At 42.1% G+C, this 72,089-nt stretch overlaps 1 protein-coding gene across 1 annotated transcript; it reads right to left on the minus strand.

Moving 5' to 3' along the window:
• Window positions 1-23,715: 23,715 nt before the first annotated feature.
• Window positions 23,716-55,774, minus strand: LOC120030516 (dysferlin-like). Its single transcript, XM_038975922.1, has 6 exons — window positions 55,311-55,774; window positions 36,440-36,495; window positions 36,172-36,263; window positions 29,258-29,363; window positions 24,250-24,364; window positions 23,716-23,861 (listed from the first exon to the last, which is right to left on the minus strand). The coding sequence occupies exons 1-6, from the start codon at window positions 55,396-55,398 to the stop codon at window positions 23,716-23,718; spliced, it is 603 nt and encodes a 200-aa protein (XP_038831850.1). The 5' UTR covers window positions 55,399-55,774.
• Window positions 55,775-72,089: the final 16,315 nt, after the last annotated feature.

Raw genomic sequence — 72,089 nt, forward strand, 5'->3', positions numbered from 1 at the left:
ATTGGTAGCTGATATCAGTATTGATCAACTATGGGTATTGGTAGCTGATATCAGTATTGATCAACTATGGGTATTGGTAGCTGAGATCAGTATTGATCAACTATGGGTATTGGTAGCTGAGATCAGTATTGATCAACTATGGGTATTGGTAGCTGAGATCAGTATTGATCAACTATGGGTATTGGTAGCTGATATCAGTATTGATCAACTATGGGTATTGGTAGCTGAGATCAGTATTGATCAACTATGGGTATTGGTAGCTGATATCAGTATTGATCAACTATGGGTATTGGTAGCTGAGATCAGTATTGATCAACTATGGGTATTGGTAGCTGAGATCAGTATTGATCAACTATGGGTATTGGTAGCTGATATCAGTATTGATCAACTATGGGTATTGGTAGCTGATATCAGTATTATATTGATCAACTATGGGTATTGGTAGCTGATATCAGTATTGATCAACTATGGGTATCAATACCTGATATGAGTATTAATCAATACTATGGGTATTAATAGCTGATATCGATATTAATCAATACTCTGGGTATTAATAGCTGATATCAATATCAATATAAATCAATACTGTGGGTATTGGTATCTGATATTAATATTATACTAATCAATACTGTGGGTATTGGTAGCTGATATTAATATTATACTAATCAATACTGTGGGTATTGGTAGCTGATATTAATATTATACTAATCAATACTGTGGGTATTGGTAGCCAATATCAATATAAATCAATACTGTGGGTATTGGTAGGTGATATTAATATTATACTAATCAATACTGTGGGTATTGGTAGCTGATATTAATATTATACTAATCAATACTGTGGGTATTGGTAGCTGATATTAATATTATACTAATCAATACTGTGGGTATTGGTAGCCAATATCAATATAAATCAATACTGTGGGTATTGGTAGCTGATATTAATATTATACTAATCAATACTGTGGGTATTGGTAGCTGATATTAATATTATACTAATCAATACTGTGGGTATTTGTAGCTGATATTAATATTATACTAATCAATACTGTGGGTATTGGTAGCCAATATCAATATTAATCAATACTGTGGGTATTGGTAGCTGATATTAATATTAATCAATACTGTGGGTATTGGTAGCTGAGGTGAATCATCGCAAGTGTCAGTATGAAACAGCAAATGAAACAATGGTAGTTCACAGACCTTTCATGCTACTGCAGTATTTTGCTACAACAGCCACAACCAAAACCAGTCCAAACCAGTCCAAACCAGTCCAGACCAGTCCAAACCAGTCCAACAAGTGATCAAAACCAGTCCAGACCAGTGCTCCAGTGGAAAAACCAGTGCAAACCAGTAAACACCAATTTTCAAAACCAGTCAGATAAGACTAGTGCAGACCAGTGTCACAAACCACTCAAACCAGTCCAGATCAGTCCAAACCAGTCCAGACCAGTCCAAACCAGTCCAGATCAGTCTAAACCAGTCCAAACCAGTCCAAACCAGTCCAAACCAGTCCAAACCACTCAAACCAGTCCAGACCACGCCAAACCAGTCCAAACCAGTCCAAACCAGTCTAGACCAGTCCAAACCACTCAAACCAGTCCAAACCACTCAAACCAGTCCAGATCAGTGTCTCACCCTCTATCGCTCCTCCCGGGGCAGAGATCTTAGACATGCAGAGATGGGCGGTCCCGATGACATCATTGTGGCTGGCTCGGTCCCAATCCAGGACACGAACCCTCATCTTCTCACACATGGAGGGGAACTGGGAGAATAAGAGGAAAGGGTTAATAGGAGGACTGAGAGTTAGGGGGGTTACCACAAAAATCCACAAACGTTCGGCAAAATGTCCAGGATTTCCAGAAATCCCAATTGGAAGAGAGTCCTAAAATCGGGAAGGGAATAAGCAAGAAAACCGGAATTTCCTGGGATTTCGTAACCACTTAGGAATTTTGTGGAAAGTCACCTATCGTTACCACGTTACTGGACCTTTACAAAACCCAATTAGGAGGATTGGTTTATTGAGTCTGGACACATCGTAGTATTAATACTGGTAATACTCAGTGTCTTACCCGCATGGCCAGGGTCTTATATTACCATATTAGTATTATAATAGTAGTATTAGGCATCCCGAGTGGTGCCGTGGTCTAAGCCACTGCATCGCAGTCCTAGCTGTGCCACTAGAGATTCTTGGATCGAGTCCAGGCTCTGTCGCAGTTGGCCGCAACCGGGAGACCCATGGGGCGGTGCACAATTGGCCCAGCGTCGTCTGGGTTAGTGGAGGGTTTGGCCCAGCGTCGTCCGGGTTAGCGGAGGGTTTGGCCCAGCGTCGTCTGGGTTAGTGGAGGGTTTGGCCCAGCGTCGTCTGGGTTAGTGGAGGGTTTGGCCCAGCAGCGTCTGGGTTAGTGGAGGGTTTGGCCGACAGCGATGTCCTTGTCCAATCGCGCACTATTGACTCCTGTGGCGGGGCCGGGCGCAGTAAACGCTGACACGCTCGCCAGGTGTACGATGTTTCCTCCGACACATTGGTGCGGCTGGCTTTCGGGTTAAGTGGGCATTGTGTCAAGAAGCAGTGCGGCTTGGCTGGGTTGTGTTTCGGAGGACGCATGGCTCTCGACCTTCGCCTCTCCCGAGCCCATACGGGAGCTGCAGCGATGAGACAAGACTGTAACTACCAATTGGAGACCACGAAACTGATGTTTTACAGAACTGTTTAACCTTTCTAATCGTTTCCACAGATTGTGAGCTAAAGATGAAAACCTTTCCTACCAGTATTATTATATTATTTATTGACTGACTGTGGCTTTCCAAATCGCCCAACACTGCTATTTGTGATGTTCATTTTAAGTGCATGTTGTGATTTTTTAACCATTCCTGAACCTGTGACCAGAAACAAGCTACATTGGGGCAATACCAGAATAAAGGATCTAGTGATTCTGTCTCTTCGCAAAACAAAATCTACAGATTTTACAGACTGCTGTATGCCCCATATACATAGCAATCTGTTGGTGGCAAGAATGTTATATCGTAATTTTAATTGAAAAACTCGAAGTGTTGAATTAAGTGTTGTTGTTTTTTATACCGGGTCATAAACCATGTGCCGTGGAATCAGTACATCGAAAATCTCCTCCCATTTGTTTTCAACCTGTATGGCACAGCTGTCAACAATTTTGTCCTCAGATGAAACTGGAATATTTTTCCATTTATGACAGTTCCTTTCAGCCAATTTGTATCTTTAATATATGGCAGGCAAACAAGTTACCCTACCTTGCCTCCTCCATTTTTGTGGTATTGCTGCAATCAGTTAGTCGTAAGTTTGGATAGAGCAAATATTCCCCTTTATTTTCGATAACTGCGTATGTGACATATCTCCTCCGTTTCTATTCATAACCTCATTAATAAATATACTTTTTATTTATTTTTTTTATTTTTTTATTAATCAGTATATTTGAGTTGAACCATAACATTTGTTGTAATATTTGTTCAATATTTTCTGGAGGATAAAATTGAAACTGTAACCAGCTTTGTTTGGCCATTTAAAGGGAAATACTTTAATCCAGAGAGGCTAGAAAAGTGATCAAGATATTCAAGGAGACTGCGCACGGATCCAGATTGAGGACTTAAGAAATCACTAGAGTCATCGGCATACATTGACACTTTTGTTTTTCTCCCCTGGATTTCTAACCCCTTGATGTTCTTGTTGGCTAGCACTTCAATAGCAATAATAAATAGATATGTAGACAACGGACAGCCTTGTTTTACTCCTCTTAAATTGTTTGAAGTAATTTGTCATATATTATCTCCAATATATTGTCCATGGGAGAAAAAAAAAACGTCTGATCAGGATGAACAATATCTGGTAAAAACCTTTTTTTATTCTATGTGCTATGCATTTTGACAGGATTTTCTCATCACGAGATTGAAGTGTTAGAGGCCTCCAGTTTTTTATGGACTGGATCTTTATACTTACAACCTGGGTGCTGTTTTACCTTATTGAGTCGCTGAAAGTCTACTGTTTGTATAAGAGTAATTAAAACATGGTAATAATTGATCTTTGAGAGCATCAAAAAAGGTCTGATATCCCTCTACTGGTATACCATCAAGCCCTGGTGTTTTACCATCAAGCCCTGGTGTTTTACCATCAAGCCCTGGTGTTTTACCATCAAGCCCTGGTGTTTTACCATCAAGCCCTGGTGTTTTACCATCAAGCCCCTGGTGTTTTACCATCAAACCCTGGTGTTTTACCATCAAGCCCCTGGTGTTTTTCCATCAAGCCCTGGTGTTTTACCATCAAGCCCTGGTGTTTTTCCAGACTGAAAAGATTTTATTGCCTCAAAAAGTTCCTCCTCTGTAAGTTGGCCTTCACACAGGTCTTTCTGTACATTTGTTAATTTTACATTATTGTTATTATAATTATTAGGAAATAAAGCTTTACAGTTAACATTCAGTGGAAATGGAGGAGACTGAAAAAAATATAAAAAAATAAGTTAAAATATTTTGCTTCCGCTTTCAAAAATATAATTTGGTGAATCATGGATCACTCCATCATTTGTAACGAGTTTCTGTAAATTATTTTTGGTAGAATTTCTATGTTGAATATTTAAGAAATATTTTGTGCATTTTTCACAATTTTTCATCCAATTCACTTTATTTTTGTAATACATTACACTTGAATAAGTACCTCCATTTCTTTTGTTTTTCATCTAAAATATTTTGTGGCTCTTTTACAGTTTCCATCAGCACCTACCTGCACTGTTATTTTCTTTATTAGTCTCTTTTGATCTAAATTGCTTTTGTGTTAATGATGAGAACTGTATTAAATGGCATCTAAAGGGGCATTTAATAGTGTCCCATCCAATAGGTGGATCTGCTGTACCTATGTTGTACACAAACAAATTCATTATGAATTATTTTGTCTTTGTTAAGAACAAATTGTCATCCAATAGGCTTTGATTAAATTTCCAATATCCCCGTCCACGTGGAAATTCAGTAAGAGTTATATGGAGGCCAATTAGACGGTGGTCCGATCACATTCGGTCTCCTATTAATACTTTTTAAACTTTTGATGCCAGCAAGAACGAGACCAGGAAGTAATCAAGATGGTTGAATAAGTCTCCTCCATGTATATCTCACTAGGTCAGGGTTTTTCAACCTCCATATATCCACTAGTTCTAATGCATCCATGATCTTCGTGATCTCCTCTAAGTGTTTGAGGGTGATAGTTTGTAGAGTGATTTCCTTTACGATCCATTTGAGGTACTTAAAACCGTATTATAATCTCCCACCATAATGATAGATTATTTAATTACTTGTGAGCTCAATAGATTATTATATTTTTTTTTTTAAGAAGTGTGGATCATCATTATTTATCCCATACATCGATAAATTATCCAGATCTGTTTTTGGTCCAATGGCATATTTAAAAGGATCCATCTTCCTTGAGGATCTGTTTAGACAACAGCATCAAAATGGTTGTTCATTAATATAAATCACCCCTTTTGAGTTTCTTTGCCAATGACAAAAATATATTTCTCTCTCCCAGTCCTTTTTGCACGCAACCTCATCTATATTTGTAGAATGAGTTTCCTGTAAACAATAGATAGAATAGATATATATTATATAATAGTAGTATTAATACTAGATATATATATAATAGTAGCATTACTACTATATATAATAGTAGTATTACTACTATATATATATTATATAATAGTAGTATTAATAATATGTATTAAATAATAGTGGTATTAAGACTAGATAAATATTATATAATAGCAGTATCAATACTAGATATATAGTATATAATAGTAGTATTAATACTAGATATATATTACACACTATTAGTATTAGTACTAGATACATAGTTCTAATAGTACTGTTAATACTAGATATATATTACATGCGATCGGTATTAATACTGGATATATATTATATAATAGTAGCATTAATACTTGATATATATTACACAATAGTAGTATTAATACTAGATATATATATAATAGTAGCATTACTACTATATATAATAGTAGTATTACTACTATATATATATTATATAATAGTAGTATTAATAATATGTATTAAATAATAGTGGTATTAAGACTAGATAAATATTATATAATAGCAGTATCAATACTAGATATATAGTATATAATAGTAGTATTAATACTAGATATATATTACACACTATTAGTATTAGTACTAGATATATAGTTCTAATAGTACTGTTAATACTAGATATATATTACATGCGATCGGTATTAATACTGGATATATATTATATAATAGTAGCATTAATACTTGATATATATTACACAATAGTAGTATTAATACAATATATGTATATTATATAACAGTAGTATTCATACTAGATATATATTATATAGCAGTAGTATTAATACTAGATATTATATTATATACTATATAATACTCAGTGTCTTACCCGTATGGGCATGGCCAGGCTTTGATTCCACTGAGGGTTGGCATTCTTCTCCATGATCTTACTGCACATCTGGAAGGATGGAATGAAAACATGGAAATGTGAAAATGAGTGTAGTGTAGTGTAGTGTCTGTGTAGTGTAGTGTATGTGTAGTGTAGTGTCTGTGTAGTGTAGTGTCTGTGTAGTGTAGTGTCTGTGTAGTGTGGTGTCTGTGTAGTGTGGTGGCTGTGTAGTGTAGTGTCTGTGTAGTGTAGTGTGGTGCCTGTGTAGTGTAGTGTCTGTGTAGTGTAGTGTCTGTGTAGTGTAGTGTCTGTGTAGTTTAGTGTCTGTGTAGTGTAGTGTCTGTGTAGTGTAGTGTCTGTGTAGTGTAGTGTCTGTGTAGTTTAGTTTAGTGTCTGTGTAGTGTAGTGTCTGTGTAGTTTAGTGTCTGTGTAGTATAGTGTCTGTGTAGTGTAGTGTCTGTGTAGTGTCTGTGTCTGTGTAGTTCAGTGTCTGTGTAGTGTAGTGTTTGTGTAGTGTAGTGTCTGTGTAGTGTAGTGTCTGTGTAGTGTAGTGTCTGTGTAGTGTAGTGTCTCTGTAGTGTAGTGTCTGTGTAGTGTAGTGTCTGTGTAGTGTAGTGTAGTGTCTGTGTAGTGTAGTGTCTGTGTAGTGTAGTGTAGTGTAGTGTCTGTGTAGTGTAGTGTCTGTGTAGTGTAGTGTCTGTGTAGTTAGTGTCTGTGTAGTGTAGTGTCTGTGTAGTGTAGTGTCTCTGTAGTGTAGTGTCTGTCTAGTTAGTGTTTGTGTAGTGTAGTGTCTGTGTAGTGTAGTGTCTGTGTAGTTAGTGTTTGTGTAGTGTAGTGTCTGTGTAGTGTAGTGTCTGTGTAGTTTAGTGTCTGTGTAGTGTAGTGTCTGTGTAGTTTAGTGTCTGTGTAGTTTAGTACGTTCAATATAAGTCACATGTTGATCTTTGTCTGTGTAGTCAGTGTCTGTGTAGTTAGTGTCTGTGTAGGTAGTGTCTGTGTAGTTAGTGTCTGTGTACTGGCTGTGTAGTTAGTGTTTGTGTAGTGTAGTGTCTGTGTATTGTAGTGTCTGTGTAGTTTAGTGTCTGTGTAGTTTAGTGTCTGTGTAGTGTAGTGTCTGTGTAGGTAGTGTCTGTGTAGTTAGTGTCTGTGTACTGGCTGTGTAGTTAGTGTTTGTGTAGTGTAGTGTCTGTGTATTGTAGTGTCTGTGTAGTTTAGTGTCTGTGTAGTTTAGTGTCTGTGTAGTGTAGTGTCTGTGTAGTGTAGTGTCTGTGTAGTGTAGTGTCTGCGTAGTTTAGTGTCTGTGTAGTTTAGTGTCTGTGTAGTTAGTGTCTGTGTAGTTTAGTACGTTCAAAATAAGTCACATGTTGATCTTTGTCTGTGTGTCACACAGGTTTGCTAGCATGTGTGTGTTTACCGTTTTCCCAGCGAAGTTGACTTCAACTAAGGGGTCGACCAGGTTCTTCCTGTTGCTGTCGAATCCCAGGACCTGTCTCATCCCATCCATAAAGGCACCGTCCACTGTGAACATTATTATTTTATTGTTAACAATATCAACAAACACATAAACATACACACACAAACACATATTTTCTACATTATGAGAGGAACAAAACTGAGCACACACACACACACACACACACAGACAAACACACACACACACTCACTCTGAGGCAGGTCCTCAGCTCTGAATATTTTGAGTGTGAAGATAGCTCCTCTGAGTGTGAGTCCAGCAGGACGCAACAGGTTCCCCTCTATATCCTCCTTATCCACCACTCCCTCCTTCTTATCCACCTAGGAGAGAGAGAGAGAGAGAGAGAGAGAGGAGACAGAGAGAGAGACAGAGCCAGAGAGAGAGAGAGAGACAGAGAGAGAGCCAGAGCCAGAGAGACAGAGAGAGACAGAGAGAGAGAGACACACAGAGACAGAGAGAGAGAGAGAGAGAGAGAGAGAGAGAGAGAGAGAGAGAGACACACACACAGAGACACAGAGAGAGAGAGAGACAGAGAGAGACAGAGAGAGACAGAGACAGAGAGAGACAGAGACAGATAGAGACAGATAGAGACAGAGAGAGAGACAGAGAGAGAGAGAGAGAGAGAGAGAGAGAGAGAGAGAGAGAGAGAGAGAGAGAGAGAGAGAGAGAGAGAGAGAGAGAGAGAGAGAGAGAGAGCGAGAATGAGAGACAGAGAGAGAGAGACAGAGAGAGATTACAGGACAAAATAAAAACCCTCCAACCCAAAAAGGCCTGTGGTGTTGATGGTATCCTTAATGAAATGATCAAATATACAGACAACAAATTCCAATTGGCTATACTAAAACTCTTTAACATCGTCCTTAGCTCTGGCATCTTCCCCAATATTTGGAACCAAGGACTGATCACCCCAATCCACAAAAGTGGAGACAAATTTGACCCCAATAACTACCGTGGAATATGCGTCAACAGTAACCTTGGGAAAATCCTCTGCATTATCATTAACAGCAGACTCGTACATTTCCTCAATGAAAACAATGTACTGAGCAAATGTCAAATTGGCTTTTTACCAAATTACCGTACAACAGACCATGTATTCACCCTACACACCCTAATTGACAACCAAACAAACCAAAACAAAGGCAAAGTCTTCTCATGCTTTGTTGATTTCAAAAAAGCCTTCGACTCAATTTGGCATGAGGGTCTGCTATACAAATTGATGGAAAGTGGTGTTGGGGGTAAAACATACGACATTATAAAATCCATGTACACAAACAACAAGTGTGCGGTTAAAATTGGCAAAAAACACACACATTTCTTCACACAGGGTCGTGGGGTGAGACAGGGATGCAGCTTAAGCCCCACCCTCTTCAACATATATATCAACGAATTGGCGCGGGCACTAGAACAGTCTGCAGCACCCGGTCTCACCCTACTAGAATCCGAAGTCAAATGTCTACTGTTTGCTGATGATCTGGTGCTTCTGTCACCAACCAAGGAGGGCCTACAGCAGCACCTAGATCTTCTGCACAGATTCTGTCAGACCTGGGCCCTGACAGTAAATCTCAGTAAGACCAAAATAATGGTGTTCCAAAAAAGGTCCAGTCACCAGGACCACAAATTCCATCTAGACACCGTTGCCCTAGAGCACACAAAAAACTATACATACCTCGGCCTAAACATCAGCACCACAGGTAACTTCCACAAAGCTGTGAACGATCTGAGAGACAAGGCAAGAAGGGCCTTCTATGCCATCAAAAGGAACATAAATTTCAACATACCAATTAGGATCTGGCTAAAAATACTTGAATCAGTCATAGAGCCCATTGCCCTTTATGGTTGTGAGGTCTGGGGTCCGCTCACCAACCAAGATTTCACAAAATGGGACAAACACCAAATTGAGACTCTGCATGCAGAATTCTGCAAAAATATCCTCCGTGTACAACGTAGAACACCAAATAATGCATGCAGAGCAGAATTAGGCCGATACCCACTAATTATCAAAATCCAGAAAAGAGCCGTTAAATTCTACAACCACCTAAAAGGAAGCGATTCCCAAACCTTCCATAACAAAGCCATCACCTACAGAGAGATGAACCTGGAGAAGAGTCCCCTAAGCAAGCTGGTCCTAGGGCTCTGTTCACAAACACAAACACACCCCACAGAGCCCCAGGACAACAGCACAATTAGACCCAACCAAATCATGAGAAAACAAAAAGATAATTACTTGACACATTGGAAAGAATTAACAAAAAAACAGAGCAAACTACAATTCTATTTGGCCCTAAACAGAGAGTACACAGTGGCAGAATACCTGACCACTGTGACTGACCCAAACTTAAGGAAAGCTTTGACTATGTACAGACTCAGTGAGCATAGCCTTGCTATTGAGAAAGGCCGCCGTAGGCAGACATGGCTCTCAAGAGAAGACAGGCTATGTGCTCACTGCCCACAAAATGAGGTGGAAACTGAGCTGCACTTCCTAACCTCCTGCCCAATGTATGACCATATTAGAGAGACATATTTCCCTCAGATTACACAGATCCACAAAGAATTTGAAAACAAATCCAATTTTGATAAACTCCCATATCTACTGGGAGAAATTCCACAGTGTGCCATCACAGCAGCAAGATTTGTGACCTGTTGCCACAAGAAAAGGGCAACCAGTGAAGAACAAACACCATTGTAAATACAACCCATATTTATGCTTATTTATTTTAACTTGTGTGCTTTAACCATTTGTACATTGTTACAACACTGTATATATATAATATAACATTTGTAATGTCTTTATTGTTTTGAAACTTCTGTATGTGTAATGTTTACTGTTAATTTGTATTGTTTATTTCACTTTTGTATAATATCTACCTCACTTGCTTTGGCAATGTTAACACATGTTTCCCATGCCAATAAAGCCCCTTGAATTGAATTGAATTGAATTGAGAGAGAGAGACAGAGACAGAGAGAGAGAGAGAGAGAGAGAGAGAGAGAGAGAGAGAGAGAGAGAGAGAGAGAGAGAGAGAGAGAGAGACAGAGACAGAGACAGAGACAGAGACAGAGACAGAGACAGAGAGAGAGAGAGAGACAGAGAGAGAGAGACAGAGAGAGACAGAGAGAGAGAGAGAGAGAGAGAGAGAGAGAGAGAGAGAGAGAGAGAGAGAGAGAGAGAGAGAGAGAGAGAGAGAGAGAGAGAGAGAGAGAGAGGTCGTATGAGCACCACTGAGTTAGCTGCCTTGATAATATACAAAACTAAAATATAAACACAGCAAATATTTTACTGAGTTTCAGTTATTATAAGGAAATCAGTCAACTCAGATAAATTCTCTAATCTATGGGTTTCACATGACCTGGGCAGGGGTGGGCCTTTGAGGGCAGTCTTTGAGAGCCAGTCCCAGCCAATCAGAATTCGTTTTTCCCCTTTAAAGAGCTTTATTACAGACAGAACAACTCCTCATTACGCCATCCCATCTGGTTTGTGCTTAGTGGGACTATCATTTGTTTTTCAACAGGACAATGACCCAAAACACACCTCCGGGCTGTGTAAGGGCTATTTGACCAAGAAGGACAGTGATGGAGTGCTGCATCAGATGACCTGGCCTCCACAAACACCCAATTGAAATGGTTTGGGATGAGTTGGACCGTAGAGTCAGCATATGTGGGAACTGCTTCAAGACTGTTGTAAAAGCATTCCTCATGAAGCTGGTTGAGAGAAAGTCAAGAGTGTGCAAAGCTGTCATCAAGACAAACGGTGGCTATTTTGAAGAATCTAAAATATATTTATCACTTTTTTTTGGGTTACTACATGATTCCATACGTGTTATTTCATGGTTTCAATGTCTTCACTATTATTCTACTTTTTTTTTTTTATAAAGAAAACCCCTAGAATGAGTAGGTGTTCTAGAACTTTTGACTGGTACTGTATATCGGAACAGATGTACACACACAAACACTCCATATATACTAGGAAGAAATAGATGGAGAGACACAGAGAGAACCAAGTGGACAGATATGAGACAGACAGCATTGCATAATAATCCAAACAATACAGAGATCAACTCGACATTTAAGGTAATTTAATCATGACTCACTGGAGCTTCGTCGCCTGCAGCCAATACGAAGAGGCTGACCTTCAGGTAACCTTTGGCCCCGGCCGAGAGGTCGTCAGGGTCAGAGAGGAGGAGCCACTTCCTCAAGAAGGCGTGTCCTAGAGGACAAGGAGCATTGTGGGAGAATGAGTACTTTCTACTTATGGCTGATAGTACAGCTGATTATGTTGAAATGACTAGGACATTGATAATGAATGATTGGATCGATTGCGATTTGTTCCATCAAATTGACATGTTGTGCTAAATGACATAGTGCACATCAAAATACATTTTGCGGGTAAATTCACATGTACCGAATAAAAAAAATGCAAGATTAATGGGTTTCCATCTCATTTTCAAGTCCACTGGTGATTTTCTCACACAGAAAATGGTATTGGCACGTGCGTTGTTGGCTAGAGCCTACATGATGCTATTATCATCGGGAAAAAAAGAGCGAGATTATTTTTATTTGTCAAACAGCAGCATCGATCATCATGCCACCAGAATCAAACCCTCGATATTTTGGTCCCGTGTGGCTCAGTTGGTAGAGCATGGCGCTTGCAACGCCAGGGTTGTGGGTTCATTCCCCACGGGGGGACCAGGATGAATATGTATGAACTTTCCAATTTGTAAGTCGCTCTGGATAAGAGCGTCTGCTAAATGACTTAAATGTAAATATTTATTGGAAAAAAGCAGCAAGCTCATCACGGTGCACACTTTCACCCCCCTGTGAAGGTCACCATCATGTATTTCATCTGTAGCCTAATAAACTGAGTGATTCCAGACCACACAACATGTTAGCTGTGTGATTCCAGACCACACAACATGTTAGCTGTGTGATTCCAGACCACACAACATGTTAGCTGTGTGATTCCAGACCACACAACATGTTAGCTGTGTGATTCCAGACCACACAACATGTTAGCTGAGTGATTCCAGACCACACAACATATTCGCTGTGTGATTCCAGACCACACAACATATTCGCTGTGTGATTCCAGACCACACAACATATTCGCTGTGTGATTCCAGACCACACAACATATTCGCTGTGTGATTCCAGACCACACAACATGTTAGCTGAGTGATTTCCAGACCACACAACATATTCGCTGTGTGATTTCCAGACCACACAACATGTTCGCTGTGTGATTCCAAGTTGACTTTGATAGGATGGTTATCGTATCAATACGCAGAAAAGCGTTTCCACCAACATCTGCATTTTAATTTCAGTGATTACATGTATTGTTTCCTGTTGTTGTGAACTGTAGGCTATAACGAGTTAAAACGTTCAATTGAAGGCCAGTCGCATCATTCTTTTTGTAGGTGATTCTGGGTAGGCTAATAAAAGCAGCATAAAATGTTCGCAGCTTAAACCAGCCTATTATTTCTGTAGCTCATTCATGTATTGGTGATGAGTAATAACCAACATGATAACTTGAGAGTAGAGTAATTACCAACATGATAACATGAGAGTAGAGTAATAACCAACATGATAACATGAGATTAGAGTAATAACCAACATGATAATAACATGAGATTAGAGTGATAACCAACATGATAATAACATGAGATTAGAGTAATAACCAACATGATAATAACATGAGATTAGAGTGATAACCAACATGATAATAACATGAGATTAGAGTAATAACCAACATGATAATAACATGAGATTAGAGTGATAACCAACATGATAATAACATGAGATTAGAGTGATAACCAACATGATAACATGAGATTAGAGTAATAACCAACATGATAACATGAGAGTAGAGTAATAACCAACATGATAACATGAGATTAGAGTAATAACCAACATGATAATAACATGAGATTAGAGTAATAACCAACATGATAATAACATGAGATTAGAGTGATAACCAACATGATACCATGAGATTAGAGTAATAACCAACATGATAACATGAGATTAGAGTAATAACCAACATGATAACATGAGATTAGAGTAATAACCAACATGATAACATGAGATTAGAGTAATAACCAACATGATAACATGAGATTAGAGTAATAACCAACATGATACCATGAGATTAGAGTAATAACCAACATGATAACATGAGATTAGAGTAATAACCAACATGATAACATGAGATTAGAGTAATACCCAACTATTATCTCTGTAGTTCATTCATGTATTGGTGATGTTGGATAGTTTAACTGTACATTTAAGCTACTGTTAAAGAGCTCACATTGGCTACTTCTCTGCCAGAGCTCATCGGATAACTAGCCCTACCAGTAAGTGTGGTCTACGAAATGTTACCTCCCTACATTGATTCTATTGATGGGAAACTGTTGTTTACCCCTTGTGGTCCCAAGTATTTAACAAATCATTTAATTCCAGCTCACAATCAAGGTTGGCTGTGTGTTCCCTCCAGCAGTGGTAAAGTGTAGGCCTATGACTACGTAGCTTTATGACACTGTCCTAATGGACTCTGTGCAGGTCCCAATTTAAAGGGAAATTCCACCCCAAAAAACTATATTTTGGTATTTGTTTCATTAGTCCATTGTTGATATAGTCCCAAAAATGTTTTTGCATGTCAGCCATCAAGTTTTCAAGTTATGTAACTTTCAAAATACAGAAATCTGGCCAGTATGACGAATGGTTTTTGGGGTAGAGCTTACTATGAAATGTAATAGAGTACTGTAGTATGGTGGAATCTCATTATCTTCCTGCAGATGGCAGTACTGAGTCACGCCCTGAGACCCTGCACACCATGAGACCCTTGCAGGTGACGCCCAGTGCACTGATGGCATAGCCCAGACTACTGTAGTTATAGTAAAGTATCCGATTCAAACTGATCTCAAACGCACAAAGTAAATGTGGTGTTGGAGAGAAAGTGACAGGCTGTACGTGCCGCTGTATGTTCTAAAAGGAGGTCTGCAAGAACAAAAGTTTATCAAATCAACTGAAACGGGCATCGGTTCTAGGTGTGGAGAAGTGTGCAGGGTTTTATCACATTGCTGAGATACAAATGGGGTCAAATAGCTGTGACAATAATAACATGAGAGTAGAGTAATAACCAACATGATAACATGAGATTAGAGTAATAACCAACATGATAACATGAGAGTAGAGTAATAACCAACATGATAACATGAGAGTAGAGTAATAACCAACATGATAACATGAGAGTAGAGTAATAACCAACATGATAACATGAGATTAGAGTAATAACCAACAATATAATAACATGAGAGTAGAGTAATAACCAACATGATAACATGAGATTAGAGTAATAACCAACATGATAATAACATGAGATTAGAGTAATAACCAACATGATAACATGAGAGTAGAGTAATAACCAACATGAGAGTAGAGTAATAACCAACAATATAATAACATGAGAGTAGAGTAATAACCAACAATATGATAACATAAGATTAGAGTAATAACCAACAATATAATAACATGAGATTAGAGTAATAACCAACATGATAATAACATGAGATTAGAGTAATAACCAACATGATAACATGAGATTAGAGTAATAACCAACAATATAATAACATGAGATTAGAGTAATAACCAACAATATAATAACATGAGAGTAGAGTAATAACCAACATGAGATTAGAGTAATAACCAACAATATAATAACATGAGATTAGAGTAATAACCAACATGATAATAACATGAGATTAGAGTAATAACCAGCATGATAACATAAGATTAGAGTAATAACCAACAATATAATAACATGAGATTAGAGTAATAACCAACAATATGATAACATAAGATTAGAGTAATAACCAACAATATAATAACATGAGATTAGAGTAATAACCAACAATATAATAACATGAGAGTAGAGTAATAACCAACATGATAACATGAGATTAGAGTAATAACCAACATGATAACATGAGATTAGAGTAATAACCAACAATATAATAACATGAGAGTAGATTAGTAACCAACAATATAATAACATGAGAGTAGATTAATAACCAACATGATAACATGAGAGTAGAGTAATAACCAACATGATAACATGAGATTAGAGTAATAACCAACATGATAACATGAGATTAGAGTAATAACCAACAATATAATAACATGAGATTAGAGTAATAACCAACAATATAATAACATGAGAGTAGAGTAATAACCAACAATATAATAACATGAGAGTAGATTAATAACCAACATGATAACATGAGAGTAGAGTAATAACCAACATGATAACATGAGATTAGAGTAATAACCAACATGATAACATGAGATTAGAGTAATAACCAACATGATAACATGAGATTAGAGTAATAACCAACAATATAATAACATGAGAGTAGATTAGTAACCAACAATATAATAACATGAGAGTAGATTAATAACCAGCATGATAACATGAGATTAGAGTAATAACCAACAATATAATAACATGAGAGTAGATTAGTAACCAACAATATAATAACATGAGAGTAGATTAATAACCAACATGATAACATGAGAGTAGAGTAATAACCAACAATATAATAACATGAGATTAGAGTAATAACCAACATGATAATAACATGAGAGTAGAGTAATAACCAACATGATAACATGAGATTAGAGTAATAACCAACATGATAACATGAGATTAGAGTAATAACCAACATGATAACATGAGATTAGAGTAATAACCAACAATATAATAACATGAGATTAGAGTAATAACCAACATGATAATAACATGAGAGTAGAGTAATAACCAACATGATAACATGAGATTAGAGTAATAACCAACATGATAACATGAGATTAGAGTAATAACCAACATGATAACATGAGATTAGAGTAATAACCAACATGATAACATGAGATTAGAGTGATAACCAACATGATAACATGAGATTAGAGTGATAACCAACATGATAACATGAGATTAGAGTGATAACCAACATGACAATAACATGAGATTAGAGTAATAACCAGCATGATAATAGCATGAGATTAGAGTAATACCCAACAATATAATAACATGAGAGTAGAGTAATAACCAACATGATAACATGAGATTAGAGTAATAACCAACATGATAATAGCATGAGATTAGAGTAATAACCAACAATATAATAACATGAGATTAGAGTAATAACCAACAATATAATAACATGAGATTAGAGTGATATCCAACATGATAACATGAGATTAGAGTGATAACCAACATGACAATAACATGAGATTAGAGTAATAACTAACATCAAATTACAGCCAGATGGTTTGCTTGTAAAACTGCAATGACAACATACAACAGACAATGACAACATACATGATAGTAACATGAGATTAGATAGTCAAAGCTGTCATCAAGGAAAAGGGTGGCTACTTTGAAGAATCTAAAATCTGAAGTATGTTTTGATTTGTTTAACACTTTTTTGGTTACTATATGATTCCATATGTGTTATTTCATAGTTTTCATGTCTTCACTATTATTCTACAATGTAGAAAATAGTAAAAAATAAAGAAAAAAAACATTGAATGAGTAGGTGTGTCCAAACTTCTGACTGGTACTGTATGTATTTTTTTTACTAAGTCGTCTAAACAAGATACTAAGTCATTTAAACAAGATAATTACAAGAGTCTTTGTTTTTTATGTATTTTTTGCCTTGGGCTTCAGGGCTTCCGTAAAGCTCCCATCTTGTCTAGCTTATTTAATTTAGTCAACATTTGGAAAGTTTACCAAATAATGTTCCATCACAGCTGTCGTGACTTTTTTTTAATACAGTATGACTTTACTTGCATGAAAACTGTGGATGGAAATTTGGTTAGTAAGTCATATTGTTTTGTTTTTTTAAAGCACAACAGCTGTGATGGAAACAGGATGATTCTAATTAATTGTATAAATGCTGACAGATCATTTGTTCGTTTGACATGGTGGGATCTGTTTGTGTCTGTCAAATTAATTATAAAGGAAATGGCGGTGGAAACACTTTTATGCGCAAATATTTGATATAATAACCAATCACATCGAAGTAAACCTGGAGTCACATGATGATATGGTGTGAGGTCCTCCCACTACGATGAGGGGAAACCATGCAGTTTATTAGGATAAAGAGGAAGTAAGTTATGATGAACTTCACAGGGTGGTGAAAGGTCACGGGGGAAGAGCTTGATGCGGCTTTCTAATAAATATTTATAGGGTCTTATTCTGGTGACATGATCGATGCTTGCCTGCCGTTCGTTTTGTGTGTGCGTCACGTCATCACGAACAGATTTCTATCTGCAATAAGTACATCTGGTGGAAACGTACCACTGGTGGGGAAATCCGCGCATTTTCGTTATGTGGATTATAGAATATTGACATTAAAATATTTCCCCATTTGGATAGAAACTGAGTTATAGATACGGCTTTACTCACTGCTCTCGTTGTAGACCGTGCCAACATCGAGCTGTAAAAGAAATCCAGAGAGAAATAAACATCCAAACAGAAATTCTCTGTCTTTTCATGGCACATAAACATTCATAGAGAGATATGGCGAGTTTACAGAGGACGAGTAGAGAAGAGAATGTTTTACCTTGAATTCTCCTATGACTGAGTCAGTTCGCAGCGACATAGAGTTAAAAACCTGACAGAGAGAGAGAGCGAGAGAGAAAGAGAGAGAAAGAGAGAGAGAGAGAGATACAGAGACAGAGCGATACTATACATTACTACTATACTCATTACTACATTGATATACATATATGTGCAATGGAGTAGTGACTTAAATTGACTTACAGTAATGAAGATGGGCTCATCGAAGAGGTCTGACGGAGTCTCGAAGAAGTTCAGAAAGAAAGTCTGATAGAAATAAATAGAGGAAATATGTTTTAAGCTAGGTCACACCTAGCTTTACCTACAGTACGTTTATTAACTAGCTATAACAGCTTATAACTAGTTGTAGCAGGTCATATCATGTTCTTTTCACCTCATCAAACACTGGGTTGTTTCCTTTCCTGATGCGAGTCCTCTTGGACTGCCCACCAACAGTAACCTTGACGACCGGTTTGATGTTGATGCCCGGCAACTGTCGGCCTTCGATGACTCGAACGCGCACCTGAACATTTTCCGACAGAAACATGTATGAATCATATATCGATTAGATTTAGATTGTTAGAGTTTTATTTACTCATATGTAGTTGCCGTATACAGTGAAATACTTCAGCTCCGAGCTCCAACAGTGCAGGTGCGAATGAAACAATATCAAACCATGATAAATATAAATGTCCACAGGGGGGAGCAGCAGGGGGGGCAGCAGGGGGAGCAGCAGGGGGAGCAGCAGGGGGAGCAACAGGGGGAGCAGCAGAGGGGGCAGCAGGGGGAGCAGCAGGGGGAGCAGCAGGGGGAGCAGCAGGGGGAGCAGCAAGGGGGGCAGCAGGGGGAGCAGCAGGGGGAGCAGCAGGGGGGAGCAGCAGGGGGGAGCAGCAGGGGGGGCAGCAGGGGGAGCAGCAGGGGGAGCAGCAGGGGGGAGCAACAGGGGGAGCAGCAGGGGGGAGCAACAGGGGGAGCAACAGGGGGAGCAGCAGGGGGAGCAACAGGGGGAGCAGCAGGGGGAGCAACAGGGGGAGCAGCAGGGGGGGCAGCAGGGGGAGCAGCAGGGGGAGCAACAGGGGGAGCAGCAGGGGGAGCAACAGGAGCAGCAGCAGGGGGAGCAGGTAGCTGACTAGTGGTGGCTATTCAGTAGTCTGATGGTCTGAGGGTTGAAGCTATTGGCCAGTCTGACAGCCATGATGCTCCTGTACTGCCTGCATCTGAGTGACTGAAGCGGGGAGAACAGGCCGTGGCCCGGGTGGCCGAGGTCCCTGAGGATTTTCTTGGAATTCCTGCGACACCTGGTGTTGTAAACGTACTGGAGGACAGGCAGTGTGCACCCAATGGTAGAGCCTTGCGGCCAGTGGCGGTGGAGTTGCCGTACCAGGGTGTGATGAAGCCCGGCAGTGTGCTCTCGATGGTACTGCTGTAGAGCACTGTGAGGGCCCTCGGGGACAGGCCACAATCCTTCAGCATCCTAAGGTTAAAGAGTTGCTGTCGTGCCTTCTTCACCACGGTGTCCATGTTTGACCCTTTCAGCTCCTCGGAGATGTGTATGCCGAGGAACTTGACGTTTTTGAAATTCTCCACAGCAGCCCCGTTGATGAGGATGGGGGCGTGCCCAGCCTGGTTCCTCCTGAAGTCCACAATCAACTCCTTTGTTTGGACTGACGTTGAGGGAGAGGTTGTTTACCTGGCACCACGCCATCAAAAGTGCCTACCTCCTCCCTGTAGGCTGTCTCGTCGTTGTTGGTAATCAGGTCTACTATTGTCGTGTCGTCAGCGAACTTGATGATGGAGATGGAACTATGTGAGGCCGCACAGTCTTGGGCATACAGGGAATACAGGAGTGGACAGAGGATGCACCCTTGTGGGACCCCCGTGTTGAGGATCAGTGTAGAGGAGGTAATGTTGCCTACCTTCATCACCTGGGGCGGCTCGTCAGGAAGTCCAGGACCTAGTTGTATAGGGAGGAACCCAGTCACAGGGCAGTGAGCTTTGTGGTGAGCTTAGAGAGCGCTATGGTAGTCGATGAACAGCATCCTCACATATGTATTCCTCTTTTCCAGGTGGGTGAGGGCAGTGTGCAGTGCAATGCCGAGGATCTGTCAGGGCGGTATGCGAGGTGATGTAATCTTTGACTAGCTTCTCGAAGCACTTCATGATGTCAGAAATGAGCGCTACTGGCCGGTAGTCATTCAGTTCAGTTACTTTTCCTTTCTTGGGCACCGGGATGATAGTGGACATCTTGGACAGGGGGATGATAGTGGACATCTTGGGAAGGGGGATGATAGTGGACATCTTGGGCAGGGGGATGATAGTGGACATCTTGGGCAGGGGGATGATAGTGGACATCTTGGGCAGGGGGATGATAGGAGACATCTTGGACAGGGGGATGATAGTGGACATCTTGGGCAGGGGGATGAGAGTGGACATCTTGGGCAGGGGGATGGTAGTGGACATCTTGGACAGGGGGATGATAGTGGACATCTTGGGCAGGGGGATGATAGTGGACATCTTGGGCAGGGGGATGATAGTGGACATCTTGGACAGGGGGATGATAGTGGACATCTTGGACAGGGGGATGATAGTGGACATCTTGGGCAGGGGGATGATAGTGGACATCTTGGGCAGGGGGATGATAGCGGACATCTTGGGCAGGGGGATGATAGCGGACATCTTGGGCAGGGGGATGATAGTGGACATCTTGGGCAGGGGGATGATAGTGGACATCTTGGGCAGGGGGATGATAGTGGACATCTTGGGCAGGGGGATGATAGTGGACATCTTGGGCAGGGGGATGATAGTGGACATCTTAGGCAGGGGGATGATAGTGGACATCTTGGACAGGGGGATGATAGTGGACATCTTGGGCAGGGGGATGATAGTGGACATCTTGGGCAGGGGGATGATAGTGGACATCTTGGGCAGGGGGATGATAGTGGACATCTTGGGCAGGGGGATGATAGTGGACATCTTGGGCAGGGGGATGATAGTGGACATCTTGGGCAGGGGGATGATAGTGGACATCTTAGACAGGGGGATGATAGTGGACATCTTGGGCAGGGGGATGATAGTGGACATCTTGGGCAGGGGGATGATAGTGGACATCTTGGGCAGGGGGATGATAGTGGACATCTTGGGCAGGGGGATGATAGTGGACATCTTGGGCAGGGGGATGATAGTGGACATCTTGGGCAGGGGGATGATAGTGGACATCTTGGGCAGGGGGATGATAGTGGACATCTTGGGCAGGGGGATGATAGTGGACATCTTGGGCAGGGGGATGATAATGGACATCTTGGGCAGGGGGATGATAGTGGACATCTTGGGCAGGGGGATGATAGTGGACATCTTGGGCAGGGGGATGATAGGAGACATCTTGAAGCAGGTGGGGATAACGGACTGAGCTATCGAGAGATTGAAAATGTCAGAAAACACAACAGCTAGCTGGTCTGCACATTCTCTGAGGGCGCTGCTAGGGATGTCATCTGAGCCGGCAGCCTCGCAAGGGTAAACACGTTTGAATGACTTGTATACCCTCTATGTGGAGACCGTGAGTATGTAGACCTGTCCTCAGGAGCTCTCCTTGGAGTCGTTTTGCTCGAAGCGTGAGGAGAAAAGTGTTTAGCTCGTCCGGTAGGGCGGTGTTGGTGTCTGTGACGTGACTAGTTAGAAGCCCCTGCCACATACATCTCATATCCGACCCGCTGAATTGCTCCTCCACTTTGTCCCTTTACTTGTGTCTCGCCATCTTCATTGATGTTTGACGGCTCAAAACAGTGGAAAATCAGCATTTATATCAATATGTATCCTTTTGAGTTGATTGATACAGGTGTAGGAGAGAAATCATACTATTTGTGTAAATTACAAGGTGTCACGCCACGACCACATAGTGGTGCTCTTTCTAAGGCCCATCACTGTCAGGTTTCATCGCTTTCTCTGCTATATGGTCTAAATTAGATGATGAAGGCACCAGCTTCTCACAACAGATGAACAGTTTTCAGACCATAACAGATGTTCTTAGAACCATAACAGATGTTCTTAGAACCATAACATATGTTCTTAGAACCATAACAAATGTTCTTAGAACCATAACAGATGTTCTCAGAACCATAACAGATGTTCTTAGAACCATAACAGATGTTCTCAGAACCATAACAGATGTTCTCAGACCATAACAGATGTTCTTAGAACCATAACAGATGTTCTTAGAACCATAACATATGTTCTTAGAACCATAACAGATGTTCTCAGAACCATAACAGATGTTCTCAGAACCATAACAGATGTTCTTAGAACCATAACATATGTTCTTAGAACCATAACAGATGTTCTCAGAACCATAACAGATGTTCTTAGAACCATAACAGATGTTCTTAGAACCATAACAAATGTTCTTAGAACCATTACAGATGTTCTTAGAACCATAACAAATGTTCTCAGAACCATAACAGATGTTCTCAGAACCATAACAGATGTTCTCAGAACCATAACAGATGTTCTCAGAACCATAACAGATGTTCTTAGAACCATTACAGATGTTCTTAGAACCATAACAAATGTTCTCAGAACCATAACAGATGTTCTCAGAACCATAACAGATGTTCTCAGAACCATAACAGATGTTCTCAGAACCATAACAGAAGAGCAGTTCTCAGACCTACTAGCAGCTTTCAAAGCAAATCAAAGTTTACTCGTCACGTAGCCAGTTTACAGCAGGTGTACATGGTGCAGTGAAAGACCTAGGTGCTAGCTTCCTCAACAACACAGTACAACATCAACATCAGAGATGAGATGATATAGAGAGGGGGGGATTTAGATACATATGTCCTGATTAAATTGTGTTTTTAAACTAAAGAAATATGTAGTTGTATGTACACACACACACACACACACACAGAGAGAGAGAGAAATGCACACACACACCTGCAGGTCCTGTGGTTTGTTTGGGAGCGGTGCCTTGTTACCCTGCTGCCTTTTCTTCCTCTTCACTCCAGGGGTGTAGTTAGGGGGGGCCCGTTTAGGGGTCTGGGCTGGCAGGGGTAACATGATGACACATACACAGAGTTGAAAACAGATCACACAAAAGACAAACTATGTAAAAAAAAAAAAAAAAAAACACAGAAACTTCATTCTGCAATTTCAGGAGCTGGCTGGCTTGCTAGGGGTCAGGGGTCAGGACTCCGGAGGAAGGGGTCAGGGGTGGTTACCTGTGGGGGTCTCTTGGCCGCCCTGGCCCCCTTGATGGGGCCCCTGGTGACTCCCGGTGTCTGGGTCATCTGTCTGCTCCATCATCAACATGCTCTCTGTGTCCTCCTCACCCATGGTGTCCAACGAGAAGACTGGAGTAGACACACACATACAGTACAACCCTCGTCATTACAGAGAGAGAGAGAGAGAGAGAGAGAGAGAGAGAGAGAGAGACAGAGAGAGTTTTTTTTAAGTTGTTTTATTTAACCTTCATTTAACTTGGCAAGTCAGTTAAGAACAAATTCTTATTTACAATGACGGCCTACCAAAAGGCAAAAGGCCTCCTGCGGGGACGGGGGCTGTGATTAAAAATAAAAAATAAAAATAAAAATACATAGGACAGAACATACATGACGACAACACATCACTACATAAAGAGATACCTAAGACAACAACACAGAGACGAGGACTGTTTTGGGCAGGGTTTGATATGAGAGCTCTACTGGTATCTGGAGACTTTTTTTTGGAGATGTCTTGTACCTGTGACAGTGTCCAGCTCCACGGGTTTCTCCCTGGCCTCTGGCTGAGGAGGAGGCTGGAAGAAAGGAGTCATTCCTGGGGGAGGGATGTAGGAAACCTGCAGGCTCAGTGTGGCCTAGTGGAGGAAACAGGTCAGAGATGATTTACTAAACAGACACAGACGTGTACACAACAAAACTATTCTCCTGCTTTGTTAGAGGTTCATATCTGAAATAAATCACTTCCAGGTTGGAAATATTTCTGATATTACCAGTAATATAGTCAGGATTTATCCTAATAGTTAGTTCATCGTCAAATAATATTTTAGCAGGAATCTTTTTGCGAATGATCTCCACCGAACATCTTAATTTGGTCTGTGAGTGATATGGATCATATGAAGTGGTTGATGTTCAGGGGGCGGTGTTGGGAACAGGGTCCTCTTGTTGTGTCCTAAATGACACACTATTTAGGGCACTACTGTTGACCAGGGTCTATAGGGTAGTGGACTACTGTAGACCAGGGTAGTGGACTACTGTAGACCAGGGTCTATAGGGTAGTGGACTACTGTTGACCAGGGTCTATAGGGTAGTGGACTACTGTAGACCAGGGTAGTGGACTATTGTAGACCAGGGTCTATAGGGTAGTGGACTACTGTTGACCAGGGTCTATAGGGTAGTGGACTACTGTAGACCAGGGTCTATAGGGTAGTGGACTACTGTTGACCAGGGTCTATAGGGTAGTGGACTACTGTAGACCAGGGTCTATAGGGTAGTGGACTACTGTAGACCAGGGTCTATTGGGTAGTGGACTACTGTAGACCAGGGTAGTGGACTACTGTAGACCAGGGTCTATAGGGTAGTGGACTACTGTAGACCAGGGTCTATAGGGTAGTGGACTACTGTAGACCAGGGTCCATAGGGTAGTGGACTACTGTAGACCAGGGTCTATAGGGTAGTGGACTACTGTAGACCAGGGTCTATAGGGTAGTGGACTACTGTAGACCAGGGTCCATAGGGTAGTGGACTACTGTAGACCAGGGTCCATAGGGAATCGGTTGCCATTTGAGACAGAAGAGAGGGTTCCTGAGGGTGTTTGTGAAACTGTCTGTCTGTGCCTGGGGGCTGTACCTGGACACACAGACAGGTTTTCCTGAGGATGTGTGTTATTCTGAGAGAAGTGCTACAGAGAAGGAAGAAAAACATATTTTTGGCTGGTACACACATACACACCCGGCTGAAAATAGTTTGCCATTGTTTTTCTTGAGAAGAACACTCGAAAAAAGCCAAAGAATTCTGACTTCGTGATTAAATATGTCCGCCACTAAATAATGGTAATGTTGGTTGAATTAAATCTGTGCAAATTATATAGAGCAGTGGTTCCCACACTTATTATTGTCCCGTACCCCATCATACATTTAACCTCCAGCTGTACCCAATCCTACATTTAACCTCCAGCTGTACCCCATCCTACATTTAACCTCCAGCTGTACCCCATCATACATTTAACCTCCAGCTGTACCCCATCATACATTTAACCTCCAGCTGTACCCCATCATACATTTAACCTCCAGCTGTACCCCATCACACATTTAACCTCCAGCTGTACCCCATCCTACATTTAACCTCCAGCTGTACCCCATCATACATTTAACCTCCAGCTGTACCCCATCATACATTTAACCTCCAGCTGTACCCCATCCTACATTTAACCTCCAGCTGTACCCCATCCTACATTTAACCTCCAGCTGTACCCCATCATACATTTAACCTCCAGCTGTACCCCATCATACATTTAACCTCCAGCTGTACCCCATCATACATTTAACCTCCAGCTGTACCCCTTCATACATTTAACCTCCAGCTGTACCCCATCCTACATTTAACCTCCAGCTGTACCCCATCATAATTTAACCTCCAGCTGTACCCCATCATACATTTAACCTCCAGCTGTACCCCATCATACATTTAACCTCCAGCTGTACCCCATCATAATTTAACCTCCAGCTGTACCCCATCATACATTTAACCTCCAGCTGTACACCATCATACATTTGACCTCCAGCTGTACCCCATCATACATTCTACCTCCAGCTGTACCCCATCATACATTTAACCTCCAGCTGTACCCCATCATACATTTGACCTCCAGCTGTACCCCATCATACATTTAACCTCCAGCTGTACCCCATCATACATTTAACCTCCAGCTGTATCCCATCATACATTTAACCTCCAGCTGTACCCCATCATACATTTGACCTCCAGCCGTACCCCATCATACATTTAACCTCCAGATGTACCCCATCCTACATTTAACCTCCAGCTGTACCCCATCATAATTTAACCTCCAGCTGTACCCCATCATACATTTAACCTCCAGCTGTACCCCATCATACATTTAACCTCCAGCTGTACCCCATCATACATTTGACCTCCAGCTGTACCCCATCATACATTTAACCTCCAGCTGTACCCCATCATACATTTAACCTCCAGCTGTACCCCATCATACATTTAACCTCCAGCTGTACCCCATCATACATTTGACCTCCAGCTGTACCCCATCATACATTCTACCTCCAGCTGTACCCCATCATACATTTAACCTCCAGCTGTACCCCATCATACATTTGACCTCCAGCTGTACCCCATCATACATTTAACCTCCAGCTGTAACCCATCATACATTTAACCTCCAGCTGTATCCCATCATACATTTAACCTCCAGCTGTACCCCATAATACATTTGACCTCCAGCCGTACCCCATCATACATTTAACTTCCAGATGTACCCCATCCTACATTTAACCTCCAGCTGTACCCCATCATAATTTAACCTCCAGCTGTACCCCATCATACATTTAACCTCCAGCTGTACCCCATCATACATTTAACCTCCAGCTGTACCCCATCATACATTTGACCTCCAGCTGTACCCCATCATACATTTATTCTCCAGCTGTACCCCATCATACATTTGACCTCCAGCTGTACCCCATCATACATTTAACCTCCAGCTGTATCCCATCATACATTTAACCTCCAGCTGTATCCCATCATACATTTAACCTCCAGCTGTACCCCATCATACATTTAACCTCCAGCTGTACCCCATCATACATTTAACCTCCAGCTGTACCCCATCATACATTTAACCTCCAGCTGTACCCCATCATACATTTAACCTCCAGCTGTACCCCATCATACATTTGACCTCCAGCTGTACCCCATCATACATTCTACCTCCAGCTGTACCCCATCATACATTTAACCTCCAGCTGTACCCCATCATACATTTGACCTCCAGCTGTACCCCATCATACATTTAACCTCCAGCTGTACCCCATCATACATTTAACCTCCAGCTGTATCCCATCATACATTTAACCTCCAGCTGTACCCCATAATACATTTGACCTCCAGCCGTACCCCATCATACATTTAACTTCCAGATGTACCCCATCCTACATTTAACCTCCAGCTGTACCCCATCATAATTTAACCTCCAGCTGTACCCCATCATACATTTAACCTCCAGCTGTACCCCATCATACATTTAACCTCCAGCTGTACCCCATCATACATTTGACCTCCAGCTGTACCCCATCATACATTTATTCTCCAGCTGTACCCCATCATACATTTGACCTCCAGCTGTACCCCATCATACATTTAACCTCCAGCTGTATCCCATCATACATTTAACCTCCAGCTGTATCCCATCATACATTTAACCTCCAGCTGTACCCCATCATACATTTAACCTCCAGCTGTACCCCCTCTAGCACCAGGGTCAGCACACTCTCAAATGTTTTTTGTTGTTGTTGCCATCATTGAAAGCCTGCCACACACACACACACTATACAATACATTTATTAAACATATGAATGAGTGTGAGTTTTTGTCACAACCCGACTCTTGGGAAGTGACAAAGATCTCTTATAGGACCAGGACACAAATAATAATATAATAACAATCAATAATTTTGCTCTTGATATAACTATCTTACATATAAAACGTTATTTGTTCATCAAAAATTGTGAATAACTCCCCACAGTTTAATGAGAAGGGTGTGCTTGAAAGGACGCACATAACTCTGCAATGTTGGGTTGTATTGGAGAGAGTCTCAGTCTTAAATCATTTTCCACACACAGTCTGTGCCTGTATTTAGTTTTCATGCTAGTGAGGGCTGAGAATCCACTCTCACATAGGTACATTTTATTACATTTTACATACTGAGACAAGGATATCCCTACCGGCCAAACCCTCCCTAACCCGGACGACGCTATGCCAATTGTGCGTCGCCCCACGGACCTCCCGGTTGCGGCCGGCTGCGACAGAGCCTGGGCGCGAACCCAGCCCAGCCTGGGCGCGAACCCAGAGACTCTGGTGGCGCAGCTAGCACTGCGATGCAGTGCCCTAGACCACTGCGCCACCCGGTAATCTTACATTCAGATCGTTCAGGCGAGAAAAAAACATCACCCAGATAGGCCAGTCGTGTGAGAAACTTGTCATCATGCAGGCAGTCAGACAAGTGAAAATTATGGTCAGCAAAGAAAACTTTAAGCTCGTCTCTCAATTTAACTTTAAGCTCGTCTCTCAATTTAACTTTAAGCTCGTCTCCCCCATTGTTTTTCTTCTTTTTGTATGAGATTCTATTATTATCTATATCTATCTATCTATCTATCTTATCTATTTCTATTTGGCGAACCCCCGATGGCATTGCGATTACCGCTGGGTCAGTTGTACAACTGAATGCATTCAACTGAAATGTGAATTCCGCATTTAACCCCTCTGGATCAGAGAAGTGTGTGTTTATAAGATGAAACGTACAGGAAGTGTCTGTGTCGTGTTCATGAAATTAACAGGAAGTAGAAACGTTCCAAACACAAGAACGTTATGTTTCATCAGCAGTATGACCCAGGCGGTCAAATCAAATCAAATGTTATTAGTCGCGTACACATATTTTGCAGGTGCAGCAAAATCCTTATATGTGACTGCGTGTGTGTGTGTGTGTGTGTGTGTCTCACCCCAGTATTGTTCCTCTTGGTATCCAGTAGGGACACAGTGAAGCTAGCAGCCAGGTTAGGGGAGTTGAGGATATCCCTGAGAGCCACTCTACTCTCCCCCAGGAACCTAGAAACAGAGCGTATATACACTGGTTAGAAAGAAAGAAAGAAAGAAAGACAGACAGACAGACAGACAGACAGACAGACAGACAGACAGACAGACAGACAGACAGACAGGCAGACAGGCAGACAGGCAGACAGGCAGCAGACAGGCAGACAGGCAGGCAGACAGGCAGGCAGACAGACAGACAGGCAGGCAGACAGGCAGGCAGACAGGCAGACAGGCAGACAGGCAGACAGGCAGACAGGCAGACAGGCAGACAGACAGGCAGACAGGCAGACAGGCAGACAGGCAGACAGGCAGGCAGACAGGCAGACAGGCAGACAGGCAGACAGGCAGACAGAGGACGAGGAGTGGAACAGAGGGAAGGCAGAGCAGTAGAATACAGTATATGAGTCAGACATCTCCCTGTCTCACCTGTACTCACACAGACACAGCTGAGGACAGTATAGCAAACATTACATCAGCCATCCATTTCCCCTCTCTCATCTGTAACCACAGTCTACAGCTACTCTGAGAATACAGAACCATAAAGAGGCTAGCTGGAAATCCCAGAGGGTAGCTGTCTATTCAGTTATTCAATAGCCATTAGCGATCCTAGTGGCCAGTGATATGGAGACAAGGATGTGAGAATGCTAGAACGCTAGAATGTTAGAATGTGAGAACGCTAGAATGTTAGAATGTGAGAACGCTAGAATGTTAGAATGTTAGAATGCTAGAATGCTAGAATGTTAGAATGCTAGAATGTTAGAATGGTAGAATGTTAGAATGCTAGAATGTTAGGATGTTAGAATGCTAGAATGTTAGAATGGTAGAATGTTAGAATGCTAGAATGTTAGAATGGTAGAATGTTAGAATGGTAGAATGTTAGAATGCTAGAATGTTAGAATGTTAGAATGTTAGAATGTTAGAATGCTAGAATGTTACAATGTTACAATGTTACAATGTTAGAATGCTAGAATGCTAGAATGCTAGAATGTTAGAATGTTAGAATGCTAGAATGCTAGAATGTTAGAATGCTAGAATGCTAGAATGCTAGAATGTTAGAATGTTAGAATGCTAGAATGTTAGAACGCTAGAATGTTAGAATGTTAGAATGCTAGAATATTAGAATGCTAGAATGTTAGAATGTTAGAATGTTAGAATGTTAGAATGTTAGAATGCTAGAATGCTAGAATGTTAGAATGCTAGAATGTTAGAATGTTAGAATGCTAGAATGTTAGAACGCTAGAATGTTAGAACGCTAGAATGTTAGAATGTTAGAATGCTAGAATGCTAGAATGTTAGAATGTTAGAATGCTAGAATGTTAGAATGTTAGAATGCTAGAATGTTAGAATGTTAGAATGCTAGAATGCTAGAATGTTAGAATGCTCCTGGCATTCTCTCATGCCTGGTGTTTTTCCAACCTGTCCTTGAACAGAGCTGGGCGCTATTTTCTAGACTCCTTAAGACGTTAAGATGTTGACTTGGGCCCTATTGTCCAAAACTTTAAGGCAGCAGGGAAGCTAATCAGCTATTCAGTAGCTATTAACAAGCCTTGTCTTGATATATGGAGATGATACTAACACTGCCAGAATGTTCCAGGGAAGACAATGGAAACCCGACTAGTGATTGGAACACAGATCGACATTCTAACGGTACACCTGGGGATTCGGACAAAAACAATGTGTTCTGGGAGTGTTCCATCGTTAGCAATTTCCTTAGAGAACATGTTCATTAATGAATTCACACCAGCGGTAAACAGGTTACGGGTTGTTCAATAAAACAATCACCCAACAACAACATCAACAATATGGGGCATAGAGAAGTGGATACCATGGCTCTGTTACCTACTTCAACCGAAACCCTTGAAGTGTTTACAGATCAAGAGGACTGAATAAATGTAAGCAATATGGCAATAATACTCCATTGCTGACACCTATCCAGCAACGTCAGATCTGTGAAGGAATCAAAAGATGGCATCAAGCACAACGTTACCCACGAAGGCATCTTAACTGCTATTGGCAGAGCCACCGTACAGACCAGGAAGTGTTACCATGACGAGTAAACAGGAAGTCCCATGTTTACGTGACTCCTCCCTCTCTCTGGCTGCGTTGCCCCCTGATAACAAGGTCACATTCCGTAGATTCCGCAGCCCAAACTTCATTGTGCTCTCCAAACTAATCGGTTTTTTAAACCATCTTATAGAATCCTGGGCCCAAGCATAAAGCTTTAGCTCAGCGGGCTAACACAGCCTTGCAGCAGGAGATGCTGGGTGCGAACCTGGTCAGTGCCAATTACATGTATCTAGTCATACATTGTATCATGGTCACTAGCATGGTCTCAAATCTGTTCATAATGTATTGAACACTCCTATGGTCATCTTTCACACCGAACAGATCTGTCCCTCTCTGGAATTCTCTTAGCTTGTCCGTTTATTAGAATGTACCAACAAACAAACGTCAGAAGGGAAGTTCCTCAGAGAGACCAACTCTCCCCCCCCCCACAAACCTCGTCTCTGAGTGGAATAGACCGGTCAATCCTCCCTTCTGTCCGATATCACAATGGAACATTCCTTATGTGTTTTCCTGCTGTTATCAGGAGGAATGATCAATCACTATGAAAACTAATGATAACTTCCCAACTCACACACACACACACACACACACACACACACACACACACACACACACACACACACACACACACACACACACACACACACACACACACACACACACACACACACACACACACACTTTCCCAACGCTGTCCTTTCTGGAAACTGAGGAAACTTTCCTGATGCTGTCTATTCTGGGAACTGAGGAAACTTTCCTAATTCTGTCTATTCTGGGAACTGAGGAAACTTTCCCGATGCTGTCTATTCTGGGAACTGAGGAAACTTTCCCGATGCTGTCTATTCTGGAAACTGAGGACACTTTCCTGATGCTGTCTATTCTGGGAACTGAGGAAACTTTCCTGATGCTGTCTATTCTGGGAACTGAGGCAACTTTCCTGATGCTGTCTATTCTGGAAACTGAGGAAACTTTCCTGATGCTGTCTATTCTGGGAACTGAGGAAACTTTCCTGATGCTGTCTATTCTGGGAACTGAGGAAACTTTCCTGATGCTGTCTATTCTGGAAACTGAGGACACTTTCCTGATGCTGTCTATTCTGGAAACTGAGGACACTTTCCTGATGCTGTCCTTTCTGGAAACTGAGGACACTTTCCTGATGCTGTCCTTTCTGGAAACTGAGGAAACTTTCCTGATGCTGTCTATTCTGGGAACTGAGGAAACTTTCCTAATTCTGTCTATTCTGTGAACTGAGGAAACTTTCCTGATGCTGTCTATTCTGGGAACTGAGGACACTTTCCTGATGCTGTCTATTCTGGGAACTGAGGAAACTTTCCTGATGCTGTCTATTCTGGAAACTGAGGACACTTTCCTGATGCTGTCTATTCTGGGAACTGAGGAAACTTTCCTGATGCTGTCTATTCTGGAAACTGAGGAAACTTTCCTGATGCTGTCTATTCTGGAAACTGAGGACACTTTCCTGATGCTGTCTATTCTGGGAACTGAGGAAACTTTCCTGATGCTGTCTATTCTGGAAACTGAGGACACTTTCCTGATGCTGTCTATTCTGGAAACTGAGGACACTTTCCTGATGCTGTCTATTCTGGAAACTGAGGACACTTTCCTGATGCTGTCTATTCTGGAAACTGAGGACACTTTCCTGATGCTGTCTATTCTGGGAACTGAGGACACTTTCCTGATGCTGTCTATTCTGGGAACTGAGGAAACTTTCCTGATGCTGTCTATTCTGGGAACTGAGGAAACTTTCCTGATGCTATCTATTCTGGAAACTGAGGACACTTTCCTGATGCTGTCTATTCTGGAAACTGAGGACACTTTCCTGATGCTGTCTATTCTGGAAACTGAGGACACTTTCCTGATGCTGTCTATTCTGGGAACTGAGGACACTTTCCTGATGCTGTCTATTCTGGGAACTGAGGAAACTTTCCTGATGCTGTCTATTCTGGGAACTGAGGAAACTTTCCTGATGCTGTCTATTCTGGGAACTGAGGAAACTTTCCTGATGCTGTCTATTCTGGAAACTGAGGACACTTTCCTGATGCTGTCTATTCTGGGAACTGAGGAAACTTTCCTGATGCTGTCTATTCTGGGAACTGAGGAAACTTTCCTGATGCTGTCTATTCTGGAAACTGAGGACACTTTCCTGATGCTGTCTATTCTGGGAACTGAGGAAACTTTCCTGATGCTGTCTATTCTGGGAACTGAGGAAACTTTCCTGATGCTGTCTATTCTGGAAACTGAGGACACTTTCCTGATGCTGTCTATTCTGGGAACTGAGGAAACTTTCCTGATGCTGTCTATTCTGGGAACTGAGGAAACTTTCCTGATGCTGTCTATTCTGGAAACTGAGGACACTTTCCTGATGCTGTCTATTCTGGGAACTGAGGAAACTTTCCTGATGCTGTCTATTCTGGAAACTGAGGACACTTTCCTGATGCTGTCTATTCTGGGAACTGAGGAAACTTTCCTGATGCTGTCTATTCTGGGAACTGAGGAAACTTTCCTGATGCTATCTATTCTGGGATCTGAGGAAACTTTCCTGATGATGTCTATTCTGGGAACTGAGGAAGGATTTTGTATTATGTGAAGTGGTGATATACAGGGCATTCGGAAAGTATTCAGACCCCTTGACTTTTTCCACATTTTGTTACGTTACAGGCTTATTCTAAAATGTATTTTTTTTAAATTCAGTCATCTATCTACACACAATACCCCATAATGACAAAGCAAAAACAGGTTTTTATACATTTTTACAGATGTATTATAAATTAATTATCACATTTACATAAGTATTCAGACCATTTACTCAGTACTTTGTTGAAGCACCTTTGGCAGTGACTACAGCCTCGAGTCTTCTTGGGTATGACGCTACAAGCTTGGCACACTTGTATTTCGGGATTTCTCCCATTCTTCTCTGCAAATCCTCTCAAGCTCTGTCAGGTTGGATGGGGAGTGTCGCTGCACAGCTATTTTCAGGTCTCTCCAGAGATTTTCGATTGGGTTCAAGTTTGGGCTCTGGCTGGGCCACTCAAGGACATTTAGAGACTTGTCCCGAAGCCACTCCTTCATTGTCTTGGCTGTGTGCTTGGGGCCTTTGTCCTGTTGGAAGGTGAACCTTCACCCCAGTCTGATCCTGACTAGTCTCCCAGTCCCTGCCGCTGAACAACATCCCCACAGCATGATGCTGCCACCACCATGCTCCACCGTAGAGATGGTGCCAGGTTTCCTCCAGACGTGACACTTGGCATTCAGGCCAAAGAGTTCAATATTGTTTCTAATGGTCTGAGAGTCTTTAGGTGCCTTTTGGCAAACACCAAGCGGGCTGTCATGTGCCTTTTACTGAGGAGTGGCTTCCGTCTGGCCACTCTACCATAAAGGTCTGATTGGTGGAGCGCTGCAGAGATGGTTGTCCTTCTGGAAGGTTCTCCCATCTCCACAAAGGAACTCTGGAACTCTGTCAGAGTGACCATAAGGTTCTTGGTCACCTCCCTGACTAAGGCACTCCCTGACCAATGCCCTTGTCCCCCGATTACTCAGTTTGGCCGAGCAGCCAGCTCTAGGAAGAGTCTTGGTGGTTCCAAACTTCTTCCATTTAAGAATGAAGGATGATGGAGGCCACTGTGTTCTTGGGTACCTTCAATGCTGCATAAATGTTTTGGTACCCTTCCCCAGATCTTTGCCTTGACACAATCCTGTCTCGGAGCTCTCCAGACAATTATTTCGACCTCATGGCTTGGTTTTTGCTCTGACATGCACTGTCAACTGTGGGACCTTATATAGACAGGTGTGTGCCTTTCCAAATCATGTCCAATCAATTGAATTTACCACAGGTGGACTCCAATCAAGTTGTAGAAACATCTCAAGGATGATCAATGGAAACAGAAGGCATCTGAACTCAATATCGAGTCTCATAGCAAAGGGTCAGAATACAAATGTAAATAAGGTATTTTTTTTTATTTTTTTTTTTATAAATTTGCAAACATTTCTAAAAACCTGTTTTTTCTTCATCATTATGGGGTATTGTATGTAGATTGATGGGGGGGGGGGGGGGGGGGGGGGGGATATTTAATCCATTTTAGAATAAGGCTGTAACATAAAACAAAATGTGGAAAAAGTCAAGGGGTCTGAATAATTTCCGAATGCCCTGTATTTATCTAGAAAACACTATGACCCAGCTCGGTGTCACAAACGCTTAAAGGAGCGGACCAAGGCGCAGAGTGAGTTGAAATCCACATACTATATTATATAGTGAAACTACCAAAAACAATAAACAAACATAAAACGAACGTGAAAGCCGTAGTGCTAAACACACATACGCAAACAATATCCCACACAGCAGGTGGGAACAGGGAACCCTTAAGTATGATCCCCAATTACAGACAACCAACATCAGCTGCCTCTGATTGGGAACCACACCAAGAGCACCAACATAGAAATAAAAAGACTAGAACACCCCTTAGTCACGGCGTGACTTACAACACCATAGAGAACCAAGGGCTCTCTATGGTCAGGGTGTGACACTTGGTCCCAGATCTGTGTGGACTCTCTCCAACTTGCTGTCGTTGTCAAGCTAAATGTGTTTTTGGTAAGGAGCTGGCAAGAGATCCGAAACAGACTGACATCCCAGGCTACCAATTACCTCATTAGAAGCTTCCCTCACTGTACATAGAAACCATTCCTACTGTTCCTCCCCATCTTCAAAACATGAAGCTCAAACCCACACAAACCCTAAACGGACCTGTTCCTCCCCATCTTCTCATGATCCTTGACCACCAAATGAAGCTCAGCTCCTGAATCCAGAGGAATTCCCTTCAGGTCCCACTCAAAACCCTGGGAGAGACGACAGGAAAAATGTATTATTACTGATACACTACAGTATATTAGAGTATTCACCGCTGTATATTATAAACCGGGTGGTTCGAGCCCTGAAATGCTAATTGGCTGAAAGCCGTGGTATATCAGACCATATACCACACCTCCTCGGGCCTGATTTCATAAATACACACCTCATTCCAGACAGGGTTTATGTTATTCTTAATGACTTTTGTCTTCTTTTTTGATCCTGGAAAACAAGAGGAGAGATGAAGAATTAGAAAATATATAATTATTTTTTAAACAGAAACGCAAAACATCAGAAAGTGTATCTGCTTAGCGTTATCAATGAGTTTATCATGAGTGAGTGGTCCTTGCAGAGACTTGGCTAGGTAGTAATCGTGTTGGACAAAGCAGTACTTCCTGTAACATAAAGGTTCTGAGCAGTGACTTCCTGCCAATCAACATTCAAACCTGAAGCAGGAAGTAGAAACAGGAAGTAGTCAGAGTGACAGACCAAAGAAATGCCAGCAGGGAGATGGATGGAGGTTATCTTATCACAGAAAACTACCTCACCTTTGGTCCAGAGAGAACACCCAGAGATACCAGTACCAGTTAAAAGTTCTGGAACTCCTACTCATTCTAGAGTTTTTCTTTATTTGTTACTATTTTCTACATTGTTGAATAATAGTGAAGACATCAAAACTATGAAATAACACATATGGAATCATGTAGTAACCAAAAAAGTGTTAAACAAATCAAAATATACTTTGATATACACACACACACACACACACACACACACACACACACCAGTGGAGGCTCCTCAGAGGAGGAAGAGGAGGAAGAGAAGGAGCATCCTCCTCAGTGAAATTCATAAAAATACAAATTGTGAAACATTTAAAAAGTTATCCTTTTAGATAAAACACATATTAATCACATTTTACCAAATAATTGCAGCTTGAACTGACATGTTGTTCACCAAATCAAAGGATCAGAGAATGAATCTAGTACTGAAAGCATTAGCTATAGCTAGCTAGCGACGCAGTGCATAAAACGTGCTGAGTAGTTGACTCAAAGAGAGAGAAAGACAATAGTTGAACTGTTTTAAACAAATACATGTATTTAAAAATGAAGAAGCAAGACCAGATTGTATTTTTTTTTACTTTCAGTTTCACTTACTTAGCTAGAAAATTTAGCTAGCTAGTTTAGCCTACTCAAACACTCTGCTCAAACAGAGGGATGCTATGTTAGCTAGCTGGCTATGACTATCCAACACAACACTGGAACTCCTCCAAGTCAAGGTAAGCTTTTTGGTTTTACTAATTTATTGCCACTGGGGCCCGCCGGTGTAAGTGCTAAACTGCTTGCTGACTGTACACTGTAACTTTACTGCATGATTGTAATGGGTTTACTAACACATTAGTTCTATTAGCTATTATGTTAATTTACCTAATATGGTGTAGGCTGTGTGTAGCGGTTATGGTATGAAGGTTATGAACGATATGGTTTGGCTTGTAAAGGTTTTTTTCCGCCTGGTCACATACAGCTGATGTGTTGTGCATTGAAGTCTTCAAGCGAAGGGATGAGGTCAGAGGAGGAAAGCGCATAGATGCGAGAAGGCTGCTATGAAAGTGAACTGTGTTAATGCGTGATCGGGGGTGTATTCATTCCGCCGATTCTGTTGAAAAATGTTTCTTAAATGAAAGCAAAGCAAACAGGGATTTGTCAAATAGAAACTCACGTTTGCAACTGCTGGACTAATGATTACACCCGAGATAAGCTAGATGCAGGCAAGAGTGTGAAAGGTGGTTTTGAATGTGTCACTGTCTATCATCTCAAATGTTTCTCTCGACCTGTGTGCACCTATGTTGTAAACTTTCACGAACCTACCAGACGAGCTAAATTACTTGTATGCTCGCTTCGAGGCAAGTAACACTAAAACATGCATGAGAGCACCAGTTGTTCCGGACGACTGTGTGATCACACTCTCCGCAGCCGATGTGAGTAAGACCTTTAAACAGGTCAACATTCACATGGCCGCAGGGCCAGACAGATTACCAGGATGTGTACTCCGAGCATGCGCTGAGCAACTGGCAAGTGTCTTCACTGACATTTGCAACCTGTCCCTGACTGAGTCTGTAATACCAACATGTTCCAAGCAGACCACCATAGTCCCTGTGCCCAAGAACACGAAGGTAACCTCCCTAAATGACTACCGACACGTAGCACTCACGTCTGTAGCCATGAAGTGCTTTGAAAGGCTGGTCATATCTCACATCAACACCATTATCCCAGAAACCCTAGACCAACTCCAATTTGCATACCACCCCAACAGATCCACAGATGATGCAATCTCTATTGCCCTCCACACTGCCCTTTCCCACCTGGACAAAAGGAACACCTATGTAAGAATGCTATTCATTGACTACAGCTCAGCGTTCAACACCATAGTGCCCTCAAAAGCTCATCAATAAGCTAAGGACCCTGAGACTAAACACCTCCCTGTGCAACTGGATCCTGGACTTTCTGACGGGCCACCCCCAGGTGGTAGGGACCACACATCCGCCACTCTGATCCTCAACACGGGGACCCCTCAGGGGTGCGTGCTCAGTCCCCTCCTGAACTCCCTGTTCACTAATGACTGCATGGCCAGGCACGACTCCAACACCATCATCAAGTTTGCAGATGACACAACAGCGGTAGGCCTGATCACCAACAACAATTAGACAGCCTAAGGGGAGGAGGTCAGAGACCTGGCAGTGTAGTGCCTGGAAAACAACCTCTGCCTCAACGTGATCAAGACAAAAGGAGATGATTGTGGACTACAGGAAAAGGAGGACCGAGCACGCCCCCATTCTCATCGAGTGGAACCGGTTGAGAGCTTCACTAAGATAGTCATGAAGAGGGCACGACAAGGCCTATTCCCCCTCAGGAGACCAAAAAAAATTTGGCATGGGTCCTCAGATCCTCAAAAACTTCTACAGCTGCACCATCGAGAGCATCCTGACTGGTTGCGTCACTACCTGGTATGGCAACTACTCGGCCTCTGACCGCAAGGCACTACAGAGGGTAGTATGTATGGCCCAGTACAACACTGGAGCCAAGCTTCTAGCCATCCAGGACCTCTACACCAGGCGGTGTCAGAGGAAGGACCTAAAAATTGTCAAAGACCCCAGCCACCAGAGTCATGGACTGTTCTCTCTGCTACCGCACGGCAAGAGGTACCGGAGCACCAAGTCTAGGTCCAAAAGGCTTCTTAACAGCTTCTACCCCCAAGACATAAGACTCCTGAACAGCTAATCAAATGGCTACCCAGGCTCCTCTTTATAATCTATGCATAGTCACTTTAACTCTACCTACATGTACATATTACCTCAATTACCTCGACTAACCGGTGCCCCCGCACATTGACTCTGTACCGGTACCCCCTGTATATAGCCTCCACATTGACTCTGTACCGGTACCCCCTGTATATAGCCTCCACATTGACTCTGTACTGGTACCCCCTGTATATAGCCTCCACATTGACTCTGTACCGGTACCCCCTGTATATAGCCTCCACATTGACTCTGTACCGTAACACCATGTATATAGCCTCCACATTGACTCTGTACCGGTACCCCCTGTATATAGCCTCCACATTGACTCTGTACCGTAACACCCTGTATATAGCCTCCACATTGACTCTGTACCGGTACCCCCTGTATATAGCCTCCACATTGACTCTATACCGGTAACCCCTGTATATAGCCTCCACATTGACTCTATACCGGTACCCCCTGTATATAGCCTCCACATTGACTCTATACCGGTACCCCCTGTATATAGCCTCCACATTGACTCTGTACCGTAACACCCTATATATAGCCTCCACATTGACTCTATACCGGTACACCCTGTATATAGCCTCCACATTGACTCTGTACCGTAACACCCTGTATATAGTCTCCACATTGACTCTGTACCGTAACACCCTGTATATAGCCTCCACATTGACTCTGTACCGTAACACCCTGTTTTATAGTCTCCACATTGACTCTGTACCTAACACCCTATATATAGCCTCCACATTGACTCTATACCAGTACCCCCTGTATATAGCCTCCACATTGACTCTGTACCGTAACACCCTGTATATAGCCTCCACATTGACTCTGTACCGGTACACCCTGTATATAGCCTCCACATTGACCCTGTACCGTAACACCCTGTATATAGCCTCCACATTGACCCTGTACCGTAACACCCTGTATATAGCCTCCACATTGACTCTGTACCGGTACACCCTGTATATAGCCTCCACATTGACTCTGTACCGGTACCCCCTGTATATAGCCTCCACATTGACTCTGTACCGGTACCCCCTGTATATAGCCTCCACATTGACTCTATACCGTAACACCCTGTATATAGCCTCCACATTGACCCTGTACCGTAACACCCTGTATATAGCCTCCACATTGACTCTGTACCGTAACACCCTGTATATAGCCTCCACATTGACCCTGTACCGTAACACCCTGTATATAGCCTCCACATTGACTCTGTACCGTAACACCCTGTATATAGCCTCCACATTGACTCTGTACCGTAACACCCTGTATATAGCCTCCACATTGACTCTGTACCGTAACACCCTGTATATAGCCTCCACATTGACTCTGTACCGTAACACCCTGTATATAGCCTCACTTGTTGTTTTACTGCTGCTGTTTAAATTATTTATTACTTTTATTTTTTCTATTTGCTGTTATTTACTTATATATTTTTTACATAACACTTATTTTTAAAGCATTGTTGGTTAAGAGCTTGTAAGTAAAGCATTCCACTGTATTCGGACGCATGTGACAAATAACATTTGATTTGATTTGATCCATAGGCTAGTTTGTAGCAACCTCATGATGGGTATAGGGAACATTCTAGTATCATGTAGTAAGCTAAAACTATCACTGTTACATTGAACTGGGTGAATATAAATGACAGTATCCTAAACCTATCACTGTTACATTGAACTGGGTGAATATGAATGACAGTAACCTAAACCTATCACTGAACTGGGTGAATATGAATGATAGTAACCTAAACCTATCACTGTTACATTGAACTGGGTGAATATGAATGACAGTAACCTAAACCTATCACTGTTACATTGAACTGGATGAATATGAATGACAGTAACCTAAACCTATCACTGTTACATTGAACTGGGTGAATATGAATGATAGTAACCTAAACCTATCACTGTTACATTGAACTGGGTGAATATGAATGACAGTAACCTAAACCTATCGCTGTTACATTGAACTGGGTGAATATGAATGACAGTAACCTAAACCTATCACTGTTACATTGAACTGGGTGAATATGAATGACAGTAACCTAAACCTATCACTGTTACATTGAACTGGGTGAATATGAATGACAGTAACCTAAACCTATCACTGTTACATTGAACTGGGTGAATATGAATGACAGTAACCTAAACCTATCGATGTTACATTGAACTGGGTGAATATGAATGACAGTAACCTAAACCTATCACTGTTACATTGAACTGGGTGAATATGATTGACAGTAACCTAAACCTATCACTGTTACATTGAACTGGGTGAATATGAATGACAGTAACCTAAACCTATCACTGTTACATTGAACTGGGTGAATATGAATGACAGTAACCTAAACCTATCGATGTTACATTGAACTGGGTGAATATGAATGACAGTAACCTAAACCTATCACTGTTACATTGAACTGGGTGAATATGAATGACAGTAACCTAAACCTATCACTGTTACATTGAACTGGGTGAATATGAATGACAGTAACCTAAACCTATCAGTGTTACATTGAACTGGGTGAATGGAATATGAATGGCTGTAACCTAAACCTATCACTGTTACATTGAACTGGGTGAATGGAATATGAATGACAGTAACCTAAACCTATCACTGTTACATTGATCTGGTTGAATGGAATATGAATGACAGTAACACCCTGTATATAGCCTCCACATTGACTCTATACCGTAACACCCTGTATATAGCCTCCACATTGACACTATACCGTAACACCCTGTATATAGCCTCCACATTGACTCTATACCGTAACACCCTGTATATAGCCTCCACATTGACTCTATACCGTAACACCCTGTATATAGCCTCCACATTGACTCTGTACCGTAACAACCTGTATATAGCCTCCACATTGACTCTGTACTGGTACCCCCTGTATATAGCCTCCACATTGACTCTATACCGTAACACCCTGTATATAGCCTCCACATTGACTCTATACCGTAACACCCTGTATATAGCCTCCACATTGACTCTATACCGTAACACCCTGTATATAGCCTCCACATTGACTCTGTACCGTAACACCCTGTATATAGCCTCCACATTGACTCTGTACCAGTACCCCCTGTATATAGCCTCCACATTGACTCTATACCGTAACACCCTGTATATAGCCTCCACATTGACTCTATACCGTAACACCCTGTATATAGCCTCCACATTGACTCTGTACCGGTACCCCCTGTATATAGCCTCCACATTGACTCTATACCGTAACACCCTGTATATAGCCTCCACATTGACTCTATACCGTAACACCCTGTACATAGCCTCCACATTGACTCTATACGTAACACCCTGTATATAGCCTCCACATTGACTCTATACCGTAACACCCTGTATATAGCCTCCACATTGACTCTGTACCGTAACACCCTGTATATAGCCTCCACATTGACTCTGTACCGGTACCCCCTGTATATAGCCTCCACATTGACTCTATACCGTAACACCCTGTATATAGCCTCCACATTGACTCTATACCGTAACACCCTGTATATAGCCTCCACATTGACTCTATACCGTAACACCCTGTATATAGCCTCCACATTGACTCTATACCGTAACACCCTGTATATAGCCTCCACATTGACTCTATACCGTAACACCCTGTATATAGCCTCCACATTGACTCTGTACCGTAACACCCTGTATATAGCCTCCACATTGACTCTGTACCGGTACCCCCTGTATATAGCCTCCACATTGACTCTATACCGTAACACCCTGTATATAGCCTCCACATTGACTCTGTACCGTAACACCCTGTATATAGCCTCCACATTGACTCTGTACCGTAACCCCCTGTATATAGCCTCCACATTGACTCTGTACCGGTACCCCCTGTATATAGCCTCCACATTGACTCTGTACCGGTACCCCCTGTATATAGCCTCCACATTGACTCTGTACCGGTACCCCCTGTATATAGCCTCCACATTGACTCTGTACCGGTACACCCTGTATATAGCCTCCACATTGACTCTATACCGTAACACCCTGTATATAGCCTCCACATTGACTCTGTACCGTAACACCCTGTATATAGCCTCCACATTGACTCTGTACCGTAACACCCTGTATATAGCCTCCACATTGACTCTGTACCGTAACACCCTGTATATAGCCTCCACATTGACTCTGTACCGTAACACCCTGTATATAGCCTCCACATTGACTCTATACCGTAACACCCTGTATATAGCCTCCACATTGACTCTATACCGGTACCCCCTGTATATAGCCTCCACATTGACTCTGTACCGTAATACCCTGTATATAGCCTCCACATTGACTCTGTACCGTAACACCCTGTATATAGCCTCCACATTGACTCTGTACCGTAATACCCTGTATATAGCCTCCACATTGACTCTGTACCGTAACACCCTGTATATAGCCTCCACATTGACTCTGTACCGTAATACCCTGTATATAGCCTCCACATTGACTCTGTACCGTAACACCCTGTATATAGCCTCCACATTGACTCTGTACCGTAACACCCTGTATATAGCCTCCACATTGACTCTGTACCGTAATACCCTGTATATAGCCTCCACATTGACTCTATACCGTAACACCCTGTATATAGCCTCCACATTGACTCTGTACCGTAACACCCTGTATATAGCCTCCACATTGACTCTGTACCGTAACACCCTATATATAGCCTCCACATTGACTCTGTACCGTAACACCCTGTATATAGCCTCCACATTGACTCTGTACCGTAACACCCTGTATATAGCCTCCACATTGACTCTGTACCGTAACACACTGTATATAGCCTGGCTTGTTGTTTTACTGCTGCTGTTTAAATTATTTGTTACTTTTATTTTTTCTATTTGCTGTTATTAAACCTAATTAAACCTATCACTGTTACATTCAACTGCGTGAATATGAATGACAGTAACCTAAACCTATCACTGTTACATTGAACTGGGTGAATATGAATGACAGTAACCTAAACCTATCACTGTTACATTGAACTGGGTGAATATGAATGACAGTAACCTAAACCTTTCACTGTTACATTGAACTGGGTGAATATGAATGACAGTAACCTAAACCTATCACTGTTACATTGAACTGGGTGAATATGAATGACAGTAACCTAAACCTATCACTGTTACATTGAACTGGGTGAATATGAATGACAGTAACCTAAACCTATCACTGTTACATTAAACTGGGTGAATGGAATATGAATGACAGTAACCTAAACCTATCACTGTTACATTGAACTGGGTGAATGGAATATGAATGACAGTAACCTAAACCTATCACTGTTACATTGAACTGGGTGAATATGAATGACAGTAACCTAAACCTATCACTGTTACATTGAACTGGGTGAATATGAATGACAGTAACCTAAACCTATCACTGTTACATTGAACTGGGTGAATATGAATGACAGTAACCTAAACCTATCACTGTTACATTGAACTGGGTGAATATGAAGGACAGTAACCTAAACCTATCACTGTTACATTGAACTGGGTGAATATGAAGGACAGTAACCTAAACCTATCACTGTTACATTGAACTGGGTGAATATGAATGACAGTAACCTAAACCTATCACTGTTACATTGAACTGGGTGTAAATGAATGACAGTAACCTAAACCTATCACTGTTACATTGAACTGGGTGAATATGAATGACAGTAACCTAAACCTATCACTGTTACATTGAACTGGGTGAATATGAAGGACAGTAACCTAAACCTATCACTGTTACATTGAACTGGGTGAATATGAATGACAGTAACCTAAACCTATCACTGTTACATTGAACTGGGTGAATATGAATGACAGTAACCTAAACCTATCGCTGTTACATTGAACTGGGTGAATATGAATGACAGTAACCTAAACCTATCACTGTTACATTGAACTGGGTGAATATGAATGACAGTAACCTAAACCTATCGATGTTACATTGAACTGGGTGAATATGAATGACAGTAACCTAAACCTATCACTGTTACATTGAACTGGGTGAATGGAATATGAATGACAGTCATCCAATATGCTGTAATAGAAATAAGGCCCTGAAAAAATAAATACTCCTCCCTTGAACGGTACTGACCGCCGCTGGTGGACACCCTTTCAAATGATTCAGCTATTTCAGCCACACCTTCCCACATGAAGGAAGAAGTGGGACTATTGTCTGGTGGTCAGAGTCCTAAAAACACGTCCTCTTTATCAGAGACGAGGGACTAGTTTTGATATCTTGTTACAGGGTTCGATTCCTGTATAGTGTTGTTTTAAAAACACCTCGGCCCTTCGGAGGAAAGAGAGCGGGGCCGAGTGTGTGTGTGTGTGTGTGTGTGTGTGTGTGTGTGTGTGTGTGTGTGTGTGTGTGTGTGTGTGTGTGTGTGTGTGCCTACGCTTGCATCCGAAGCCTATCCTTAAAATGCACACAACATAATTCCCAGGAAACCGGGCAGCTTTTGTTGGAATGATATCTCACCAACAGGAAGTGACGCGATGCTCACTTCCTGGTTCTGAATGAATGGGGCACGACTTGGAAATGTCTGTCTTAAAATAGCCCCTGACACACACACACACACACACACACACACACACACACACACACACACACACACACACACACACACACACACACACACACACACACACACCAAGCCTAAAGGAGAGATATGGGAAGGCTATGACACAGACAGACTGTAATAACTGAGTTATTGAGGTGTGGAACATCAAGACTTCAAAAACAGGAACTGAGGATTTCCTCTCCTTAGACTCCCTCACCCTGTCTCACCTCTCTCCTCACCCTGTCTCACCTCTCTCCTCACCCTGTCTCTCCTCACCCTGTCTCACCTCTCTCCTCACCCTGTCTCTCCTCTCTCCTCACCCTGTCTCACCTCTCTCCTCTCTCCTGACCCTCTCTCACCCCTCTCCTCACCCTCTCTTCCCACCTCTCTCCTCTCTCCTGACCCTCTCCTCTCTCCTCACCCTCTCTTCCCTCCTCTCTCCTCACCTCACCCCTCTCTTCCCTCCTCTCTCCTCTCCTCTCTCCTCACCCTCTCTCACCCCTCTCCTCTCTCCTCACACTCTCTTCCCTCCTCACTCCTCTCTCCTCACCCCTCTCTCTCTCTCCACCTCCACTGCTTGGATCCTCTTGACAGATCCTCAGGTTGGCACCTCACAAACTACCCCCTTCTCTCTTTCTGTCTCTCAGCAACAAGAGAACAGAGAGCTCTCAGAACAGCTCTCTCTCCCTCCCTCTCTCTCCTTATTTATCTCCCTCTCTCTCTCTCTCTATCTCTCTCTACCTCCCTCTTCTTTCTCTCTCCCCTTATTTATCTCCCTCTCTCTTTCCCTCTCTCTACCTCCCTCTTCTCTCTCTCTCTCCTTATTTATCTCCCTCTCTCTTTCCCTCTGTGTGTTTTACCTCCTCTGCAGTATCAGCATCAGATATCATGGCCATTTATAGACATCAGACACCATAATTACAGAACTGCCTCACTGCTCTGACTAACCAGCTAGCTGTGGAGAGAGAATTAGGGAAAATATCTCTTCTCTCTTGGGTTTGGAGATCTGTCTCACCGTTTCCATTAATGCACACAGTTATATAGACACAGTTATGTAGACACATTCATATAGACAGTTATATAGACAGTTATATACAGTGGTGTAAAGTACTTAAGTAAAAATATTTGAAAGTACTACTTAAAACCTCTTAGGGCTAGGGGCCAGTGTTCGGTTGTTCAGATAAATTACGTGCCCAAAGTAAACCGCCTGCTACTCAGGCCCAGAAGCTAGGATATGCATATAATTGGTAGCATTGGATAGAAAACACTCTGAAGTTTCATAAACTGTTAACATAATGTATGTGAGTATAACAGAACTTATATTGCAGGTGAAAACCCGAGGAAAATCCATCCAGAATAAAATAAATTGAGATGACTGCTCATTCAAATGCTTGTTTATGGGAAAATCAAAGGAAATCCTCCCAGATTACAGTTCCTAGGGCCTCCACTAGATGTCAACAGTCTTTAGAAAGATTTTCAGGCTTGTTTTTTGAAAAATTAGCTAGAATTTGTAGTTTTTCAAGGTGGCTCTCATTTGGACCGTAGTCTTGTGGCGCGGGTGGATGAAGGCGCGCACTTCGTTATTTATCTCCGGTATTGAACACACTATTCTTCGTCTTAAATTGTATTGTTTATTTACATATTAGGGTACCTGAGGATTGATTAGAAACGTTGTTAGACTTGTTTGGACGAAGTTTATTGGTAACTGTTGGGATTCCTATGTATGCATGTTGAACTAGTGGAACGGGTGGATTACTGAATCAAACGCACCAACTAAACTGACTTTTTTGGGATATAAAGAAGGACTTTATCGAACAAAACAACCTTTTGTTGTGTAGCTGGGACCCTTGGCAAACAGAGGAAGATCTTCAAAGGAAAGTGATTTATTTTATCGTTATTTCTGACTTTTGTGACGCCTCTGCTGGTTTGGAAAATGTTTTTAATGATTTTGTGTGTGGGGCGCTGTCCTCAGATAATCACATGTTATGCTTTCTCCGTAAAGACTTTTTGAAATCTGACAAAGCGGCTGGATTAACAAGAAGGTAAGCTTTTAAATGATGTAGGACTCTTGTATGTTCATGAATGTTTAATATTACGATTTTGTAAATTGAATTTGTCACGTTCCAGCTTCACCGAATGTTGATGATTTTGATCCCTTTAACTTCTTCTTAACTTCTTGAGCCTATGGGGGCGCCATTTCGACTTTGAAAAAAGGAGTTCCCAAATTAAACTGCCTCGTACTCAATTCTTGCTCGTACAATATGCATATTATTATTACTATTGGATAGAAAACACTCTCTAGTTTCTAAAACCGTTTGAATTATTTCTCTGAGTGAAACAGAACTCATTCTGCAGCACATTTCCTGTCAGGGAGTGAGATTTCAGAAATCGAGGTCCCTGTTCTGAGGTCAGTTTATAAGTCCCCATGTAAGCCATCGTGCTACATGCACTGCATACGTCTTCCTCTAGATGTCAGTAAGCGGGGAGAATTTGAATGGAGTGGATTGCGCAATCTGGGACCTTATATAAGACCGTGGAACGGAAGTACCGTCCTTTTCAACGGTGCGCCTGGCGCAAGAAGACATCACAATGGCGTCCTGCAAACGCTTTCGTTTTAGTAGTTCTATATCTCCGGTCATGTTTTTATTCGTTATAGGTGTTAAAGACATCATAAGGTAGTTAATTTAAACCGACTTATAGCAGTTTATAGCAGTTTATTGCGATTTTCTGGGATTTCTTTGTCATGCGCTTTCACGAGGTGGACACCTCTCCAGTTGGTGGCTAACATTAGCGGCTATTTCGACCGGACAAGAGGACATCTTTCAACCCAAAGACGATTGTTCTGGAGAAAGGACACCTTGCCCAAGATTCTGATGGAAGCTCAGCTAATAGTAAGCAGTCTTTATGCTGTTAATTCGTACTTATGTTGACAAATGTTAAATAATAATTCCGCCATTAATTATCTTCTTATGGCTGCAAGGGATAGTATTGAGTAGCCAGTGAAATCGTGCCCATTTCAAACGGCCTCGTACTCAATTCTTGCTCGTACAATATGGATATTATTATTATTATTGGATAGAAAACACTCTCTAGTTTCTAAAACCGTTGGAATTATTTCTCTGAGTGAAACAGAACTCCTTTGGCAGCACTTTCCCTGACCAGGAAGTAGAATGTCAGAAATATATGCTCTATTCAACTTCCTGCCTATACATGGTCATGACACGTAGGAGTCTACGTACACTCCATATGCCTTCCTCTGGGTGTCAAGATGATGTGAGAGAAGAAATTTTGTGTTTATCTTGGTCTGGGGTGGAATAAAAGCTATTTCTTTGACGTGACCGTCCACTTCCGGTACTCTGAAGCGCGCGACTTGGAAGTGCGATTGCCTTCTGTTTTGCTGCCGTAATGGATGACAACTATCTCCGGCTCGGATTTTCTTTGATACATGTGACCATATCATCGTAATGTATGTTTTTTCAATATAGTTTAATCAGATTATTGAAATTTTTTCGGGAGTTTTGCCGTGTTGCGTTCTCTGACTGTGTTTACGTTGGAGAGATCAGTGCCACTCGGCTAGTGCCCATGCTAAATGGAGAGGGAAATTTGCCATTCTGAATCCAAACAACGACTCATCTGGACAAAGGACACCTTGTTCAACATTCTGATGAAAGATCAGCAAAAGTAAGACCCAATTTATGATGTTATTTCATATATCTGTCGTGCATGTCAACTGGTCGTGTGCGCCCAAGTGTTTCTGGCTATTGTGGCTACGCTAATATAGCGCTACATTTTGTTTTCGCTGTAAAACATTTAATAAATCGGAAATATTGTCTGGAATCACAAGATGCCTGTCTTTCAATTGCTGCACACTATGTATTTTTCAGAAATGTTTTATGATGAGTAATTAGGTATTTGACGTTGGTGTCTGTAAATATTATGGCTGCTTTCGGTGCAATTTCTGATTGTAGCTGAAATGTAAACTATGATTTATACCTGAAATATGCAAATTTTTCGAACAAAACATATGCTATACATAAATATGTTATCAGACTGTCATCTGATGAGGTTGTTTCTTGGTTAGTGGCTATTTATTTCTTTATTTGGCCGAATTTGTGATAGCTACTGATGGAGTAAAAAACTGATGGAGTAAGAAAAGTGGTGTCTTTTGCTAACGTGGTTAGCTAATAGATTTACATATTTTGTCTTCCCTGTAAAACATTTTAAAAATCGGACATGTTGGCTTGATTCACAAGATGTGTACCTTTCATATGCTGTATTGGACTTGTTAATGTGTGAAAGTTAAATATTTAAAAAAATATATATTTTGAATTTCGCGCCCTGCACTTGAAGTGGCTGTTGTCATATTGATCCCGACTTAGGGCTTGCAGCCCAAACAGGTTATGGGGCGGTCTCGCTTTAGCGCACGCTGTATTGCGCAGTAACGTTAATTTTAAAAATCTAACCCAGCGATTGCATTAAGAACTAATTTATCTTTCATTTGCTGTCCAACTTGTATTTTTTAGTCAAGTTTATGAATAGTTTTCGATTAGAATAGGTGCCTTTCCCAAGATTTCTCCTGACATTTTCTTTGCAGCTTGGCTACTTTTCTCATTGTATAACCACGATTTGTGCCGCTAAATATGCACATTTTTTCGAACAAACTCTATATGCATTGTGTAATATGATGTTATAGGACTGTCATCTGAAGAATTCTGAGAAGGTTAGTGAAAAAATTAATATCTTTTGGTGGTTTATACGTAATCGCTATGTTTGGCTTGAATCAATGCTGTTGTGATGTTTGCTATTGTGGTATGCTAATATAACGCTATATTGTGTTTTCGCTGTAAAACACTTAGAAAATCTGAAATATTGTCTGGATTCACAAGATCTGTGTCTTTCAATTGCTGTACGCTGTGTATTTTTAAGAAATGTTTTATGATGAGTAATTAGCTAATTCACGTTGCTCTGTAGTTATTCTAGTCGCTTTGGTGAGAGTTGTGATGGTGGCTGCAATGGTAAACTATGATTTATACCTGAAATATGCACATTTTTCTAACAAAACATATGCTATACAATAAATATGTTATCAGACTGTCATCTGATGAAGTTGTTTCTTGGTTAGTGGCTATTTATTTCTTTATTTGGTCGAATTTGTGATAGCTACTGATGGAGTAAAAAACTGGTGGAGTAAAAAAAGTGGTGTCTTTTGCTAACGTGGTTAGCTAATAGATTTACATATTGTGTCTTCCCTGTAAAACATTTTAAAAATCAGAAATGATGGCTGGATTCACAAGATGTGTATCTTTCATCTAGTGTCTTGGACTTGTGATTTAATGATATTTAGATGCTAGTATTTACTTGTGACGCTATGCTAGGCTATGCTAGTAGCTTTTCTACTGATGGGGGTGCTCCCGGATCCGGGTTTGGGAGGTGTTAGAGGTTAATAGGGGGGCGCTATTTTCACTTTGGGAAAAAAATCGCGCCCAAATTAAACTGCCTCGTACTCTGTTCTAGATCATACAATATGCATATTATTATTACTATTGGATAGAAAACACTCTGAAGTTTCTAAAACTGTTTGAATTATATCTGTGAGTAAAACAGAACTCATTTGGTAGCAAACTTCCAAACAGGAAGTGAAAATTCTGAAAATGGGGCTCTGTGTCAGGGCCTGCCTATTCAACTGGCTTATATTTATGTATCTGTATGCACTTCATACGCCTTCCACTAGATGTCAACAGGCAGTAGAATGTTGAATGGGGTGTCTAGCTTGATGTGAGACCGAATGAGAGCTTTTGGAGTGACAGGTCCGCTCTATTGGCAGTATTCAACTGCGCACCAGGGAACCTCACATTGTCTTCTGAAATGCGTTAGGTATACACGACGAAATGCTCCGGCTCTAATTTTATTGGATACATATGAGAAAAACATCATAAAGTAGGATTTTCAACCGAGTTTGACCAGTTTATTCGACGTTTATTGGGACTTTTGGAATTTTTCGTTCCATGCGCTAGGATTTCTTGGACATGTGCCCTCCACAATGCTAGCCAAAGTTGCTAATTCGACAGAATAAATGGACATTCTAAAACAAAACAACGATTTATTCTGGAACTAGGACTCCTTGCACAACATTCTGATGGAAGATCATCAAAAGTAAGAGAATATTTATGATGTTATTTCGTATTTTTGGGGTTTGTGTTGGCTCCAACAAGGCGGAGAATTGGTGAGCGCTGTCTCACAATATTGCATGCTGTACGTTGTACTAAAGTTCTTTTTTTTAATCTAACACAGCGGTTGCATTAAGAACCAGTGTATCTTCCATTTGCTGTACAACATGTATTTTTTAGTAAAGTTTATGATGAGTTTTTTGGTTAGATTACGTGACTGTCCAAAATTTCTCCGGACAATTTGGTGCATCATGGCTACGTATTCACAATGTAAAACCACGATTTCTACCTCTAAATATGCACATTTTCGAACAAAACATAAATGTATTGTATAACATGATGTTATAAGACTGTCATCTGATGAAGTTGTTCAAAGGTTAGTGATTCATTTTATCTCTATTTGTGGGTTTTGTGAAAGCTATGTTGGCGGTGAAAACATGGTGAAAACATGGCATTGTGTGTTTGGCTATTGTGGTGAGCTAATATAAATATATATTGTGTTTTCGCTGTAAAACATTTTAAAAATAGGAAATGATGGCTGGATTCACAAGATGTTTATCTTTCATTTGCTGTATTGGACTTGTGATTTCATGAAATTATATTATATGATATCCCTGTGGCGCTAGGCTAGGCTATGCTAGTCAGCTTTTTGATGAGGAGGATCCCGGATCCGGGAGGGAGAAGCGGTAGAGGCGTGCGCTTAAGTCGTTTTCTGTACTTTACTTTACTAATTACATTTTTGAAAACTTTTACTTCACTACATTCCCAAAGAAAATGAGGTACTTTTTACTCCATACATTTTTCCTGACACCTAAAAGAACTTGTTACATTTTGACAGAAAAATTGTCTAATACACACTTATCAAGAGAACATCCCTGGTCATCTACTGTCTCTGATCTGGAGGACTCACTAAACAGAGAACATCCCTGGTCATCCCTACTGCCTCTGATCTGGAGGACTCACTAAACAGAGAACATCCCTAGTCATCCCTACTGCCTCTGATCTGGAGGACTCACTAAACAGAGAACATCCCTGGTCATCCCTACTGCCTCTGATCTGGAGGACTCACTAAACAGAGAACATCCCTGGTCATCCCTACTGCCTCTGATCTGGAGGACTCACTAAACAGAGAACATCCCTGGTCATCCCTACTGCCTCTGATCTGAAGGACTCACTAAACAGAAATGCTTTGTTTGTAAAGGATGTCTGAGTGTTGGAGTGTGACCCCTGGCTATCTGTCAATTGAAAAAATACCAAAAGGGTGCTGTCTGGTTTGCTTATTATAAGGAATTTGATATAGACACACATCGAGGTGGAATATGTTCTGTACACAGTGCTGATCTTGATGTATGAACAGGGACTGTGTCCTAAACGACACCCTATTCCCTATAGGGCTCCAGTCTAGTGCACTATATAGGAAATAGGACTCTGGTCTATAGTAGTGCACTATATAGGGAATAGGACTCCGGTCTAAAGTAGTGCACTATATAGGGAATAGGGTGCCATTCAGGACGCAGGCCCATAAAAAACGTGTTTATTCACTTTGCTGAATTCCTGAAGATGTTGCAAATCGACAGGCTCAAGTCTTGCTGAGAGAGAGAGAGAGAGAGAGAGAGAGAGAGAGAGAGAGACCGAGACAGAGAGAGAGAGAGAGAGAGAGAGAGAGAGAGAGACATTGAGAGAGAGACAGAGAAACCGAGACAGAGACAGAGACTAGAGAGAGAGAGACAGAGAGAGAGAGAGAGAGAGAGAGACCGAGACACAGAGAGAGAGAGAGAGACAGAGACAGAGACAGAGACAGAGACAGAGACAGAGAGAGAGAGAGAGAGAGAGCGAGAGAGAGAGAGAGAGAGAGACAGAGACAGAGACAGAGACAGAGAGAGAGAGACAGAGACAGAGAGAGAGAGACAGAGACAGAGACAGAGAGAGAGAGACAGAGACAGAGACAGAGAGAGAGAGACAGAGACAGAGAGAGAGAGACAGAGAGAGAGAGAGAGAGAGAGAGAGAGAGAGAGAGAGAGAGAGAGAGCAATGAACCAGGGAGCAACAACTGTCCTAGCTCCATAATAATTATCTGAGCTACACTGAGAACAACATTGACAAGGTAACAGCAACACCAGACGCTCTTATCCAGAGTGACTCAAAATAACTTTGATTTATAGAAACGGTCTGAAACATGTCAAACCATTACACACCAACTACATGTTTCAGTCAGAGGGATAGCGACAAAACTTGGGCTTGTGGTACGGGTGCCACGTTGCCACGGGAACTAGGACCCACATGTCAGTCTGATGGCACCAGGAACAGGAAATGGATGGAACAAAGAGAGGAAGTAAGAGCAGTTAACCTCCCATGTTAGTCAGACAGACATTTACCGCATTAAAGGTGATGGAAAAATACAAGATAATGTGCTCACCTATTATAATGTAATACCTTTTTCATTCATAATAAAGTCATGTTCATAACATAATATGTTAATAATAATTATTGTTATTGCTTACAAGATAAATGAACATTCATACGTTTTCACTGATAAAGAAAAGCCACTGCCTAACATAATCCCAACGTGCAACGTGTAATGTAATAACACATCTGTGGTAATGTATCATTTCTCTTCATCGTTACATTATTAGCTAATAATGGATCAAACGGAGAAAACAGAAATGTCCATTATGATAACGAGGAAACCACAGAAGCTTCCTCTTTCTTCAACCTTTTTCCCGTAAAGCAAGATGTTTCTCTGAGGTAAAACCCAAGATTGAAATTTCTACCAAGCACTGTTCGTTTCTGAAATCAACCCTACGTGATATACCATCTAGTCATACCACCCAGGGTCTGACCTGGGACACCAGGTGACTGGACTTTCTGACCAGTCAGTGACATTAATCAATCAATTAACTACAAGGAAGAAAATATCTAACTGTACCTCTTACACCCGTTCACCTCTGGCCCCTGACCCCTGACCCCTTACCTCTGAAGATGACTCCACACAGAGGATCACTAAGGCGACCATCCTTCTCCCGCAGGTTGCTGGCCCGTTGGATAACACACCTCAACATGGTGCCGCCGTGGCAACACACCTGGCAACGCACCCGGCGACGGTGATGACCCAAGCAAAGATCCCCAGTGACAATCGCAAACCCCCCCCCCCTCGGGGTAACGAAACTGTTACTGCTCTCACAGGTGAGGAGAATGTCTTGACATCTCTCACACACACACACACACCTTCTCCATAATGTGTATATGAAGGTGTGTGTGGTACTTAGGCACCAAGTCCAAATGTTGAGCTTCAGTTCAAAGCTAAAGAGTCTTCCACTGCCTTTCCTACCCGGTGTCTCAAGATATCTCCTTCTCACTGTCACACACAGACCGCCAGCGAGCAGGGACACACACACACTCGTAAGAATGGCTACCCTCCCAGCTCCAGCATCACACCGTGTGATTACAAAGGAAATCTCAACATTTCCTGCTCTCTCTTCCTCCCTCTCTTCCTTTATATCTCTCTCTCTCTCTTCCTTTATATCTCTCTCTCTCTCTTCCTTTATATCTCTCTCTCTCTCTTCCTTTATATCTCTCTCTCTCTCTCTCTCTCTCTCTCTCTCTCTCTCTCTCTTCCTTTATCTCTCTCTCTTCCTTTATCTCTCTCTCTCTTTCTATCACCCAGACAATCTCTCTCTCTCTCTCTCTCTCTCTCTCTCTCTCTCTCTCTCTCTCTCTCTCTCTCTCTCTCTCTCTCTCTCTTCCTTTATCTCTCTCTCTTCCTTTATCTCTCTCTCTCTCTTTCTCTCTTCCTTTATCTCTCTCTCTCTCTCTCTCTCTAACAGCTGGATTTGGACATTGACTAGAGGGGATGTTTAGTTCAGCATGTTTAAGGGATGATCGAACACAGATCTAGGATCAGCCAGATACTACCCTAAAAAACGAAGAGATATATAGTTAGCATAGGCATGTAAAACTTTATACCAAAAGCGCACAAAATGACAATAACAATACTGACCATAGTTCCCCCGTGTGTTCATAAAGGGACATTCCCAACTTTATCTTCCTATTCCACTTCACAGATCAGGTCAGAAAACAGCTGGGGGATTCCTGACTCAGACAAAGCAGTGTGACACAAACGCAGAGTACCAACACAAAGAGTCTCTGAAACACTCAATCAGAGAGTGCCCCCTACAGTCTCAATCAGAGAGCGCCCCCTACAGTCTCAATCAGAGAGTGCCCCCTACAGTCTCAATCAGAGAGTGCCCCCTAGAGTCTCAATCAGACAGTGCCCCCTACAGTCTCAATCAGAGAGTGCCCCCTACAGTCTCAATCAGACAGTGCCCTACAGTCTCAATCAGAGAGTGCCCCCTACAGTCTCAACCAGACAGTGCCCCCTACAGTCTCAACCAGACAGTGCCCCCTACAGTCTCAACCAGACAGTGCCCCCTACAGTCTCAACCAGACAGTGCCCCCTACAGTCTCAATCAGACAGTGCCCCCTAGTCTCAATCAGACAGTGCCCCCTACAGTCTCAATCAGACAGTGCCCCCTACAGTCTCAATCAGACAGTGCCCCCTACAGTCTCAACCAGACAGTGCCCCCTACAGTCTCAATCAGACAGTGCCCCCTAGTCTCAATCAGACAGTGCCCCCTACAGTCTCAACCAGACAGTGCCCCCTACAGTCTCAACCAGACAGTGCCCCCTACAGTCTCAACCAGACAGTGCCCCCTACAGTCTCAACCAGACAGTGCCCCCTACAGTCTCAACCAGACAGTGCCCCCTACAGTCTCAACCAGACAGTGCCCCCTACAGTCTCAACCAGACAGTGCCCCCTACAGTCTCAACCAGACAGTGCCTTGCAAAAGTATTCATCCCCCTTGGTCTTTTCCCTGTTTTGTTGCATTACAACCTGTAATTTAATTGATTTATATTTGGATTTCATGTAATGGACAAACACAAAACAGTCCAAAATGGTTAAGTGAAATTTAAAAAATAACTTGTTTCAAAAAAATCTACAGATTTGTTTAAACTATAAAGTGTTGTGCATATGTATTCACCCCTTTTGTTATGAAGCCCCTAAATAAGATCTGGTGCAACCAATTACCTTCAGAAGTCACATAGTTAGTTAAATAAAGTCCACCTGTGTGCAATCTAAGTGTCACATGATCTCAGTATATATATACACCTGTTCTGAAAGGAAACACCACTAAGCAAGGGGCACCACCAAGCAAGCAGCACCATGAAGACAAAGGAGCTCTCCAAACAGGTCAGGGACAAAGTTGTGGAGAAGTACAGATCAGGGTTGAGTTATAAAAAAATATCCGAAACTTTGAACATCCCACGGGGCACCATTAAATCCGTTATTTAAAAATGGAAAGAACATGGCACCACAATAAACCTGCCAAGAGAGGGCCTCCCACCAAAACTCACAGACCAGGCAAGGAGGGCATTAATCAGAGAGGCAACAAAGAGACCAAAGATAACCCTGAAGGAGCTGCAAAGCTCCACAGCGGAGATTGGAGTAACTGTCCATAGGACCACTTTAAGCCGTACACTCCACAGAGCTGGGCTTTACGGAAGAGTGGCCAGAAAAAAGCCATGCTTAAAGAAAAAAATAAGCAAACACGTTTGGTGTTCACCAAAAGGCATGTGGGAGACTCCCCTACTTAAGGAAGAACGGATTACTGGTCAGATGAGACACAATGTAGCTTTTTGGCCAGCAAGGAAAATGCTATGTCTGGTGCAAGCCCAACACCTCATCACCCGAGAACACCATCCCCACAGTGAAGCATGGTGGTGGCAGCATCATGCTGTGGGGATGGTTTTCATCGGCAAGGACTGAGAAAAACTGGTCAGAATTGAAGGAATGATGGATGGCGCTAAATACAAAGACATTCTTGAGGGAAACCTGCTTCAGTCTTCCAGAGATTTAAGCTGGGACGGAGGTTCACCTTACAGCAGGGCAATGACCCTAAGCATACTGCTAAAGCAACACTCGAGTAGTTTAAGGGGAACATTAAAATGTCTTGGAATGGCCTAGTCAAAGCCCAGACCTCAATCCAATTGAGAATCTGTGGTTTGACTTAAAGATTTCTGTGCACCAGCGGAACCCATCCAACTTGAAGGAGCTGGAGCAGTTTTACCTTGAAGAATGGGCTAAAATCCCAGTGGCTAGATGTGCCAAGCTTATAGAGACATACCCCAAGAGACTCGCAGCTGTAATTGCTGCAGAAGGTGGCTCTGCAAAGTATTGACTTTTGGGGGGGGGGGGGGGGGGGTGAATAGTTATGCACGCTCAAGTTTTCAGTTTTTCTGTCTTATTTCTTGTTTGTGTCACAATAGAAAATATTTTGCATCTTCAAAGTGGAAGGCATGTTGTGTAAATCAAATGATAAACCCCCCCAAAAATCTATTTTAATTCCAGGTTGTAAGGCAACAAAATAGGAAAAATGCCAAGGAGGGTGAATACTTTCGCAAGCCACTGTACAGTCTTAATCAAACAGCGCCACCTACAGTCTTAAATCAGGCAGCACCACAGCGCCATCTACAGTCTCAATCTGACATAGCAATTTAGACATGAAAAACAGAAAACAAGTCACGTTATATGTGAGTGTGTACTATGAGACATGACCAGGCTCAAGGCTAGTTGTGAACATCATAACAACAGCATCAACAGCATCACGTTGCTGTACGGGTCTGGCTGTGATCGATCACCGTGGTAACACTGGGTATCACCGTGGTAACAGAGGGGACACTCTCAATCACAGTCATGATGCAGCATTTTAAATGGACCGGTGTCTGGTTCGTATCACCGGTGTTGTATGAGTAAGCACACACACACACACACACACACACACACACACACACACACACACACACACACACACACACACACACACACACACACACACACACACACACACACACACACACACACACACACACACACACACACACACACGTACACACACGTACACACACGCACACACACACACACACGAGAAGCATATAATAATACAAAGCTTTATAAAAACATTTTGTGTGGCATTTAGGGCAGAGACAACATGAGCTGTGTGTGTGTGTGTTTGTGTGTGTGTCAGGGAGAGAGGAGGGGGGGGGGGGATTGGGTGAGAGAGCAAGAGAGTAAGAGAGAGAAAGGCCACCGTAGGCAGACCTGGCTCTCAAGAGAAGACAGGCTATGTGCACACTGCCCACAAAATGAGGTGGAAACTGAGCTGCACTTCCTAACCTCCTGCCAAATGTTTGACCATATTAGAGACACATATTCCCTCAGATTACACAGATACACAAAGAATTTGAAAACAAACCCGATTTTGACTCCCATATCTACTGGGTGAAATACCACAGTGTGCCATCACAGCAGCAAGATTTGTGACCTGTTGCCACAAGAAAAGGGCAACCAGTGAAGAACAAACACCATTGTAAATACAACCCATATTTATGCTTATTTATTTTCCCTTTGTACTTTAACTATTTCCAGATCGTTACAACACTATATATATACATAATATTACATTTTAAATGTCTTTATTCTTTTGGAACTTTTGTGAGTGTAATGTTTACTGTTCATTTTTGTTGTTTATTTCACTTATGTTTATATCTACTTCACTTGCTTTGGCAATGTTAACATATGTCTCCCATGCCCTTATATTGAAATGAAATTGAAAATTAAGAGTGAGATAACAGGGAGAAGAGAGAGAGAGAGGAGAGAAAAATAGAGAGAGAGAGAAAGAGAGAGACAGAGACAGAGAGAGAGAGAGAGAAATATCTGGCCCAACCAAATCATCACAAAACAAAAAGAAAAATATATAACCTATTGGAAAGACACCACAAAAAATCAAAGTAAACTTCAATGCTATTTGGCTCTAAACAGACAGTACATGGTGGCAGACTATCTGACCACTGTGACTGATAGAAAACTGAGGAAAACATTGACTAGGTACAGACTCAGTGAGCACAGTCTGGCTATAGAGACCGGTCGTCACAGACAAACCTGGCTGCCCAGAGAGGACAGGCTGTGCTCACTCTGCTCCACGGGAGAGGTAGAGACAGAGGTGCATTTCCTACTACACTGTGACAAATACTCAGACCTAAGAGCATATTTCTTTCCCAAAATTATAACTCAATACAAAGAATTTGAAACTATAAAAGATGAAGAAAAAATCAAATATTTCTTGGGTGAAAAGCCAAAATGTGCAGTTTTGGCAGCCAAATATGTGTCCTCCTGCCACAGCCTGAGGGACAGCCAGTGAAAAATGCAAAGTAATGTTGATAATATTTCCCATTTGTTTTGTCTTTCATACCAGGTCATATGTCTTCTCAAGTCATATTGACACTGGTCTACTACCATTGATTTAATGTATTGTTGTTCTGATTAATATTGTTGTTGTAGTTGTTGTTAATGGTAATCCCATGTCCACTACTACTATTATTATTACTGTTGGTCCCACCATTTATTTATATATAAATATTTTTTTTATTTTTCGATATATATACTTTGACAATGTAAGTAATAATGAACTTGCCATGTCAATAAAGTCAATTGAATTGAGAGAGACAGAGAGAGAGAGAGAGAGAGACAGAGAGAAAGAGAGAGAGAGAGAGAGAGAGAGAGAGAGAGAGAGAGAGAGAGAGAGAGAGAGAGAGAGAGAGAGAGAGAGAGAAGAGAAGAGAAGAGAAGAGAAGAGAGAGAGAGAGAGAGAGAGAGAGAGAGAGAGAGAGAGAGAGAGAGAGAGAGAGAGAGAGAGAGAGAGAGACTACTGTGTGAAGGGTCGGTTCAGGGATCTGTTCTCTGCACTATTTATATAAACACCATTGGTCAATCTGTTTAAAATGGTCAACTTAATCTCTATGTGGATGATAGCATTACGTATGCTGTTGCCCAGACTGCTGACCTGGCTGTGTCAAAACTACACTCAGATGTTATATATTATATTATATATATATTATATATTTTATATCTATGCAGGAATCTGATTTAAAACTTGTGCCTCATAGATTACTGCACCTGTACATAGCCCATCTATAATTTAGCCCAAACAACTACCTCTTTACCTACTGTATTTATTTATTTTGCTCCTTTGCACCCCATTATTTCTATCTCTACTTTGCACTTTCTTCCACTGCAAACCAACCATTCCAGTGTTTTTACTTGCTATATTGTATTTACTTCGCCACCATGGCCTTTTTTATATTTTTATTTATTTATATATATATTTTGTTTGCCTTCACCTCCCTTATCTCACCGCACTTGCTCACATTGTATATAGACTTATTTTTCACTGTATTATTGACTGTATGTTTGTTTTACTCCATGTGTAACTATGTGTTGTTGTATGTGTCGAACTGCTTTGCTTTATCTTGGCCAGGTCGCAATTGTAAATGAGAACGTGTTCTCAACTTGCCTACCTGGTTAAATAAAGGTGTTCTCAACTAGCCTACCTGGTTAAATAAAGGTGTTCTCAACTAGCCTACCTGGTTAAATAAAGGTGTTCTCAACTAGCCTACCTGGTTAAATAAAGGTGTTCTCAACTTGCCTACCTGGTTAAATAAAGGTGTTCTCAACTAGCCTACCTGGTTAAATAAAGGTGTTCTCAACTAGCCTACCTGGTTAAATAAAGGTGTTCTCAACTAGCCTACCTGGTTAAATAAAGGTGTTCTCAACTAGCCTACCTGGTTAAATAAAGGTGTTCTCAACTAGCCTACCTGGTTAAATAAAGGTGTTCTCAACTAGCCTACCTGGTTAAATAAAGGTGTTCTCAACTAGCCTACCTGGTTAAATAAAGGTGTTCTCAACTAGCCTACCTGGTTAAATAAAGGTGTTCTCAACTAGCCTACCTGGTTAAATAAAGGTGTTCTCAACTAGCCTACCTGGTTAAATAAAGGTGTTCTCAACTAGCCTACCTGGTTAAATAAAGGTGTTCTCAACTAGCCTACCTGGTTAAATAAAGGTGTTCTCAACTAGCCTACCTGGTTAAATAAAGGTGTTCTCAACTAGCCTACCTGGTTAAATAAAGGTGTTCTCAACTAGCCTACCTGGTTAAATAAAGGTGAAAAAAAAAAAAATAATAAAAAAAAAATACATTTAAAAACTAAATTCATGTTGTTTTTAAACTCTCGTAAGAATGTTTCAGATAGATGTTCCCTCATTAGATGGTTCTCCAATAGAACGTGTTCCAAGCAGATAAGTGTATTCATTTGGATGTGATGTTTAAAAAACATCTACATCGCTTTCGAAAAGTATTTGACTTTTTCCACACTTTGTTACTTTACAGGATTATTCTAAAAGTGATTTAAGCGTTTTTTCCCCTCTCATCAATCTACACACAATACCCCATAATGGAAAAAGCAAAAACGGCTTATTTTTAAACATTTTTGCTAATTTATATTAAAAATAAATAATAAATGAAATATTACATTTACATAAGTACTCAGTACTTTGTTGAAGCACCTTTGGCAGAGATTACAGCCTCGAGAGTTCTTGGGTATGAGATCTCTTTATCATCAACTATTACAGTACGATTGACCTTCCATCTAAATCCTTTAAGTTCCCCAGGTGGTTCTGCAACAGGCAGGCACACAGAACCTCCCTTCAACCTCCCTTCAACCTCCCTTCAACCCACACTGGTCTATTGGAGGGACTTCAACCCACACTGGTCTATTGGAGGGACTTCAGCCCACACTGGTCTATTGGAGGGACTTCAGCCCACACTGGTCTATTGGAGGGACTTCAACCCACACTGGTCTATTGGAGGGACTTCAGCCCACACTGGTCTATTGGAGGGACTTCAACCCACACTGGTCTATTGGAGGGACTTCAACCCACACTGGTCTATTGGAGGGACTTCAGCCCACACTGGTCTATTGGAGGGACTTCAACCCACACTGGTCTATTGGAGGGACTTCAGCCCACACTGGTCTATTGGAGGGACTTCAACCCACACTGGTCTATTGGAGGGACTTCAGCCCACACTGGTCTATTGGAGGGACTTCAACCCACACTGGTCTATTGGAGGGACTTCAACCCACACTGGTCTATTGGAGGGACTTCAGCCCACACTGGTCTATTGGAGGGACTTCAACCCACACTGGTCTATTGGAGGGACTTCAGCCCACACTGGTCTATTGGAGGGACTTCAGCCCACACTGGTCTATTGGAGGGACTTCAACCCACACTGGTCTATTGGAGGGACTTCAACCCACACTGGTCTATTGGAGGGACTATTGGAGGGACTTCAACCCACACTGGTCTATTGGAGGGACTTCAACCCACACTGGTCTATTGGAGGGACTTCAGCCCACACTGGTCTATTGGAGGGACTTCAACCCACACTGGTCTATTGGAGGGACTTCAGCCCACACTGGTCTATTGGAGGGACTTCAACCCACACTGGTCTATTGGAGGGACTTCAACCCACACTGGTCTATTGGAGGGACTTCAGCCCACACTGGTCTATTGGAGGGACTTCAACCCACACTGGTCTATTGGAGGGACTTCAGCCCACACTGGTCTATTGGAGGGACTTCAGCCCACACTGGTCTATTGGAGGGACTTCAACCCACACTGGTCTATTGGAGGGACTTCAACCCACACTGGTCTATTGGAGGGACTATTGGAGGGACTTCAACCCACACTGGTCTATTGGAGGGACTTCAACCCACACTGGTCTATTGGAGGGACTTCAACCCACACTGGTCTATTGGAGGGACTTCAGCCACACTGGTCTATTGGAGGGACTACAACCCACACTGGTCTATTGGAGGGACTTCAACCCACACTGGTCTATTGGAGGGACTTCAGCCCACACTGGTCTATTGGAGGGACTTCAACCCACATTGGTCTATTGGAGGGACTTCAGCCCACACTGGTCTATTGGAGGGACTTCAGCCCACACTGGTCTATTGGAGGGACTTCAACCCACACTGGTCTATTGGAGGGACTTCAGCCCACACTGGTCTATTGGAGGGACTTCAACCCACACTGGTCTATTGGAGGGACTTCAACCCACACTGGTCTATTGGAGGGACTTCAGCCCACACTGGTCTATTGGAGGGACTTCAACCCACACTGGTCTATTGGAGGGACTATTGGAGGCACTGTGGCACTTACTCACCTTCCTCAATTGTGTTTTTCTTTTATTGAGTCACCATCCCACCTTGTAAAGCATTATGATGTACTTGTACCGACGATAACACCTGCTGCAGCGGGACAACCCCCCCTCACAAACTGAAACCAGACTCCTCTTCCTCTCTCTCTCTCACTCTCTCTCTCTCTCCCTTATTCTCTCCCTCAAACTGAAACCTCTCTCTACCTCTCTATCTTTATCTCTCTCTCCCCTATTGAGCATTTTCGGAAAGTATTCAGACCCCTTGACTTTTTACTCATTTTGTTACGTTACATACTTATTCTAAAACGGATTCAATAGTTTTTCCCCCCCTCATCATTCTACACACAATACCCCATAATGACATCACAATACCCCATACTGACATCACAATACCCCATAATGACATCACAATACCCCATAATGACATCACAATACCCCATAATGAGAAAGCAAAAAATGGTTTTTTGACATGTCAGCAAAAAATATATATATATTTGTTGTTGAAATATCACATTTATATAAGTACTCAGTACTTTGTTGAAGCACCTTTGGCAGCGATTACAGCCTCGAGTCTTCTTGGGTATGACGCTACAAGCTTGGCACACCTGTATTTGAAGAGTTTCTCCCATTCTTCTCTGCAGGTCCTCTCAAGCTCTGTCAGGTTGGATGGGGAACGTTACTGCACAGCTAGTTAAAGGTCTCTCCAGAGAGGTTCGATCAGGTTCAAGTCCGGGTCTGGCTGGTACACTCAAGGACATTCAGAGACTTGTCCTGAAGCCCTACCTTGTCTTGGCTGTGTGCTTAGGGTCGTTATCCTTTTGGAAGGTGAATCTTCACCCTGGTCTGAGGACCTGAGCTCTCTGGAGCGGGTTTCCACCAAGGATATCTCTGTAACTTTCTCCATTCATCTTTGCCTTGATCCTGACTAGTCTCCCAGTCCCTACTGCTGAAAAGCATCCCCACAGCATGATGCTGCCACCACCATGCTTCACTGTAGGGATGGTGCCAGGTTTCCGCCAGATGTGACGCTTGGCATTCAGGCCAAATAGTTCAATCTTGGTTTCATCAGACCAGAGAATCTTGCTTCTCATGGTCTGACAGTCTTTAGGTGCCTTTTGGCAAACTCCAAGCTAGCTGTCATGTGCCTTTTACTGAGGAGTGGCTTCCGTCTGGCCACTCTACCATTAAGGCCAGATTGGTGGAGTACTGCAGAGATGGTTGTCCTTCTGGAAGGTTTTGCTCAGTTTGGCCGGGCGGCCAGCTCAAGGAAGAGTCTTGGTGATTCCAAACTTCTTCCATTTAAGAATGATGGAGGCCACTGTGTTCTTGGGGACCTTCAATGCTGCAGACATGTTTTGGTACCCTTCCCCAGATCTGTGCCTCGACACAATCCTGTCTCGGAGCTTTACGGTCAATTCCTTCGACTTCAAGGCTTGGTTTTTGCTCTGACATGCACTGTCAACTGTGGGACCTTATATAGACAGGTGTGTGCCTTTCCAAATCATGTCCAATCAACTGAATTTACCACAAGTGGACTCCAATCAAGTTGTAGAAACATATCAACGATGATCAATGGAAGCAGGATGCACCTGAGCTCAATTTCAAGTCTCATAGCAAAGGGTCTGACTACTTATGTAAATTAAGGTATCTGTTTTTTATGTTTAATACATTTGCTAAAATTTCGATAAACCTGTTTTCACATTGTCATTGTGGGCTAGTGTGTGTAGATTGCGGAGGATTATTAAGGCTGTAAGGCACTCTAGAAGCTGGTTAAGAAGCTAAGATTTAAAGTTGGCTTTGTCTACACAAAAACAGATTGCACCTTTTCAGTAAGAAGCAGATTATTCAGTCAACCTGTCACGCCATAGAGAGGCTTTTATTCTCTATGTTTGGTTAGGCCAGGGTGTGACTAGGGTGGGCATTCTAGTTTCTTTATTTCTATGTTTTCTATTTCTTTGTGTTTGGCCCGGGTGTGGTTCTCCATCAGAGGCATCTGTCTATCGTTGTCTCTGATTGGGAATTATACTTAGGTAGCCCTTTTTTCCCACCTGTCTTTGTGGGAAGCTGACTTTTGTTTAGGGCACTTAGCCTTTAGCTTCACGGTTTGTTTTTGTTTGTTGTTTTGTTCGGCGTCTTTTTTTTTCCAAATAAAGAGAAAATGTAGGCTACCCACGCTGCACCTTGGTCCTCTTCTGTTAACGGCCGTGACACAACCTTTTTATCAAAGTGCATCTGCTACTACTCTATAGCCGTTTTAAATCAGCTTCCTGCTTTGCTATAACATCAGACTGTAGCCTTGTCTCAGCCAGGTCAGCAGTCGGGGCAATAGCATACGGAATAGTATCATCCGCATAGAGATTAAGTTAACCATTTTACCAGAGTATTTAAAGATTTTGGGAAAACCTTTATCAGCACACTTCAGATTATCTACAAAAATAACAGTGTCAAAGTACAAATAGAGAGATAAAGGTTGAGAAAGAGAGAGAGAGAGAGAGAGAGGTTTCAGTTTGAGGGAGAGAATAAGGGAGAGAGAGAGAGAGAGAGAGACAGAGAGAGAGAGAGAGAGAGAGAGAGAGAGAGAGAGAGAGAGAGATAGAGAGAGAGAGAGACAGAGAGAGAGAGAGACATAGAGAGAGAGAGACATAGAGAGAGAGAGATAGAGAGAGGTTTCAGTTTGAGGGAGAGAATAAGGGAGAGAGAGAGAGAGAGAGGGAGAGAGAGATAGAGAGAGAGAGATAGAGAGAGAGACAGAGAGAGTCCACCTCTACAAGGCAGCAGTGCCCACCTTTGCCCGGACTCTAAAGGACATCGCTCTCAAACGCAGCCCCAACACTTCACACAGGAGCAACAGATCAATAGACACCCCACCCAGACCAGCGAGACACCCTCCAAGACCTTCAGGACCCCCCCCTGGACCTACACATAGAGGACCCACGCCAAGAGGACTTACATCCAGACCACAGCACCCCCAGACACATCCACACCCCCACCCCAACCAATCAACACCCCCCCACATCAACCATGCCCACACCCAATTTAGGCCCCCTCAGATCAGACCTATGCCACTCCTGCCCACCCCATGCACCCCACCCCCGCAAAGAGGGCATCAACATGGAAGTCACACATACGCCCAGGTAGTGAGCGGGCAAACAGGCCCAACCCCCACTCTTACACTCGCCCAAGCCAACGGCATGTACCAGATGCTCAGCAGGCTCTGCTCACACTTACTGGCCTGAGGCCAAACCACGACCAACAACATTGGACACTTTATGGAACAAAAAGCCTTCACTATATCATCCTGGAATATCCAAGGCCTGAGGTCATCTGCCTTTGGCCTAAAGAGCAGGAACCCGGACTTCACCAAAGAAATCGGTAATGCAGACATTGTCATCCTGCAAGAAACATGGTATAGAGGAGACGGACCCACTGGTTGCCCTCTAGGTTACAGAGAGCTGGTAGTCCCATCCACCAAACTACCAGGTGTGAAACAGGGAAGGGACTCAGGGGGAATGCTAATTTGGTATAGAGCAGACCTAACTCACTCCATTAAATTAATCAAAACAGGAACATTTTACATTTGGCTAGAAATTCAAAAGGAAATTATCTTAACAGAGAAAAATGTCCTCCTGTGTGCTACCTATATCCCCCCACTAGAATCCCCATACTTTAATGAAGACAGCTTCTCCATCCTGGAGGGGGAAATCAATCATTTCCAGGCCCAGGGACATGTATTAGTCTGTTGCGACCTAAATGCCAGAACTGGACACGAACCTGACACCCTCAGCACACAGGGGGACAAACACCTGCCTGCAGGTGACAGCATTCCCTCCCCCATATGCCCCCCTAGGCACAACTATGACACTTAACCAACAAAAACGGGTCACAACTCCTGCAGCTCTGTCGCACGCTGGGTATGTACATAGTCAATGGTAGGCTTCGAGGGGACTCCTATGGTAGGTACACCTATAGCTCATCTCTTGGCAGTAGCACTGTAGACTACTTTATCACTGACCTCAACCCAGAGTCTCTCAGAGCGTTCACAGTCAGCCCACTGACACCCCTATCAGATCACAGCAAAATTACAGTCTACTTGAACAGAGCAATACTCAATCATGAGGCATCAAAGCCAAAGGAACTGAGTAACATTAAGAAATGCTATAGATGGAAGGAATGCAGTTTGGAAACCTACCAAAAAACAATTAGGCAACAACAAATCCAATCCCTTTTAGACAACTTCCTGGGTAAAACGTTCCACTGCAATAGTGAAGGTGTAAACTTGGCAGTAGAAAATCTTAACAGTATATTTGACCTCTCAGCTTCCCTATCAAATCTAAAAATCTCAAATAGAAAACCGAAGAAAATGAACAACAATGACAAATGGTTTGATGAAGAATGCAAAAATCTAAGAAATAAATTGAGAAACCTGTCCAACCAAAAACATAGAGACCCGGAAAACCTGAGTCTACGCCTTCACTATGGTGAATCACTAAAACAATACAGAAATACACTACGGAAAAAGAAGGAACAGCATGTCAGAAATCAGCTCAATGTAATTGAAGAATCCATAGACTCTAACCACTTCTGGGAAAATTGGAAAACACTAAACAAACAACAACACGAAGAATTATCTATCCAAAATGGAGATGTATGGGTAAACCACTTCTCCAATCTTTTTGGCTCTATAACAAAGAATAAAGAGCAAAAACATATACATGATCAAATACAAATCCTAGAATCAACTATTAAAGACTACCAGAACCCACTGGATTCTCCAATTACCTTGAATGAGTTACAGGACAAAATAAAAACCCTCCAACCCAAAAAGGCCTGTGGTGTTGATGGTATCCTTAATTAAATGATCAAATATACAGACAACAAATTCCAATTGGCTATACTAAAACTCTTTAACATCGTCCTTAGCTCTGGCATCTTCCCCAATATTTGGAACCAAGGACTGATCACCCCAATCCACAAAAGTGGAGACAAATTTGACCCCAATAACTACCGTGGAATATGCGTCAACAGTAACCTTGGTAAAATACTCTGCATTATCATTAACAGCAGACTCGTACATTTCCTCAATGAACACAATGTACTGAGCAAATGTCAAATTGGCTTTTTACCAAATTACCGTACAACAGACCATGTATTCACCCTACACACCCTAATTGACAACCAAACAAACCAAAACAAAGGCAAAGTCTTCTCATGCTTTGTTGATTTCAAAAAAGCCTTCGACTCAATTTGGCATGAGAGTCTGCTATACAAATTGATGGAAAGTGGTGTTGGGGGTAAAACATACGACATTATAAAATCCATGTACACAAACAACAAGTGTGCGGTTAAAATTGGCAAAAAACACACACATTTCTTCACACAGGGTCGTGGAGTGAGACAGGGATGCAGCTTAAGCCCCACCCTCTTCAACATATATATCAACGAATTGGCGCGGGCACTAGAACAGTCTGCAGCACCCGGTCTCACCCTACTAGAATCCGAAGTCAAATGTCTACTGTTTTCTGATGATCTGGTGCTTCTGTCACCAACCAAGGAGGGCCTACAGCAGCACCTAGATCTTCTGCACAGATTCTGTCAGACCTGGGCCCTGACAGTAAATCTCAGTAAGACCAAAATAATGGTGTTCCAAAAAAGGTCCAGTCGCCAGGACCACAAATTCCATCTAGACACCGTTGCCCTAGAGCACACAAAAAACTATACATACCTCGGCCTAAACATCAGCACCACAGGTAACTTCCACAAAGCTGTGAACGATCTGAGAGACAAGGCAAGAAGGGCATTCTATGCCATCAAAAGGAACATAAATTTCAACATACCAATTAGGATCTGGCTAAAAATACTTGAATCAGTCATAGAGCCCATTGCCCTTTATGGTTGTGAGGTCTGGGGTCCGCTCACCAACCAAGATTTCACAAAATGGGGCAAACACCAAATTGAGACTCTGCATGCAGAATTCTGCAAAAATATCCTCCGTGTACAACGTAGAACACCAAATAATGCATGCAGAGCAGAATTAGGCCGATACCCACTAATTATCAAAATCCAGAAAAGAGCCGTTAAATTCTACAACCACCTAAAAGGAAGCGATTCCCAAACCTTCCATAACAAAGCCATCACCTACAGAGAGATGAACCTGGAGAAGAGTCCCCTAAGCAAGCTGGTCCTAGGGCTCTGTTCACAAACACAAACACACCCCACAGAGCCCCAGGACAACAGCACAATTAGACCCAACCAAATCATGAGAAAACAAAAAGATAATTACTTGACACATTGGAAAGAATTAACAAAAAAACAGAGCAAACTACAATTCTATTTGGCCCTAAACAGAGAGTACACAGTGGCAGAATACCTGACCACTGTGACTGACCCAAACTTAAGGAAAGCTTTGACTATGTACAGACTCAGTGAGCATAGCCTTGCTATTGAGAAAGGCCGCCGTAGGCAGACATGGCTCTCAAGAGAAGACAGGCTATGTGCTCACTGCCCACAAAATGAGGTGGAAACTGAGCTGCACTTCCTAACCTCCTGCCCAATGTATGACCATATTAGAGAGACATATTTCCCTCAGATTACACAGATCCACAAAGAATTCGAAAACAAATCCAATTTTGATAAACTCCCATATCTACTGGGTGAAATTCCACAGTGTGCCATCACAGCAGCAAGATTTGTGACCTGTTGCCACAAGAAAAGGTCAACCAGTGAAGAACAAACAGCATTGTAAATACAACCCATATTTATGCTTATTTATTTTAACTTGTGTGCTTTAACCATTCGTACATTGTTACAACACTGTATATATATAATATAACATTTGTAATGTCTTTATTGTTTTGAAACTTCTGTATGTGTAATGTTTACTGTTAATTTGTATTGTTTATTTCACTTTTGTATAATATCTACCTCACTTGCTTTGGCAATGTTAACACATGTTTCCCATGCCAATAAAGCCCCTTGAATTGAATTGAATTGAATTGATAGAGAGAGATAGAGAGATAGAGACAGAGAGAGAGACAGAGAGAGAGAGAGAGACAGAGAGAGAGAGAGAGAGAGAGAGAGAGAGAGAGAGAGAGAGAGAGAGAGAGAGAGAGAGAGAGAGAGGGGTTTCAGTTTGAGGGAGAGAATAAGGGAGAGAGAGGGAGAGAGAGGGAGAGACAGAGAGAGAGAGAGAGGGAGAGAGATAGAGAGAGAGATAGAGAGAGAGAGAGAGAGAGACAGAGACAGAGAGAGAGAGACATAGAGAGAGAGAGAGAGAGAGACAGAGAGAGAGAGACATAGAGAGAGAGAGAGAGAGAGAGAGAGAGAGAGAGAGAGAGAGAGAGAGAGAGAGACAGACAGACAGACAGACAGAGACAGAGAGAGAGAGAGAGGGGTATCAGTTTGAGGGAGAGAATAAGGGAGGGAGAGAGAGGAAGAGGAGTCTGGTTTCAGTTTGTGAGGGGGGTTGTCCGGCTGCAGCATGCCGTGGTGTTAGTCAGTACCAATACATCATTATGGTTTAATTTGCACAGTCCCGCTTTAAATGTCGTTCAGCTTATAAAGGCTTCATAGAGCCTTCATAATGTCTTCATAAGCACTACATAAACGTGTTACAAAGTATCTATAACCATATGTCATTCTTT

The sequence above is a fragment of the Salvelinus namaycush genome, chromosome 36, assembly GCF_016432855.1.
Source record: "Salvelinus namaycush isolate Seneca chromosome 36, SaNama_1.0, whole genome shotgun sequence".
Lineage (NCBI taxonomy): Eukaryota > Metazoa > Chordata > Actinopteri > Salmoniformes > Salmonidae > Salvelinus > Salvelinus namaycush.

Bases quoted from the DNA above. Each gene is read 5' to 3' on its own strand.
- LOC120030516 (XM_038975922.1), bottom strand. From the start codon at position 55,398: ATGTTGAGGTGTGTTATCCAACGGGCCAGCAACCTGCGGGAGAAGGAT. The intron at 36,496-55,310 runs GTAAGGGGTCAG...CTTGTTTTCCAG, and splicing joins GTGTGGAGTCATCTTCAGAG to GATCAAAAAAGAAGACAAAA. The intron at 24,365-29,257 runs GTGAGACACACA...TTCCTCCACTAG, and splicing joins CCAAGAGGAACAATACTGGG to GCCACACTGAGCCTGCAGGT.